Below are 72089 nucleotides of genomic sequence, written 5' to 3' on the forward strand. Positions count from 1 at the left end.
TTTTTTGTCTGCCCTCGGCGTGTGAAGCAATGGCGGGCTAGATAAATATCGCTTAAGTTCTTCTACGGCCCGTTGGCATTCCGGGGTCCATGTGATGTTGTTTTTCTTCTTCAGTAACGAGAAAAATCGATGGCTCTGATCAGAAGGCCTCGAGATGAATCACTCTAGGGAGGCAATGTGCCTGGTTAGCCTTTGTACGGCTTTCACATTATCCATTACCGTGATACCCTTGATAGATTTGATCTTGTCGGGGTTAATCTCGATTCCTCGATTGGACACCATGAATTCGAGAAATTTACCTGATCTAACTCTGAATGCGCACTTTTCTAGATTCAGCTTCATGTTGTATTTCTTCAATATACTGAAGGTTTCCTGCAAATGCTTTAAATGGTTTTCTGCTCGCAGGGACTTAACTAACATATCATCAATGTAGATTCCATGGATTTCCCTATTTGCTCTTCAAACATTCAGTTTACTAGGCTTTGGTAAGTGGCACCGGCATTTTTTAATCCAAATGGCATTACATTATAGCAGCATGTGCCATACTTAGTGTGAGCACATGATTTTTGCCTCACACGAATTACTCCAAAAGAATTCCCAAAATTAGGTCTTTTCTTTAATTATGTGTTATTTTTAGGAATTATTGTGTGATTTTTCTGATTGTTTGCATATATTTGTGTGCATGTTTAATTTTATTAATGCATCAAAAATACAAAAAAATATAGCATTGGAATTTAAGGTTTGATTTTACATTTTTTGGAATTAATTAATAATTAGGTGTTTTACAAAAAAAAAATTCAAAAAAAAATAATAACATATTTTTGTAATTTTAGTCAAATTGTGTGCTTTTCTTTTAATTTGGCATTTAATTATTTGTGATAATTATTAGTTAGAATTAATTAGTATTTTTAAGTTAATTTGGTGTTTTATAATTTAATCTAGGATTTTTGGTTTTAAAATTAGGAAATAAAAAGAAAAAGAAGAAAATGAAACAAAATGAAAAAAAGGGAGAGAAATTCGGACCAGGCCAAATTTCCACAGGCCCAAACCAAAATAACCTTCTACCCAAAAATCCACTCCCCCAACCGGCCCAAAAACCTACCCCGACCCGGTCTGCCCCAATAACAAACGACCCCCCCTTTCAATCTCTTCCTCATTTTTTCAATCCCTCTCAAACCCTAGGAGACCCAAACACCCGCCCCCCTTCTCATCTTCCTCACACCACCCTCCCCTCACCAGCAACACCAAACGACCAGTCTCGTCGCCCTCACCAAACGACCCTTGGAACGAATCCCCATCGCCCCTTCGTGAGCCCCGTCCCAAACAATCGGCTCCACCATCGTCATCCGCCTCAACTTGACCCCAAAATCACACCCCTTGACCACTAGACCCCCCTCGTCCCTAATCTAGCACCACCATCATTCGAATCAAGCTGGATGCTTTCGAATTTGAAGTCAACTCGACGAACCCTAAAAGAACCAAGCTAGGGGATCGATACACAGTAGAAAACTGAGGTCGTAATCGACCTTAGTCGTGTGTTCTCAGTCGAGAACACTCGATTAAGGTCCATTTCGGCTTCAGAATCAAGTTGAAGCTTCGAGTAGGACGAATTCCTTTGGTCTGAGATTCTGAGGTATTTCTTCTCTTTTTTTTTATTGTTGTTATTGTTCGCCTAATTAGGTTTCGTTGTAATTCATCTTTTTGTCAAGTAGTTCTTCCTCCTTTTTCGGACCTTTTTCTTGATCTAGTTTTCTTCTGTTGATTAGCATATGCTATAAATTGTTGAGTCGATTAAATAGTTTCGTCGATTAGTCCGTTCATGTTTGTAGTTTAGTAGTCCTCGTCAAGTTATTTGATATCGATTGACTCATTTTGTGATCCTTAGATTCCCAGCTTCAGGGCTCATCGTTAGTATGCTTTCTGTTCTTACATCTTTGTTTTAATGCTATTCATTTAATTTGAGTTTTGAGCTTAAACTGTGGTCTGAGTTTGATGAATTGAATCCTAAGGTTGTCATGTTCAGGATCTGATATGAATCTATCATTGGTTTAAATTCAGTTTTGGTGTGATAGTGTTGATTAGGAGTTAGTTTCATGTGGTTAATTAGTTAATTGTTAGGTGGATTGGTTATAGATGGGTAGTAATCACAGGGGTTTCAGGGGATAATTTGGGACTTAAAAGTTTAAAAATGGTTAGTTTAAGTGTTCTGTCCAGTAAGTACTAATGTAACATTAAACTAATGGATTTGTTTAGTAGTAGTGGGGAACAAAACATAATAGCATGGGGAGGCCTAATGGGAATGTAATTAAAGTATGTACTACCCATAACCATTGAATTAAATAAAGAAAAGACAAGGGTTAGTGGGGAACAAGTGAATCAAAAACAGATCAAAACATATAGGGGTGGGGTTCTAGAGAATATCATGGGAAAAAATGCTTAATTAATGGGTCTGAGTGCTTCTAAGAGCTGTAAAAGGGGCTGTAATTTGCATATAAATAGGGGGATTTTGGACAGAGTTAAGGGTCTTTTTTTCAGTCTTTGAGAGAGTCTTCCTGTTTGAATCAGTTTTAGAGAGATATAGAGCTTTTAAGGCATTCAGTTTTGGAGAGAGTTTAAAGACTGGGAATCAGTTTGAGAAAGTTTTGGAGAGCTTTTCTAGGATTTCAGTTCTTAGGGAGCATTTTGAAAACTTTGAGGGCATTCAGTTCTAATTTGAAACATACAGAGAGTTTGAGATATCAATTTTAAGAGTCCTTTTTTTAGAGCTTTCAGATTGCTAGCTACTGGAGTCAGTAGTGTTTTCTGCTTGGTTTTCCAGTAGACTTTTGGTTTCAGTCGAGATATTCTAGGATCAGTTTGAGTGTGTTGTTGTTGTGGTATGTTTTTAGGTTCAATTTGAAGGTCATTTGGGTTTATTCGAATCTGTTTTGGGTTGATCTATTGATCTTGTTGGTTTAAAACATTTATGAACTCTTCCTGGATTGATAAATATATTTCTGGGTTGAAGCTGGGTTGATTGGTGTTGCTTGAACTCAAATACTTGGTTGCTGTGATCCACTATGTGTTGTTGTTGCTAACCTCTCCTTCTTCCTATTCCTTTCTGCTTTCAGGTACACATTCTCAGTTTGAGTTAGTGTAGCTCTTTTGGTTCGAAAATGCTGAAATGAAATGATTGCATATTCACCTCTTAACATGTGTAGGTCCAAGTTGTTTTGCCAAAAATAGATAATAGTTGATTTGTATTTGCTTAGACTTACTTTAGATTTTACATTGTATAACTGAGCTGAAGATTGGATTGTATAACTTAGACTGATTCTGGACTGTAAATTTGGACTACTTGACTCTCATTTGGACTTGTGTGTTCGTGTTGGTAATTAGGGAGAAATTGAAGTAGTATTAGTACTATTAACAGATCATGTTTGAAACTCAGCATAAATGAGAACACTTGTGGTTTAAAACAAAATCGCACATAGAACACTTGTTTCCATTCTTTGTCCTTGATAAAAGAAACGAAACAAAATCATCCGTTGAATCGGCTGATGGAGCCATTTAGATCCATTCCTAAGCTTTAACATGGCTAAAATGAATTGATTTCCTCCTTCTTTTAATTATAATTTTTATGAATGAAACTTTTGATAAGGCCCAGTTGTGATGCAATCCATGCCAAGCTGGGGCCAAGAATCACGGTTGGCCAGTTTGAAATTCTGTGGGCCTATACTGAATTCCAAATGGCCTGAATTCAATTAATGCCACCCCTCTCTTAGATAAAAATACTGATAACTAACTAGGGCCTTTTGTTTTATTTTTAGAGACAAACAAAGATAGAAAACCATAGTCACTTTAGGTTTGTCTTCTAAAATAAAATGAGACGAGCCTCGCAAAACAAAACATGTAAATTGCGGGGCCCTCGTTAAATGTATATAAAAATACTTAGATTTCGGGACGGTCCGTTTAGTAAATTTCCCGACCTTTCCTAAAATAATAACGTGTTAGTCGCTTTTAGGCGCGTATTTTAATAACATTACCTCCCTAAACTCTGGTGCGCATTTATGTGACCCAAATCCAAATCTCAACGATGTTAAAATATGTCAAAAACCACGGGTGCATTTATGTGACGTGGTTCAAGATGTGTTTTAATGACGTTGCAATTCTCTTTTAAAATAATAATAATAAAAGCGATAAAAAGTTAAAATTTGCACATAGGTTCATAATTGTTAAAATCAGATAATTTAAGCCAAATTTAACAGTTGAGCGACCGTGCTAGAACCACAGAACTCGGGAATGCCTAACACTTTCTCTCGGGTTAACAGAATTCCTTACTCAGATTTCTGGTACACGGACTGTAATACAGAGTCAATCTTTTCCTCCATTCGGGATTCAACCGGTCACTTGGGACACCATAAATCTTCCAAGTGGCGACTCTAAATCTTTAATAATAAATCCCGTTTCGATTGTCCTTTAATTGGAAAAACTCTTTATACCCTTCCGGGGTGTAGGTAAAAAATGAGGTGTGACAGCTCTGGCGACTCTGCTGGGGACGAAAACCCAGAATATCTGGTTCAGGGTTCAAGAATTCGAGCTTAGAATAATTGTTATAGTTGGATTTATCCATTATGTGATTTTGTTACATAATTTGGACCTAATGTGCTAATTGATTGCTTTTACCGCTTTGATATTCCGTGAACTGTATATAAACTGTTGCGAAATCCTTCTCCTCTCTGAGTCTTCTAAATCATGAAGAAATGTGCACTTCGTGTGACTTCTTTTCTGTTAGAGTCATATTCCAAATTTAGAATGAGGTTCGGACAAGCTGCAAAGCCGGTGAAGCTTCTGTATTCCCGGTACGCTGCCCCCCCTGGCTCGAGCTATCCGCTCAGGTAAGCCAGGTTTAGAACAATAAACCCTGGTTTAAACCTAGTATAACAATGCCTCATGTCGGATCCCTAGTAGGAACGTTTGATTGCATCATGTGCATTTTGACTTTGGAGACTCAACACAGGGGTTGGGTTTGTCTAGGACAGGTGCACCCGAAACAAAAAGACCATCCTGATGCATCCTACTTGCTATTTGTGCATTTATTTGCTTCGGACCTGCATGCTGACCGGCTTATGAATATCGGGAAAAGTTGAGGAAAGAGAAATAGCAGTATGAGGGATAAAAAGAGTTAATCGCCTGATCTAAAAAAATGTCCAAATAGTGCCTAAACTCTGCCGAATTTTTGAGAAAATGAAAGAAAAGGGGGGGGGGGGGAGGGTTTGTTTTCAAAAACAGTTTGTTTTATGTGCCAATGAAATGAAAAAGAAAAAAAGGGGGATTTTATTTTCAAAAATAGTTTTATTTGCCAATAAAAAAAGGGAGGCTTGTTTTTCAAAAAAAAAAGTTTTGTTTTAGCTGCCCGAACTACGCAGGTTTGTTTCTCACCGGATATGAAATACGTAGGCAACCCTCATCGGGTCGAACCTCCCCTTTTGCAAAAATAGGCAAAAATGTCAAATTTTAATTTTCGTCATAAATAAGTCGGGTGATGCCGTTTTTGTCAAAAATAGCCGAATGTCCCCAAAAGGGACGCCGGAAGGCCGATTTTGCATAAATAGCCATATTTGGTCATTTTTAAGATTTCGATCGGTTAATCCACACAACCTTAAAATCTTCGTCTCCGAAGTGCTGAAAGGCCGTGTTTGAAAAACCGGGTCTTTCATTTTAGTTTGAAAAAAAAATAGTAATATTGTTTTGAATCAAATAAATTTACCTTTTTCTTAATCACCTTAATAAATGTGCAGGATGAGCACAAATGCAAATGAATCTTTCACCATACTTAATGAGGTCCCCCTCCAGCTACACATGTGGTGGAATGATCTGGGAGAAGGCAACAAACAAATAGTGGCTAGAATCCTGGGAGGTCTTGTCGGTCTACTAAATGTCAAGCCAAAGTCGGATGTCATCGAGGCCTTAATATCATTTGGGACCCGACCCGCAATGTGTTTAGCTTTGGGGGTTTTGAGCTTACGCCCAAGCTGGAGGAAGTCGCGGGTTATGCGGGTCTGAATGGAAATCTGAGGGGTCAATATTTGCTGTCACCAAGACCGGTATCTCCGCACAAATTTTTGGATTTGCTAAACATCAGCCAGAGTGTTCAGAATGATGATTTGTCGGGAGGATGTTGCGCTCTTCAGTTCATGTATCAGCGTTATGGTAATCCTTGGGGTTTCGAAGAACCAAATCTGGGACTAACCCATGCTGGGAATAGAAGTAAATGGGAAGCAAGACTAATCTTGGCGTTCATAACGGCATTCTTGGGAATCGTGATTTTTCCACGAGAAGATAAGAAAATAGAGACAGGTCTCGTGAGGATGGTTGATGTTGCAATTAAAAGGGCAGATAGCACTATAGTTCCCCTGATTTTGTCAGAAATTTACCGAGCATTGACTGTTTGCAGGGAGAGAGGACATTTTTTCCAAGGTTGCAATTTATTACTTCAGTTGTGGATGCAAGAACATCTGTGCCACCGGGCGGGGTACATGAACTATGGGCTAACTGGGTTAAGCTGTATCGAAGAATTTGAAAAGCGGGTAAGGGGTATTGCATTTCCTGAGGGTACCGAAGCTTGGCTCATAAGACTGAGGTCATTGATTGCCGATCAAATTGAATGGGCATTTGGGTGATTGCCCGTTACCGATGTGCTATATATGTCAGCAGGAGAGTGTCATATTCTTTTAATGGGTGTTCGGAGTATCCAACCGTATGCTCCCCATCGGGTACTACGCCAGCTGGGAAGGTTTCAAGTCATCCCCAAAGATGAAAACTTGAGCAAGCACGTCATTGAGTTAAGTCCGAGAGCCGCATTCCCGGAAGATAAAATTCGCAAATTGTGGAACGAATGCCGGTTCCTCGGGCCTAAGACTATGGTCCGAGATCTGGATAAAGGTGAGGTGGTCCCGAAGTATAATGCGTGGTTTGGGAAAAGATCCAGATTCTCCAAAGGCCTGCCAAAAGAGCCCATGTCCAACAGTTTACTAATGATTCACAAGAGCAAAGGGGTTGGTTAGCAAAAGAAGAGAGTTACAGGGCAGAAATAGGCAAGCTGAAGCAACAGATTAGAGACCTGGAATTTGAAAATAGTCTGCAAGTTGATGCCGATCAGGGAGAAAAGAACAAATTGGCCCAAGAAAATGAGGCGCTGAAAGCCCAAACCCGACAAATGAGGATAGATGCTGACAACCAACAAAGGAGTCGGTCGGATGAGCGGTTAATAAAAGGGTTGAAAAAGGAAATCAGTGAGTGCTGGGATGATTTGAAGAAATCTGAGGGTACCATAGCACAACTCCAGGCACAATGGGCAAAAAGAACAAAAGAGCGCACACAATACTTACAGCAGGCGAGGAAGGATCATGAAAAGACCATTACCAGTCTAAAAAGGAAGGTGACCACCCTAGAGAGCGAGGCGGATAAACAAGCCAAGGCTTTTGAAACCGAAAGTGAACACTGCTATGATCTAATGGACTTGATGGAAGATGAAATACATTAGTTACAGAAACAACATCTGCATGATTCTCGGGTTTTGAAGGCTAGAGGGGATCAGATAGAATGCCTACTCCTAGAGAAAGACTGAACCAGGGACAAGATTTTGACTATTGCTCATGCTATTACCAGGAAATGTCGGGTGTGTGAAAACATGACCCACACTAATTTCTTCCCGACAGTGATGATATTTGTGAAGCAAATCATGTGTGAATTGGAACAGCTGGAAAGGGGCCTTACACCTAAGCCCGCGGCGAGGCCGAATGATGCCCCACGGGCACCCAAATTTAAAACTTTAATGTATTCGTAGTTCGAGTCTGTGTTTTCTTTTTCCTTAGAGTCTGTTGTCTGTTAGAGTCTGTTTTTTCCTTTCGCATCAGAGTCTGTCAGGAGTTCTTGAGTTTGTACTTGGTTTGGTATCGAGTCTGTTATTTTCCTTTCCGAAAGCGTCTAGTTTGTAATAGAATGTTTATTAATGAAAAATAAAAAATTTCCAAAAATTGTCTCTTTGCTTTTCGCACTTATTTTGCAAGAACTACGCAAAGGTCTGATTCATGCAGGGTCATGATACGTAGGCAATCTTCATAAGATTCGACCACAATCAAAAGAAAAGAATAAAATGAAAGAAAGGGGAGGGAAATAAAGATAGGCGTGAGTGACAATAAAAGGAAAGATCGGGAAAAGCTAGGATGACACAAGCAACCGAGCAAATACATGATAGAAAATGGTTATTTGCCTAGGTGCATTGCATCCCAACGTGTAATTTCATATGTGTTAAACTCTAAAAAACTAACAAGTTTGTTGTTTTCCAGAGAATTCAAGCAGTTAGTTTATTTAGAGGATACTGGCACATTATCATTACCAAACCAGATCAAAGGGACCAATACTAGAAATCATGTCTATCCCGGATGTCGACACTAGTGTTGAGGTGGAAGAGTTGGACGTCAATAAAATGAAGGAGGAGATGCTCAAACTTAAGCAACAGATGGCCGAAATATACCAAGCCTGGTCCAAAGGGCAATCACTGCCGCCTTACCCAGCCAACCTGGCTTTTACCCCACCATTAGCTCAGTCTTAGGATCATCCCACCACCGATCCAGGTTTTTCCATTTATCAACACTACCATGGCACTACTTCTCATACGCCACAAGCTCCACCACCAAAATCAATTCCATACCATCCTCTGCCAATCACCCCTGTCTTTGTGGCATCTCCACCAGCTGCACTCCATAAATCCCCGAGTGAACCTATGTTCCAAGCTCAGGACAACCAGTATTATCCCCCAGAGCCCACTTTCAAAGCTCCCGAAACCTACCCCTATGATCCACGTTCTGATCTTTCGAGAGAAGTTGAAAGACCAGCCAAAAATCCCGAACATCAAGAGATGTTTAGAAAAATGAAAAGCATAGAACAATCCTTCAGGGATATGAGAGGGCTAGGAGGTCAGGTAAGTGTGGCTTACAAAGACCTGTGTTTATTCCCAAATGTACAACTACCGACAGGGTTCAAAATGCCCAAATTCGACTTGTACAACGGACACGGTGATCTGGTGGCTCATTTGAGAGGGTTTTGCAGTAAGATGAGGGGAGCCGGAGGAAAGGATGAATTGCTAATGGCTTACTTCAGTCAGAGTTTGAGCGGATCAGCATTGGAGTGGTACACCCGCCAAGATCACGGAAGATGGTACACATGGGATGATCTGGCACAAGCATTCGCTTGTCACTTTCAGTATAATCTTGAGATCATTCCAGACCGACTATCTTTGACTAAACTATAGAAGAAGCACAGTGAAAGACTTAGAGAATATGGTTTCCGGTAGAGGGAGCAAGCAGCAAGGGTAGATCCCCCAATGAAAGAGAGTGAGATGGTTGATTACTTTTTGCAGGCTTTGGAGCCAACTTACTTTGGTCATTTGGTGTCCGCAATCGGCAAGTCTTTTAATGAGGTTGTAAAAATGGGAGGCATGGTCGAGGAGGGGCTTAAGTCCAACAAAATCATGAGTTATTCAGCGATCAAGGTAACCACTCAGGCCATTCAAAGCGGCACTGGGGGTGTACTTAGGAAAAAGAAGAAAGAAGATGTCACGACTGTTGAGTCCGGAGCCTGGTTCGGATCTAGAGGCCCGTCACCCTACTATAGCCAACCACGACCCTACCACCAAAATTACCCCCACACTCTATATAGCCCTCCACAACATTACTACCCACCGCCAGATCCCCATTTTTTTGTCCATCATGCACAAACCTATACCCAAACTCCGGCACACGCACAATGGCGTGCGCCGACTCCACAAAATCCATACCCAGCTCCACAAAATATGTATCCACCCCCAAGAGCCTACAGAAATCCCTCCGGGACGAGTTTTCGACCAAACCAAGCCTTCAAGAATGAGAGGTTACAGAAGCAAAAGACTTTTACTCCACTGGGGGAATAATATACCAGTCTTTTCCACAGGTTGAGGCAGTTGGGCATGCTGAATCCAATTGAGCCTAAAATGCCAAATCCTCCTCCAAGAAATCTTGACCACTCGGTGAGTTGTGAGTACTGTTCAGGAGCCCCGGGGCAGGATACAGAGAAGTGTTGGAAACTGAAAACAGCTGTGCAAGAGCTTATTGATACTCATCGGATCGAGGTTCAGGCCCCAGAAGCACCAAATATCAATCAGAATCCACTGTCAGCTCACCATGAGACCCATATGATTGAGTTGATACACAAAGGAGGGGATCCCAAGAAGCCCTCACAGACGGTAATGATGATCCGTTCCAGCGAAAGCAGCTCGAAGGAAAAGGTAACCAGTGGGAAATTAGTGGTCCAGTTGAAAGGGGTAGACGATAAGCCTGTTGTGGCAGCCGAGAGAGGGTTGTCAAGCATTGTTGCAGTGAAACCAGAGAAAGCTAAAGTGGTAGTGCCAGGGGTCGCAAGTAAATCTATTGTGGTCGTGAAGGGTGCTCGCACAGAGCCTGTAATTATAAAATCGGTAATTCAGCTTCCAGTGATCAATAGCAAGGTTGTTCCTTGGAATTATGAACGGGTGACGGTGATTTACGAAGGGAAAGAAGTCAAAGAAGAAGTTTGTGAAGCGCAAGGTTTGACTCGCTCAGGAAGGTGTTTTACTCCCGAAGAGTTAAGAAGAGCTAAAGATGATCCACCGCCGGTGAAGAAAGCTATAACTAAAGAAGAGGCAGAGGAATTTTGAGGAAGATGAAAGTGCATGACTACTCTGTTGTAGAGTAGTTGAGGAAAACGCCCGCTCAGATCTTATTACTCTCGTTGCTAATTCATTCAGATGAGCACCATCAGTCGCTGATGAAAATCTTGAATGAGGCCCATGTCCCCGACAAAATCTCGGTAAACCATCTGGAAAAGATAGCCAACAAGATTTTTGAAGTAAACAGAGTCACTTTTTCCGATGATGAATTGCCCGTAGAAGGTACTGAGCATAACAAAGCCCTTTACCTTACAGTGAAATGCGAGGATTCCGTGGTTACCCAGGTATTGGTTGACAATGGTTCAAGTGTGAACATCTGTCCTCTCTCCACTCTAAGCAAGCTGAAAGTAGAAGATGAGAAGATCCATAAGAACAGTATCTGTGTGCGGGGATTTGATGGCATAGGCAAAGACTCGGTCGGGGACATAATGTTGGAGCTAACTATAGGTCAGTAGAATTTACAATGGAATTCCAAGTGCTGGATATAGCTGTTTCCTACAATTTGCTATTAGGGCGACCGTGGATTCATGCCGCAAAAGCAGTACCATCAACATTCCATCAGATGGTCAAGTTTGAATGGGACAGACAGGAAATAGTTGTGCACGGCGAAGATAATTTGTGTGCTCACAGCAACACCATTGTGCCATTCATTGAAGTGGAAGATGACAAGGGACCATGGGTCTACCAAGTTTCTGACACAATGTCAGTCGAGAAAGTTCCATAAGGGAAGTGTATCTCAAATCCAAAGATAAACGTCACATCAGTCATGGTAGCGTATGAAATGTTGAAGAATGGTTTTGTACCAGGAAAGGGTTTGGGATCAGATCTGCAAGGCATCATACAACCCATGTCTCTTCCTGAAAACTTGGGGACATTTGGTCTGGGATTCATGCCCACAGCCGCAGACATAAAAAGAGCCAGGAAATTGAAACAGAGGGCATGGGTCCTTCCAAAGCCGGTCCCACGTCTTTCCAAATCATTTGTCAAGTCCGGTACGAGGGGTCGCCCAGTGACAGCAATTCCCAGTTCTGTGATTAAGCTTGACAAGGAGTTAATTGAAAGATTTGAGAAGTTGTTCGACAGTGTGAACATGGTGGAAACTGGAGAAGGTTCTAGCAACGCGGAAGTGCAATTTGTCGGGCCAACAACAAAGCTTAGTAATTGGAAGGTTACTCCTCTCCCTACTCGGAAGGAGTCTTGGTAGTTTGCTTTGATTTTCCTTTTAAGTTTGTACGGATTATTCCAGGGTTGTAATCCAGATTTCATTTTTTCAGTCTGTTTGAGTGTGCAAACCTTGTTATCTTTTATCATTCAATGAAATACAATTTCCCTTTCTTCATCATTCCTGATGGTTTTCCTTTTTGTTTTTGTTTTCTTTTCCATACAATTCTTTTTATGTTGGTTCTAATGACATGGCATGCATAAGGAATCCTCAGCCCAGTCTTAAAAATCAATCTGATTCTGAAATATTAGTTCAAGAAGTAGATTTTGATTACGAATCAGAATACAATGATGAGGATGAAGCCTTCGAAAAGATTAGTAAGGAGTTAATTCACTTCGAAGAAAAACCCAAACCCGAATGACATAGAAGCAGTCAATTTAGGAGACACAGATAATGTCCGAGAGACTAAAATAAGTGTCTACCTCGAGCCAAGAATCCGGGAGGAGTTAATCAAAGAACTCATCGAGTAGAAATATGTTTTTGCGTAGTCATATGATGACATGCCGGGTTTAAGCACTGATTTAGTGGTCCAAAGATTGCCCACTGATCCAGCATTCCCTCCCGTCAAGCAAAAGTTGAGGAAATTCAAAACTGATATGAGTGTGAAGATTAAAGAGGAAATTACCAAGCAGTTGGATGCAAAGGTTATTCGGGTCACTCGATATCCTGTTTGGTTGGCTAATGTCGTGCCTGTACCGAAGAAGGACGACAAGATCAGAGTATGCATCGATTACCGCAATCTCAACAAAGCAAGTCCGAAGGATAACTTCCTACTACCCAATATCCACATTTTGATTGATAATTATGCCAAGCGTGAGATTGGATCTTTTATGGATTGCTATGCCGGGTATCATTAGATTCTAAAGGATGAAGAAGATGCAGAAAAGACGGCATTCATCACACCCTGAGGAACTTATTGCTACCGGGTAATGCCATTTGGTTTGAAGAATGCTGGAGCAACTTATATGAGGGCAATGACTACTGTGTTTCATGATATGATACACAAGGAGATTGAGGTATACGTAGATGATGTGATCATAAAATCAAAGCATCAGGCCGACCACGTCGAGGATTTGAGGAAATTCTTCTAGAGGCTTCGCAGGTACAACCTCAAGCTTAACCCCGCCAAGTGTGCATTTGGTGTTCCATCCGAAAAATTGTTGGGATTCATAGTCAGCCGGCGAGGCATCGAGTTGGACCCATCAAAGATCAAAGCCATACAAGAAGGAGATTGAGGTATACGTAGACTAAAGTGATGAGTCTGTTAGGAAGGTTGAACTATATCAGCAGATTTATTGCTCAGCTCACGACAACTTGTGAGTCTATTTTCAAGTTGCTGAAGAAGGACGCTGCGATCAAGTGGACTGATGAGTGTCAAGAAGCATTCAATGAGATAAAGGGATACTTGTCTAACCCGCCTGTGCTGGTACCGCCAGAACCAGAGAGACCTTTGATTCTTTACTTGACTGTCCTGGAAAATTCATTTGGCTGTGTACTGGGGCAGCATGACGTCACCGGCAGGAAATAATATGCCATCTACTATCTTAGCAAGAAGTTCACGACTTATGAGGTTAAGTACAGTCACCTGGAAAGGACATGTTGCGCCCTAACTTGGGTGGCACAGAAATTGAAACATTATTTGTCATCTTACACTACTTACCTTATTTCACGCTTGGATCCATTGAAGTATATCTTTCAAAAGCCAATGCCGACGGGAAGACTTGCGAAGTGGCAGATTTTGCTCATAGAGTTTGACATAATCTATGTGACTCGGACTGCTATGAAAGCCCAAGCATTGGCTGATCATTTGGCCGAGAATCCGGTTGATGATAAGTACGAGCCATTGAAAACTTACTTTCCCGATGAAGAGGTGATACATATCGATGAACTGGAGCAAATTGAAAAACCAGGCTGGAAACTTTTCTTTGATGGGGCGGCTAACATGAAAGGAGTCGAAATAGGAGCTGTGCTTATTTCTGAAACAGGGCATCACTATCCTGTCACGGCTCAACTTCGTTTTTATTGTACCAACAATATGGCTGAGTACGAGGCATGCATTTTGGGTTTGAGGCTAGCTGCAGACATGGATGTCCAGGAAGTTTTGGTCTTGGGAGACTCGGATCTTCTAGTACATCAAATTCAAGGAGAATGGGAAACACGAGATTTGAAGCTCATACCATACCGACAATGTTTGCATGATCTTTGTCAACGATTTCGATCAGTGGAGTTTAAGCATATTCCTAGGGTCCATAATAAGGTCGTCGATGCTTTAGCTACCCTAGCGTCAATGTTGCACCATCCGGACAAAGCCTATGTCGATCCTTTGCACATTCAAGTACGAGATCAACATCCTTACTGCAACATAATTGAAGAAGAACTTGATGGCGAACCGTGGTTTCATGATATCAAGGAGTACATCAGAATGGGGATATATTCAGTGCAAGCCACGGGGGATTAGAAGAGAACAATTCGACGGTTGGCGAGTGGATTCTTCTTAAGTGGAGAAGTTTTGTATAAAAGGACACCAGACCTTGGATTGTTAAGATGCATAGATGCTAGACAAGCTACGGCTGTCATGTCCGAAGTACATTCAGGACTTTGCGGACAACATATGAGCGGGTATGTGCTGGCAAAGAAAATTCTCCGAGCAGGTCATTATTGGCTCACCATGGAGCGAGATTGTATCAGTTTTGTGCGCAAATGTCATCAATGCCAGATACACGGAGATTTGATTCATTCTCCACCATCGGAATTGCACACGATGTCGGCACCATGGCCCTTCGTTACTTGGGGTATGGATATCATTGGACCAATTGAGCCAGCAACATCCAACGGGCATAGATTCATTCTGGTAGCCATTGATTATTTCACCAAGTGGGTTGAGGCCAAAACTTTCAAATCGGTGACCAAGAAAGCAGTGGTCGATTTTATTCACTCAAATATCATCTGTCGATTCAGAATCCCAAAGATGATCATCACGGATAATGGTGATAATATTAACAGTAAATTAATGGAAGAGGTATGCCAACAGTTTAAGATTACACATCGCAATTCTACCCCATATCGTCCCAAGGCGAATGGAGTAGTTGAGGCAGCCAACAAAAACATAAAGAAGATACTTCGGAAAATGGTAGAAAGTTCCAGGCAATGGCATGAAAAATTACCGTTTGCGTTGCTGGGTTATCGCACTACTATCCGTACTTCAGTAGGTGCAACTCCTTATTTGCTGGTATATGGAACTGAAGCAGTAATACCTGCGGAAGTTAAAATCTCGTCCCTTCGGATTGTCGCTGAGGCTGAAATTGATGATAATGAGTGGGTCAAAACCCGTCTGGAGCAGTTGAACTTGATTGATGAAAAAAGATTGGCAGTAGTGTGTCATGGCCAGTTATATCAAAAGAGAATGGCAAGAGCATACAACAAAAAGGTACGTCCCCGGAAGTTCGAAGTGGGCCGGCAGGTGCTGAAACGTATTCTTCCACACCAGGCTGAAGCGAAAGGCAAGTTCTCCCCAAATTGGCAAGGGCCATTCATTGTGACCCGTGTATTGTCCAATGGTACTTTATGTTTAACAGATATCAAAGGAAAATGCATAGACATGGCTATCAATTCCGATGCAGTCAAGAGATATTATGTATGATTTCTTTGTTATAATTGTTGATTGTTTGTATTTGGCATTGTTTCGAAGATTGAAATGACGAAGGCAATCTGTTCTGCTATCTAAATACTTTACCCTTTGTTCCCCCTTTTTAGCCGCATTTGTTTCTTTCATACCCCTCTTTTGGAATCAATAACAAAGAGAAAAGAAAAGGAAAGAAAAAGAGAAAGGAAAATCAAGAGAAAAAAGAAAAGAAAAGAAGTGAAAAAAAAAGCATAACAACAAGGAAATTCAGGTGTGAACTACGTTTGACCTGATTCCTGTTAAGGATACGTAGGCAGATTCACGGCTCGTTCAAAGTGAAATAAAATATCCAAAGATCCCCAAGCAAGAAACTGGGGCAGAGGTTATATTTGTAATAAGAAATGTGATTCCAAAAGTTGTAATTTTAAACCCATGTCAAAATTATTTTGAGCCTTTTGATACCCTTTCTTTCTAACCCCATCCAAAAGCCCACATTACGGTCCAAAGAAAGACCTTCTGATCAGTCTTCAAGAGATGCCAAGTCGAGCAAATAGAGGTGATTAATATCGGGGTAACACTCTGGTCCAAGCAAGAAAAGTAATGAAAATGAGAGAGTCTTATTGGTGAAACCCTCATAGGCACCATGAGGCGACGAAAGCTGAGAGAAAATAAAAATTAGAGAGTCTTATCGGTGAAAACCTTCGCAGGCACCATAAGGCGACAAGGAATTGAGGAACAAACGAATGAGAGAGGTTTGTCGGTGAAAACCCTTCAGGGCACTGCAAGTCGAACAAGGTCCGTAAGTTGGCGAAAAGTAAAATTGGGTTGTGGAAATCTTGGAAAACAAAGTAAAACAATTGGAAAGGAGATTGGTTAAATAGACTGGGCTGATTAATCCAAAATGCATACCATGATCATTGGTGCCAGTGACTCCACTCATATAAGTTCCTTTTTCCTATCTCCAACAGTCATCCAAATTTGGATTTTCTTTTTATTCTTAATTCTCAAAATCGTCGCATTTCATTGCTGTTAATTTTTACTCCTCTAAAGCTCTTCCAAGGTTAGCCTTGTTCCAACAAATAATAAGGAATGTCAAAGTGTACTACCAGATTCAAAATTGCACAAAGCAAAATATGGCTAGGACATGCTAGAGATAGTATGATGAAAAGTGGGACCTAGGGTGTAAGCAAAGGTTAAATCGATGGAATGGTTCAGTAATGTCATGAGAGATGTATGGTTACGAATAAAAGGGTCAAAAGTGAAAAACAATAGTTGGGGATCCTGCAGTTAAGGATCAGTCATGAGGTCAAACAATCCTTTCGACCAGTTCAAGGCAGTCTGTTGAAGCAAAGAATGGCAAAGAGAAAACCATCCCCAGCAAGAATGCCACAACGAACCACCACGTTTTAAACTGACAGGATTTTCTTTGATTTGAAACAGGGGTAAAGATGGCATTTATTTCAGGAAGCACCCTATAAGGAAAGCAAGTACCATGCAGGTTTGATTGTATAAATTCTCAGGACCCTCCTGGAAAATGGGACTTAGGTTTAATTCAAAACATTCATGAGTACAAGATCTAGCATAAGCTCTACTTCGTGAAAATATAAGTTGGTTTGAATTTTTCAGTTTTTTAAGACAAGACTCAATTCGAAACTTCAGGACCCTCCTGGAAAATGGGACCTAGGTTAAAATCCAAAAAAAAAACATAAGTAGTGAATATAGGACAAATGTGCACCAAAAGGGATATAAGTTGGCTTCAAAGTTCGCATAAGAGTTTTCAGGACCTGCCTGAATAATGGGATGTAACTTTAAGCATTCCATTAGATAAGTAAGTGTTGTTATAAGAGAGTACAATTTAGCCGTAAAATTGTCACTCTTAAGATAAGACTTGATTTTTGATTGTCAGGACCCTCCTGGATAATGGGACGTAGTTTAAAACTAGCTTGGATAACAAGATTTAGCATAAGACATACCTTCAGTAGATATAATTTAGCTTTAAAATTGTCATTAATTAAGAGTTGTCAGGACCCTCCCGGATAATGGGGAGTAGTTTAAAACCTTCTTAGATAACAAGATTTAGCAGAAGTCATAACTTTAAAAGATATAGCTTAGATTTAAAATTGTCGTTTAGTTAAGAGTTGTCAGGACCCCCCTGGATAATGGGACCTAGCTTTCAAATTCTTAGTAATATTTGGTAATATGATTCAGTTTAACACTCACAGATGCGCCCAGCTACCAAACTGGGGCAGAAAATTTTCTTTTGTTTTGTCTATTTTTGTTGAAGTCAGGTGCCCATCTGAAGAACAGGGAGAACAACACGGATGTTAAAAATAAGAGCATGACCAAATACTAGCAATCAGGCGTCCACCTGGAGAACAAGGAACAATAGTTGAAGTATCAGCAATCAGGAGCCCACCTGGAGAACAAGGGAATACAATTCAAGTTTCAGCAATCAGGAGCCCACCTGGAGAACAAGGGAATACAATTCGAGTCTCAGCAATCAGGAGCCCACCTGGAGAACAAGGAAATACAATTCAAGTTTCAGCAATCAGGAGCCCACCTGGAGAACAAGGGAATACAATTCGAGTCTCAGCAATCAGGAGCCCACCTGGAGAACAAGGGAATACAATTCAAGTTTCAGCAATCAGGAGCCCACCTGGAGAACAAGGGAATACAATTCGAGTCTCAGCAATCAGGAGCCCACCTGGAGAACAAGGGAATACAATTCAAGTCTCAGCAATCCGGAGCCCACCTGGAGAATAAGGGAATACAATTCGAGTCTCAGCAATCAGGAGCCCACCTGGAGAACAAGGGAATACATTTCAAGTCTCAGCAATCAGGAGCCCACCTAGAGAACGAAGGGAAGAAGCAATTCAAATTTCAAATAATCAGGAGCCCGCCTGGAGAACAGAGGAAAGGAAACAATAGTCAAAGAAAGACATTTAAAGGGTCAGCAATCAGGTGCCCGCCTGGAGAAGAATGGAAAGCATTTCAAAGAATACCATTCAAGTCAGCCACAAAGGAACTTATGAGGAATATACAAGTCAACGAGGCAACATCAGTCACAAGATCAAGTTTGGAAATAAATCTTTGTAAAGCATAGATTATAGTTTAGTCTAGCTTCTTCATTTTTTGTCATGGTGTAATAAAGAGGTCAGTAGGCAGTATCAGCAGCAGCAACAACAGTAACAGTAAAACCGCAGCTTCATGGTAGTCCCAGCTACCAAAACTTCTCGAACTATATTGACCTGATTCCTTTATAGCCAAGGATATGTAGGAAACCTTTGAAGCAGAGGTTCGATCAAATCTTTCAAAAATGCTTCCCACGGAGTGTTCAAACAGGCAAAAATCGCTCGTATCTGCTCACTTTATCTTTGCACGAAAACTCTTCGTGTTTCCGAACAAAGAGGGGCAGCTGTGAGCACGTGATGTTTGCCTCACACGAATTACTCCAAAAGAATTCCCAAAATTAGGTCTTTTCTTTAATTATGTGTTATTTTTAGGAATTATTGTGTGATTTTCCTGATTGTTTGCATATATTTGTTTGCATATTTAATTTTATTAATGCATCAAAAATACAAAAAAAATATAGCATTGGAATTTAAGGTTTGATTTTACATTTTTGGAATTAATTAATAATTAGGTGTTTTACAAAAATAAAAATTCAAAAAAAAATAATAATATATTTTTGTAATTTTAGTCAAATTGTGTGCTTTTCTTTTAATTTGGCATTTAATTATTTGTGATAATTATTAGTTAGAATTAATTAGTATTTTTAAGTTAGTTTGGTGTTTTATAATTTAATCTAGGATTTTTTGTTTTAAAATTAGGAAATAAAAAGAAAAAGAAGAAAATGAAACAAAATGAAAAAAAGGGAGAGAAATTCGGACCAGGCCAAATTTCCACAGGCCCAAACCAAAATAACCTTCTACCCAAAAATCCACTCCCCAAACCGGCCCAAAAACCTACCCCGACCCGGTCAGCCCCAATACCAAACGACCCCCCCCCCCTTTCAATCTCTTCCTCATTTTTTCAATCCCTCTCAAACCCTAGGAGACCCAAACACCCATCCCCCCTTCTCATCTTCCTCACACCACCCTCCCCTCACCAGCAACACCAAATGACCAGTCTTGTCGCCCTCACCAAACGACCCCTAGAACGAACCCCCATCGCCCCTTCGTGAGCTCCGTCCCAAACAACCGGCTCCACCATCGTCATTCGCCTCAACTTGACCCCAAAATCACACCCCTTGACCACTAGACCCCCCTCGTCCCTAATCTAGCACCACCATCATTCGAATCAAGCTGGATGCTTTCGAATTTGAAGTCAACTCGACGAACCCTAAAAGAACCAAGCTAGGGGATCGATACACAGTAGAAAACTGAGTTCGTAATCGACCTTAGTCGTGTGTTCTCAGTCGAGAACACTCGATTAAGGTCTATTTCGGCTTCAGAATCAATTTGAAGCTTCGAGTAGGACGAATTCGTTTGGTCTGAGATTCTGAGGTATTTCTTCTCTTTTCTTTTTTTTTCTTTTTTTATTGTTGTTATTGTTTGCCTAATTAGGTTTCGTTGTAATTCATCATTTTGTCAAGTAGTTCTTCCTCCTCTTTTGGACCTTTTTCTTGGTCCAGTTTTCTTGTGTTGATTAGCATATGCTATAAATTGTTGAGTCGATTAAATAGTTTCGTCGATTAGTCCGTTCATGTTTGTAGTTTAGTAGTCCTCGTCAAGTTATTTGATGTCGATTGACTCATTTTGTGATCCTTAGATTCCCAGCTTCAGGGCTCATCGTTAGTATGATTTTTGTTCCTACATCTTTGTTTTAATCTACTTGTTTATTATGTTAAGTTTGTTCTGATATAAATCTGACCTTGTTGAATTGTCCTAATGTTGTTGATTGGGAGTTAGTTCATTAGTCAATTGATAGGCTTAAATTGGTTATAACTGAGGTTTCATATAGGTTTAAAAGGATCGGGGTAGGATAGTAATCACAGGGGTTTCAGGGGATAATTTGGGACTTAAAAGTTTTAAAATGGTTAGTTTAAGTGTTCTGTCCAGTAAGTACTAATGTAGCATTAAACTAATGCATTTGTTTAGTAGTAGTGGGGAACAAAACATAATAGCATGGGGAGGCCTGATGGGAATGAAATTAAAGTATGTACTACCCATAACCATTGAATTAAATAAAGAAAAGACAAGGGTTAGTGGGGAACAAGTGAATCAAAAACAGATCAAAACATATAGGGGTGGGGTTCTAGAGAATATCATGGGAAAAAATGCTTAATTAATGGGTCTGAGTGCTCCTAAGAGCTGTAAAAGGGGCTGTAGTTTGCATATAAATAGGGGGATTTTGGACAAAGTTAAGGGTCCTTTTTTCAGTCTTTGAGAGAGTCTTCCTGTTTGAATCGGTTTTAGAGAGATATAGAGCTTTTAAGGCATTCAGTTTTGGAGAGAGTTTAAAGACTGGGAATCAGTTTGAGAAAGTTTTGGAGAGCTTTTCTAGGATTTCAGTTCTTAGGGAGCATTTTGAAAACTTTGAGGGCATTCAGTTCTAATTTGAAACATACAGAGAGTTTGAGATATCAATTTTAAGAGTCCTTTTTTGAGAGCTTTCAGATTGCTAGCTACTGGAGTTAGTAGTGTTTTCTGCTTGGTTTTCCAGTAGACTTTTGGTTTAAGTCGAGACATTATAGGATCATTTTGAGCGTGTTGTTGCTGTGGTATGTTTCTAGGTTCAATTTGAAGGTCATTTGGGTTTATTCAAATTTGTTTTGGGTTGATCTATTGATCTTGTTGGTTTAAAACATTTCCGAACTCTTCCTGGATTGATAAATATATTTCTGGGTTGAAGCTGGGTTGATTGGTGTTGTTTGAACTCAAATACTTGGTTGCTGTGATCCACTGTGTGTTGTTGTTGCTAACCTCTCCTTCTTCCTATTCCTTTCTGCTTTCAGGTACACATTCTCAGTTTGAGTTAGTGTAGCTCTTTTGGTTCGAAAATGCTGAAATGAAATAATTGCATATTCACCTCTTAACATGTGTGGGTCCAAGTTGTTATGCCAAAAATAGATAATAGTTGATTTGTATTTTCTTAGACTTACTTTAGATTTTACATTGTATAACTGATCTGAAGATTGGATTGTATAACTTAGACTGATTCTGGACTGTAAATTTAGACTACTGGACTCTCAATTGGACTTATGTGTTCGTGTTGGTAATTAGGAAGAAATTGAAGTAGTATTAGTACTATTAACAAATCATGTTTGAACATTTATGTGACGTGGTTCAAGACGTGTTTTAATGACGTTGCAATTCTCTTTTAAAATAATAATAATAAAAGCGATAAAAAGTTAAAATTTGTACATAGGTTCATAATTGTTAAAATCAGATAATTTAAGCCAAATATAACAGTTGAGCGACCGTGCTAGAACCACGGAACTCGGGAATGCCTAACACCTTCTCCCGGATTAACAAAATTCCTTACTCAGATTTTTGGTTCGCGGACTGTAATACAGAGTCAATCTTTTCCTCGATTCGAGATTCAACTGGTGATTTGGGACACCATAAGTCTCCCAAGTGGCGACTCTAAATCTTTAATAATAAATCTCGTTTCGATTGTCCTTTAATTGAAAAAACTCCTTATACCCTTCCGGGGTGGAGGTGAAAAAGGAGGTGTGACACTTAGTGATGAAAGAGGTCTTTTCTTAATCATCCTGGTTCATCTGTATTTGGTTGTACCCGGAGTTGGCATCGATAAAACTAAGGATCTCGTGGCCGGTCGTGGCTGTAAGCACGTGATTTTTGCTTCACGGATAAACACTCCAAAAGAAAACAAAAATAGTGACAAATGACTCCGCTGTACAATTTTTCGATTTTTCGTGGCATGTGCTGTTAGTCATTTGTGGTTCGGTCCATGTTGCATTTGATCTTATCAATCAAAATAGAACTTATGTCTGTCATGGTAATCAAACCGTAATTCGGTCGTTGAAAGAAAATTCAAAATATACATATATGCATCGTTCGTTCTAGGTTGTGATTTAACTTACTTAAATATTTTTGTGATAATTGTGTTAAAATGTTACATTGTTATTTGTTTTAATTTCATTGTTTTTTATTATTATTATTTCATTTTTTTTGTTTAAAAATACAAAACAAAAGAAAAGAGTGAATGAAAATCAGTTTGGGCCCAAGAAATAAAACAAAAATAGGCCCAAACCAGCACACAAGTCCAGTCCAGACTAGGCCTGCCCTGACCACCTCCCGAAACGACGCCGCATCATGCGTCTGATCTGAGCCGTTCAACCACACCCATCCAACGGTCCACATCCGCACCCGTAACCCGACCTGTTTAGCCGGTCCAACCCAACCCCTCACTTAAATCCAAACGACCCCGTTTTAATGCCAAACGACCTCGTCTCACCCCTCACCAACAGATCCAAGCCGTTGAGATCATCTGATCTAACGGCCCGGATCCAATCCTCTACTTCGTATATAAACCTTCCCTCACACCCCACGCCCCCTATCCGAACCCCCCTTCACTCATCTCCTTCACCCATCTCCTTCCTCACCAAGCCCTGAAACCCCCCGAAACCCTAGCAGCCGCCCTAGTTTCCCCTTCACCAGAACCCGGCGGCATGAACGCCGGTGACCACCTCCTGAACACCCTAGGACCCCCTCACTCTCCTGAACATGGATCTATTACCCCTAGCCTCGAATCCCCTTCCTTCATCTCGAATCTTCATTTGAAGATTCGAGTCGAACCCGGACCTATACCAAACCTCACCATCTTCATACCAGACACTCCCCTGACCCCCCTCGTGACCAAACCAGGCTTGGTTTGGTCCGAATCTACCCACAACTCTTAGAATCTCAAATCTGAGAATCCAAAACCTAGAACATGAATAGCCTTGGAAACCGGCCAGTCTTAACAGGGTTTGAGGTCTAATAGACCTTAATCAAGGTGTTCTCGTGTGAGAACACCCTGATTAAAGTTTGTCCGGCCTCAAATGGTCGAAGCTAAGTCGGATTTGGGTCAGTTTGGTTTAAGCTTTTTCAGTAAGTTTTCCCTTCTCTTTGTTTTAATTTTGATTGAGTTGTTAGCATGTTTTTTTGGGACTATTTGTTATTGTCTGATAATTTTCTTAATTTCTTCCATCTCTGTCAAAGACCTTTTTATTTGGTCGATTGTTTTCTGTGTATGATTTGAACGTATCCTGTGATAAACATGTCCGATTAGGATAGTCGTCGCATAAATAATTTATATAGGTTCCCAGTGATGGACCAAAGTTGTCCGAAGCCCTTTAGGTCCCTGTATGTATTTGTTTATATGAACGACTGATTGTTACCTGTTATAATTAGTATAGTCGACTTGATAAATGTCGTCGATTAACTTCCTACGACCGAATGTTCAAATATTCTAATTCGTACAACTTCACGTAAGTGAATGAACCTGTTGATTGTTAATTGGATGCTTGACATTAGTTGTGACTACTAGCTTATAACTGCATTGTAAACAATTAAAAGAATCAGGCTAGGGCAGTTCTGAAATTGAACTTTCAGAAGTTCAAAATGCCCTGATGCTGCAAGGGGTTTAGGGCAGTAATAATCAAGGTTAACAAGGGTAGTCTGGGGTTCGAGAAAAACAGGAAAAGCTTAGTTTAAGTGAGCTGACAAGTAGGGTACTAAATTAAGATTAAACTAATGCCAATGGGGAACAAGACACAAGAGTATGGGGTTTAAAATGAATACTTAAATGAACCCATAACTCTTGAACAAAAGGAATAAGCCAGGCGTGGGGAACAAATGGCTGGCATCAAAAAGATGCTTAGGCATGGGATTTAATAGGTATGGGCAGTCTGCAATTGGCAGAATCCAGGCAGCTTGACTGCACTGGTTGTTTGGCTTATAAATAGGCTATTTTCAGAACTTAAAAGAGGCTGGAAATTTTAGTCTGGAAGAGAGGTCTTGTGAGTTGAAGAAAACTGAAAAAAAAAACAGAAAGAAATTTCCAGAAATACTGTAACTGAACACTGTCCAAAAAATTGCACAAAGAAACCAAGTTGGTTATCCTAACCGGGATTGTTATTTGTTCCATTAAGAGAAGTCTGTGTTCTTCTGCTGTGATTGTTACTACACTGAGCTTTCTGTGTGCTGTTGGTTTGAGTTTAGTCTCCTTGATTGTCGAAACTGTGCTGGTTATTTGCTGAGCCTTGGGGGTTATTGAACTTCCGTGGCTATAGCACAAAATATTCTGTTTCCTTTCTCGACTGGTTTTGTTTCCTATCCTGTCTTCCTGGGATTATTAGTCTGTTGCTCGACCAATGTGTGAACTTCATCTTTGTGGCTGTTTGGTTGTTGCTGTGTTGTGCTATTTATCTGCTGCTGCTGGGCTTGTTGCGTACCATTCAGCTGATCATTTCCTTCTTCTTTTGTTTCTCTATACCAGGTACATGACTAATATATTGTCAAATGTAATTGGAAAGTTGAGCACGAATACAAAAGAAAAGACCTGAAGAGTGACTTTTATACATAGATTGTTACACTAAATATCATGTACTGTATAATAATTTTCATTCCTGTTTTGATAATAGAAGTAGCCCGTATGCCCAGTATATATCAATGTAGATTAGCTGAAGGTTAGTTTATATATGTATGCTGTTAGGTGAAAAATATTCCCAATGTAATAGGTTGTATCTTAAACTTAGTTTAACTGTGTAGTATATTCTTTAATGTAGGCCAGGCATGAAAACTATCCACTACTAGTTAAGTTCTTTCCCTTTAATAAACGATCCCTTTATAACTGATAAACCACGCCAATAGAACCCAGAACAAGTTCATGGCCTCAACCTCACAGGGGTCGAGCCCAGGTCGAAACAGACCAAGCAGGCCCGCATCAAACAAACAATGGCCCAGGTCCGGCCCATCACGCATGAGCTGGATTTGGGCCCTTAATATTTGCTCGGCTGACTGTGTACGTGGCCGCTCTCCTGATTTTGCGCAAGCACTCGGAATTCTGTTATAGATAACTTGCAAGCATGTAATTAACTAGGGCTATCTACTGTTTTCAATTAGTAGAGGCAAACGCGACAAGAAACGTAGTTGCAATAGGATATCCTTTTAAAATAAGGACGAGATGAGCCTCGACAAAAATAAAAGAAAAACGCATAAATTGCGGGGCCCGCGTTAAATGTATATATTGAAGCATTCAGTCCCTAAGGTGGGCCGTTTAGCAAATCTCATGACCCTCCCGGAATAATAACGCGATAGCTTCTTTAATCGCGTATTTAATAATTTTACCTTCTTAAATTCGGGTGCGCATTTATGTGACCCAAATCCAAATCCCGACGGATTCGAGATGTGTTTCTAATCACGGGTACATTGATTGTGACGTGGTTCGAGATGCGTGTCCATGACGTCGCAAATTCCTTTTAAAAACAAGAATGAGACGAGCCTCGACAAATAAAATGTACAAAAGTTGCGGGGCCCTCTAATGTATGTATATATCAAAGTATTTAGAATTCGGGATGTGCCGTTTAACGAATTTTTACGACCTTCCTCAAAATAACAAGACGCCAGTTGCTTTAGGCGCGCCTCTAGTAATTTATTTTCCTTAATTCAGGTGCACATTTATGTGACCCAAATCTAAATCTCAACCGAGTCGAGATATATCGATAGCTACGGGTGCATTGATGTAACGTGGTTCGAGATATGTTTTCACGATGTTGCAATTCTCGTAAAATAATAATAATGACAAAAGCGGTTAAAATTAAATTTTTGCACATAGGTTCAACATGTATTAAATCAGATAATCAAGCTGAATATAACAGTTGAGCGACCGTGCTAGAACCACGGAACTCGGGAATGCCTAACACCTTCTCCCGGGTTAACAGAATTCCTTATTCAGATTTCTGGTACGCAGACTGTAATATAGATTCATTCTTTTCCTCGATTCGGGAATAAAATTGGTGACTTGGGACACCCTAAATCTCCCAAGTGGCGACTCTGAAATAAATAAACCCATCCCGTTTTGATTGTCCTTTAATTGGAAAAACTCCCCTGCCCCCGCACGGGTGCGGAAAAAGGAGGTGTGACAGCTCTGGCGACTCTGCTGGGGATAATGACCCAAAACCATTGGTTCAGGGTTAAGAATTTGAGCTTAAAATAATTGTTATTATTTGGCTTTATTTATTATCTGATTTTTACGTGTTTGAGCCTAATGTGTTAAATGCTGCTTTTACTGCTTTGATATTATTTGAACTGTACATATAAACTGTGCCGAAACCCCTCTCTTCTCTCTCTTGAGGAGTGCACGCTGGTCGTGGCTTCTTTCTGTTAGTGTCATATACCAAAATAGAACGAGGATTCGGAGGAGTTGCAAAATCGGATGGCCTTTTGGTTACCGGTACACAGCTCCCATCCTCGGCCCGAGTCGTCCGCGGGTAAGCTAGGTCTAGAACAAATACCCAGGTTATGAACGTAGTATAACAAAGCCACATGCCGGATCCCTAGTAGGAACGTTTATTTGCATCATGTGCATTTGACTTAGGGGACTCAACATAGGGGTTGGGTCCGTCTAGGACAAGCAACCTGAGAATAAAGACCATCATGCTACATCCTGTTTGCTCTATGCATTTACTTGTTTCAAGTCTTGCAAAAAAAAAGAGAGAAAAAAAAGAAAAAAAGGGGAAAAAGAATAACGGTTAGGGAGTTAATTATTTATTCTTGAAAAAATCAATACCCAAAAAACGGTTAAAACTCTGCCAGAATTTTGAAAAAAAAAAGAAGAGAAAATGTGTGTCTTATTAATTTGTTTTAAAAAGTAAGAGTCTTTGACTTATTTTTAAGGGAAAATAGCGTGTCTCCAAAATTCGGCTTATGCCCGAACTATGTCAGTTTGATTCTCGCAGGGTGCGAGATACGTAGGCAACCCCCATTGGGCTCAACTTATTTATCAAAATATAGGTACAATCCAAAGGAAAAAAAGTTTTAAATAGTCAAGGTGACGTCACGCTTTTCAGAAACAACCAAATTTCATTTTTTTAGGAAAGAAGGGTGTGTCAATTTGGTATTTGAGTCCAATGAGTCTGGATCTTTACTTAATCACCCCAATAAACATGCAGAATGAGCATAAGTCCAAGTTTGCCAGTAACGGTTAGGAGCAAGATCCCTCTGGAGGTGCGATTATGGTGGGAGGATCTGGAAAAGTCAGAGCAAGACAAGATCAAACTGCACCTGGGAGGTCTGGTTAATTTGTTGAATGTCCGGCCCCGATGCGACATCATAAAGGCTTTGGTTACATTTTGGGACCCGGCCCACAACGTATTCCGTTTCTCGGATTTTGAACTCACCCCAACCTTAGAAGAAATGGCGGGTTACATGGACGTCACTGAAGGTTTGAGACACAAATACCTGATCGCTCCAAGAGCTGTAAATTCACACAAATTCATGGATCTGTTGAAGATAAGCAAGGGAGTCCCATACGCTGAACTGGATAGAGGTTTTTCTACCCTGCAATTCATATACCAGAGGTACGGGAACATAGGAGGATTCAATGATCCAGAAAGTGGTGTTTGCAGTAGGGGAAATCTGGTAAAGTGGAATGAGCATAGGCGGTTCGCTTTTATGGTAACATTTTTGGGCCTTGTGGTGTTTCCCCGAAAAGATAGAAATATCGATCTGAAGGTGGCTGGAATCGTTAAGGTCCTGATTACCAACGATAAAAGCATCCTTGCTCCTATGGTAGTGTCAGAAATATAACGAGCCCTCACGGCTTGTAAGGCGGGGACAGACTTCTTCGAGGGGTGCAACTTGTTATTACAGATGTGGATGATCGAACACCTGTGTCACCATCCTCAGTGTATGCGCTACATGTCTATAAATGGGGGCTGCATCGAGGGTTATAACTTGAGGGTTTCAGGTTTCCGATCACCAGGAGGGTTTGAAGAATGGATATCCTATCTCCGGGCCATAACGGCAGATCAAATAAACTGGACTTTGGGTTGGCTTTCTGTGGAAGAAATCGTATACATGCCCGCCACTGGTCCTCACTTCCTCTTGATGGGACTCAGAGGTATTCAACCTTATGCCCGTTACAGGGTGATGAGGCAGTTAGGAAGGTGTCAAGTAGTACACCTGGACGAAGATCTCAGCATTTATGCAGTCGAGATCAGCAGTGACGGCCAATTTCCTGAAAAGACAGTTCGTTGCATATGGGGAGAATGCCAGTACCTGATGGTAAATACTCGGGTAGGTAATGTATCCAGAGGTGAAGTCTCACCAGCTTATCTTGCTTGGCATAATAAGAAGAACATTGCGGAGCGGACCACCAAACGGCCTCACCTCCAAGATTTTGTTGAGTCATCACAAGAACAATGGGGCTGGCTCGCAAAAGAGGAAGGTTACCGAGCTGAAATTGGGAAGCTAAAGCGACAAGTTGAAAGGATTGTATTCGAAAACAACGTGCAAGTCGCCCAGGAGCAGGCTGGAAAAAACAAGCTAGCCCAAGAGAACCAAACCCTGAAGGCCCGCCTTCGCCAAGCCAGTAAGAATAACATTGACCGACGGAAGCGTCGCTCCGACGAAAGATTGATAGCCAGTTTGAGAAATCAGGTCATCCAGAGCCAAGAAGAATTAGAACAATCAGAGGCTTGCATAGCAAGGATGAAGGTCAAATGGGCAAAAGGTACAACAGCCCCAAGGCAGCGTCTGCAACAGGTCATCAGGGACTATGAAATGAGCATCGCGATATTAAGAGAGACGAACTCCACTCTACATGATTGGATCATCAAACAAGCACGAGATGCCCAGGCCGACAGAAGGCATTGTTACGATGCAATGGCCTGCATGGAAAGACAAATGGAGTTGTTCCAGGATCAACTTGCCGACAATGCCCAAGCACTGAGATTGAAAAACCAAAAAATCAGGCAGTTGTTCATTGAAAGGGATAACATTCGAGCAAGGATTGACGAAATCGGGCATTACATCTACATGAAATGCCTGGCATGCGAGCGAACACCTCGGAAAACCCTCCTTGTCTCCATCATGGGCTGCGTCCACCGGATTATGAACGAGTTGAAGAGCTTGCAAAGAGACCTTACACCTAGGGCCGTGAAAGGGCCGAAAGATGCCTCGTGGGTCCCTAAGTTGGAAAATTAGTCTTTGGTCGAGTCCTGTTCGTTTGGCTTTGTTGCTTTCCCATATGTTGTTTTCTTTTCCTTTAGTCAAACCAAGTTAAAATTGTGGAGTCTGTACTGTTGTTATTTTTGTTTGAAGTAATGTGTAATAGCAAAATTTTGATAATGAAATTAAGTGACTCCAGAAGAATTTCTATGTGTCTTTACTTTATGGCAGAACTACGCCTGGTCTGATTCGCGCGGGGACGTGATACGTAGGCAACCCCCATAAGATTCGATCGCTTTAATAAAGAAAGAAAAGAAAATACAGAATAAATAAAAAGGGGACCAATGAACAAGACAGGATGACGCATGTTGTTTGAAGCAAAGCATGTAGAAACGGTTAACTGCCTAGGAGCATTGCACCCTCTATGTGTTATGATCAAATCTGTTAAACTCTAACGCTAACAAAGTTTGTTGTTGTCTGATTCAGACAAGTTAGTTGTTAAAGAACTCTGGCAACACACTCCTATCAAACCAGATCCAAAGGACCGATAGCAACAAGCATGACTACTTCAGAGAATAGTAATGAGGAAGAGAGGCCGATGAGCCAGTTGTTAAAAGAAGCGATGGAAAAGATTGAAAGGATGGGACTAGAGATGAATGCAATGCAGCTAGCCATAGCCAAAACACAAAAGAGCCCTGAAACACTGGGACACATGCCAGAATACCCTCACTCCGGCCCTTCCACAAGCCGCCCAAATCCCCTTTATCATCAAGAAAGAAGCCCTCATGATTCCCAAGCTCCACCACCCCATCAACCTCTCCCAACACCCAATATTCCCATTTTTGTGGGACCAACATCAGCCCCTTTGCAAAGAACGACCAGTGAGCCATTTCAGGCTCACGATACACAATACTATCCCCCCGAGCCTACGTTTCATGCCCCCGAACCACAGGCTTACAATCCACATTTGGAAGTGCCGGCAGAGATTGAAAAGCCGGCTAAGGCCCCTGAACAGGATGAAGTATTGAGAAAGTTCAAAAGCCTGGAGTAGTCCTTCAGGAACTTGCACGGACTGGGCAACCAAGTCAGCGTAGCATACAAAGATCTGTGCCCTTTCCCAGACATCCAACTCCCGGCTGAGTTCAAGATGCCTAAATTTGATCTATATGAAGGGCACGGTGATCCCATGGCACATTTGCGGGGATTCTGTAGCAAAATGAGAGGGGCAGGCGGCAAGGATGAGCTGCTGATAGCTTATTTCGGCCAAAGGCTGAGCGGATCTGCACTAGAATGGTATACCAGGCAGGATTCCAGTAGGTGGTATACTTGGGACGATCTGCGCAGGCTTTTGCGGGTCATTTCCAGTACAATCTCGAGATAGTCCCTGACTGTCTCACATTATTAAGAACTGGGAAGAAACCTGGGGAAAGTTTCCGCGAGTTCGGATTCCGCTGGAGAGAGCAAGCAGCTAGAGTCGATCCTCCCATGAGAGAGGGAGAGATGGTGGACTATTTCTTGCAAACATTGGATCCAACCTACTTTGGTCACTTGGTGACAACGGTTGGAAAATCTTTCAACGAGGTGGTCAAGATAGGGGTCATGATAGAAGAGGGTCTGAGGTCTGACAAAATCTTGAACTACTCGGCACTCAAGGCCACGACCCAGGCTATTCAAAGCGGCACGGGAGGTGCGCTGAGAAGAAAGAAAGAAGAGGTTGCCACGATCGAGGCAGGCAGTTGGTCCAGGGCTGGCAGGCCACACTACAACCAACCCAGACCTCACAGGTCAAACTACCCATACAACCCACCACAAAATTTCTATCCACCTCGAGAACCACATTGTTCCGTACACCAGGCCCAAGCATACACTCAGCCTCCGGTTCGCCCGCAATGGCGCGCGCCGGCTCCCCAGAACATATATACGCCACCACAAAACACCTACCCTCCACCAAGGGCGTATAGAAACCCTTCAGGGGCAGGCTTTCGGGGAAATCCAGATGTTAGGAATGACAGGTTGCGGAAACAGAGAACTTTCACGGAGTTGGGAGAAACCTACACCGCTTTGTTCCACAAGCTGAGGCAATTGGGTTTGGTTAGTCCTGTCCAGACTCGAGAACCAAATCCCCCACCTCAGAATTTGGATCGATCAATAAGTTATGAATACTGCTCAGGGATGCTCGGACATGATACCGAGAAGTGTTGGAAATTGAGGCATGCCATACAGGATCGTATTGACATCAATAAGATCGAGGTCCAGACACCGGAAGCTCCTAACATCAACCAAAACCCACTACCAGCGCACCACGAGACTCACATGATTGAGTTGGTATATGAGGGAGAAGAGTTGAGAAAACCCTCACAAACAGTGATGATGATCCAGGCCGCCCCGAAAGAAGTCTCAACCAGTGGGGGAACGAGGGTACAGTCACAGGAAGAGAGCGTCAAGCCAGTAGTGATATTGGGAAAGAGCCCGACCGCCATAACAAGCAAACCCGAGCCAAACAAGTTGGTAATATCAGGGATTCCGCCCGCACCTGCAGTTGTGTTGAAGGGGGCATATAGAGAACTGGTAACCATAAAGCCTGTGGTCCAGCTATCGATGATTGATATCAAGGCTGTGCCTTGGAGATATGAAAAGGCGGTGGTGATGTATAAAGGAAAACAGGTGGAAGAAGTTAGTTGTGAAGCGCAAGGGCTGACTCGATCAGGTCGATGTTTCGCTCCAGTGGAACTAAGGAGAACCAACCCAGCTGCAACCAAGAAACCTGTGTCCGAAGAAGAGGCTGAGGAGTTCCTGAGGAAGATGAAAGTGCAGGACTACTCCGTGGTCGAACAGCTGAGAAAAACACCGGCCCAGATCTCGTTGCTGTCATTACTGATCCATTCTGAGGAGCATCGACGGGCTTTGATGAAGATATTGAACGAAGCTCATGTACCCAAAGAGATTTCTGTAAACCACCTGGAAACCATTGCCAACAAGATTTTCGAGGTGAACAGGGTAACATTCTCAGATGATGATCTGCCGGTGGAAGGTACGGAGCATAATAAAGCTCTATACCTAGCTGTCAAATGTGAAGACTCGGTGGTAACTCGAGTATTGGTGGATAACGGCTCAAGCGCCAATATTTGTCCACTATCTACCCTGAACCAGTTAAAGATCGACCACGGAAGGATCCACAAGAACAGTATCTGTGTCCGAGGGTTCGACGGAAACGGAACAGCCACTGTGGGGGATGTTGTACTTGAACTGACCATTGGTCCAGTCCTGTTTACCATGGAATTCCAGGTGTTAGACGCCACAGTATCTTATAACCTACTGTTGGGATGACCATGGATTCATGCAGCCAAAGCGGTGCCCCCACCCTACATCAGATGGTGAAGTTCGAGTGGGAAAGACAAGAAGTCGTGTTACACGGCGAGGATACAACGTGCACCACGGGCGGAGCCATTGTACCTTTCATAGAGACCGCTGATGACAAAGTTCCTTGGGTCTACCAGATTTTCGATACAGGGTCGGCCAACAAAATTTCTGAAGGAGAAATCATCCCGCACCCTAGGGTAGCTGCCGCGACAATCATGATGGTCTCAGAAATGCTGGGTAATGGATTCGTGCCGGGAAAGGGCCTAGGGGTCAAGCTTCAGGGGATTGTCCAACCTATCACCTTGCCTAAAAATCTAGAAACTTTCGGATTGGGGTTCAAACCAACCGCAACAGATAGGAAGCAAGCGCGAAAAATGAAGAAGAGGGTTTGGTTTCTGCCTAAGCCGGTGCCACGTCTCTCAAGGTCTTTTGTCAAAGCAAGTGCCAAGGGGTTGCCAGTCCCGAAGATCCTAGGACCGTTGATTGGTATGGATGGGGACCTGAATCAGAGTTTTGAGAGGCTATTCGCTGATGTCAGTATGGTAGAAGCTGGAGAAGGTTCCAGCAGAACAGAGATACAGTTTGTGGGGCCTGAGGCCAAAACCAACAATTGGATTGTTACTCCTCTTCCTGTCCGAGGGAGTCTTGGTAGTAGGCTTTGATTTATGTTTTGTTTGTTTTGTTTTGTTCGGATTATTCCAGGGTGTAATCCAAATTTTACGTTTGTCTTGTAAAAGTGTGAACCCTTTTATCCCGCAAGTTTAATAAAGTTCTCTCTTTTGTCCTATTTTAATTTTTGTTTTGTTCTTTTTCTTTCTGAACAGTTCTCTTTTTACTAGTTCTAATGACATGGCATGTACAGTGGATCTTCGACCTAGTCTAATAAATCAATCTGAATCCGACTCAATGATGCAAGAGGTCGTTTGCGACGATGAATTTGAATATGACGAAGATAAGGCCTTCGAAGAGATAAACTGAGAACTATGCCAATTTGAAGAAAAACCCAAGCATAACTTAAATGACACTGAGGCTGTGAATCTAGGAGACGCTGATAATGTCCAAGAAACCAAAATCAGCATCACATTGAGCCGAATGTCAGGGAAGAATTGGTCAAAACCCTCATGGAATTCAAAGATGTTTTTGCATGGTCATATGACGATATGCCTGGATTAAGCACCAATTTAGTGGTTCACAAATTGCCCACTGACCCGGCATACCCTCTGGTCAAGCAAAAACTAAGGAAATTTAAAACAGAAATGAGTGTAAAGATCAAAGAAGAGGTGATTAAGCAGTTGCAGGCGAAGGTCATTCGGGTCACTCGATACCCCGAGTGGCTAGCCAATGTGGTACCAGTCCCAAAGAAGGATGGGAAAATCAGGGTGTGCATTGACTACCGCAACCTCAACAAAGCAAGTCCCAAGGACAATTTTCCATTGCCCAATATCCATATTTTGATTGATAATTGCGCTGGGCGCGAGATCGGATCCTTTGTAGATTGCTATACAGGTTATCATCAGATCCTAATGGACGAGGAGGATGCAGAAAAGACAGCGTTTATTACGCCATGGGGAACCTACTGCTATCGGGTAATGTCGTTCGGGTTAAAGAAAGCCGGGGCAACGTACATGCGAGCAATGACTGCTGTGTTTCATGACATGATACACAAAGAAATCGAGGTGTATGTCGATGATGTGATCATAAAGTCTTGGCGTCAGGAGGACCATGTGGCAGACCTAAGGAGATTTTTCCAAAGACTCCGAAGGTATGATATCAAGCTCAACCCGGCCAAATGCGCATTCGGGGTTCCATCAGGAAAACTACTAGGATTCATCGTCAGTCGACGGGGGATTGAGTTAGACCCATCCAAAATTGAATCCATCCGAGATTTTCCACCGCCAAGGAACAAAACAGAGGTAATGAGTTTGCTGGGTAGACTCAATTACATCAGCAGGTTCATCGCCCAACTCACAGCAACTTGTGAGCCTATATTTCGGTTGCTGAGAAAGGATGCTGCGGTAGGTTGGACGGCAGAGTGTCAGGAAGCCTTCGACCAAATCAAAGGGTATCTGTCTAATCCACCCGTATTGGTCCCGCCCAAGCCTGGGAAGCCCTTAATTCTTTACCTAACGGTCTTGGAAAATTCATTTGGTTATGTACTGGGGCAACATGATGACACAGGAAGGAAGGAGCAGGTCATCTACTATCTTAGCAAGAAATTCACAGTACATGAGGTCAAGTACACTCAACTCGAGAAAACATGTTGCGCCCTAACTTGGGTAGCTCAGAAGTTGAAGCACTACCTGTCTTCATATACTACTTATCTCATATCCCGTTTGGACCCATTGAAGTATATCTTTCAGAAACCTATGCCCACGGGAAGGTTAGCAAAATGGCAAATTCTACTCACAGAGTTTGATATCGTCTATGTAACGAGGACAGCCATGAAAGCCCAGGCGTTGGCCGACCATTTGGCAGAGAATCCCGTTGATGAAAAGTACGAGCCCTTAAGAACGTACTTTCCCGACGAGGAGGTAATGCATACAAATGAGATGGAATTAACTGAGGAGCCGGGTTGGAAGCTTTTCTTCGATGGAGCTGCAAACGCGAAAGGGGTTGGAATAGGAGCAGTACTCATTTCTGAAACAAGACGTCATTATCCTGTTACGGCTCAACTACGCTTCTATTGCACCAATAATATGGCCGAGTATGAAGCTTGCATTCTGGGTCTGCGCTTAGCTACGGACATGGATGTCCAAGACGTCTTGGTCTTGGGAGACTCGGACCTCTTGGTACATCAAATTCAGGGTGAATGGGAAACACGAGATCTAAAGCTCATACCATACCGATAATGCTTGCATGATCTGAGCAAGCGATTTCGATCGGTGAAGTTCAAACATATCCCGAGAGTTCACAATAAGGTTGCGGACGCCTTGGCCACCTTAGCATCAATGCTGCACCACCCTGACAAAATGTATGTTGATCCTCTGCACATCCAGGTCCGCGATCAGCACGCTTATTGCAACGCCGTAGAAGAGGAACCGGATGGCGAGCCCTGGTTTCATGATATCAAGGAATACCTCAGAATGGGTACATATCCAGGACAGGCCACTGGAGACCAAAAAAGAGCCCTTCGGCGTTTGTCGAATGGTTTCTTCCTCAGCGGAGGAGTGTTGTACAAAAGAACCCCGGATTTGGGATTGTTGAGATGTATAGATGCCGGTCAAGCCACGACGGTTATGGCAGAGGTACATGCTGGAGTTTGTGGGCCACACATGAGCGGATATGTATTGGCAAGGAAGATCCTTCGAACAGGGTGTTATTGGCTCACCATGGAACGCGACTGTATCACTTTCGTGAGGAAATGCCATCAGTGCCAGATACATGGAGATCTGATTCATTCTCCGCCAACAGAGTTACATACGATGTCAGCACCCTGGCCGTTTGTGGCATGGGGCATGGATGTCATTGGACCTATTGAGCCGGCAGCATCCAACGGCCATAGGTTCATTCTTTTGACCATTGATTACTTCACCAAATGGGTTGAGGCTAAAACTTTCAAGTCGGTAACCAAAAAGGCAGTGGTGGACTTTGTTCATTCCCATATCATCTGCAGATTTGGGATCCCAAAAGTAATCATCACGGATAACGGTGCGAATCTTAATAGCAGCCTGATGAGAGAAGTATGCCAACAATTCAAGATTACACACCGCAATTCCACCCCATATCGTCCCAAGGCGAATGGAGCGGTCGAAGCAGCCAATATGAACATCAAGAAGATACTGCGAAAGATGGTGGAAGGATCCAGACAATGGCACGAGAGATTACCCTTTGCTTTGTTAGGTTACCGCACTACTGTCCGGACCTCTATAGGTACAACTCCTTATTTGTTGGTGTACGGAACTGAAGCCGTAATACCGGCGAAGGTCGAAATTCCATCCCTCCGGATTGTCGCTGAAGCCGAGATTGATGATAATGAATGGGTCAAAGCTCGATTAGAACAGTTAAGCTTGATAGACGAGAAAAGATTGGCGGCAGTGTGCCATGGTCAGCTGTACCAGAAGAGAATGGCAAGAACATACAATAAGAAGGTGCGCCCTAGGAAGTTTGAAGTAGGGCAGTAGGTATTGAAGAAGATCCTCCCACATCAGGTCGAAGCAAAAGGCAAATTCGCCCCAAATTGGCAAGGGCCTTATATAGTGACCAGAGTATTGTCCAACGGTGCTTTGTGTTTGACAGATATCGAGGGGAGATGTGTCGACATGGCTATCAATTCTGATGCCGTCAAGAGATATTATGTGTAATTTCTTTAATTATGGCAATTATTGGTTCGTTTGTTTGTATGTGGCATTTATTGGATAATGAGATGACGGAGGCAATTCTTTCTTCTATCCAAACACTTTTAACCCTTGCTTCCCCTTTTGAGCCTTAAGTTATTCTTTCATACCCCTCTTTTGGAATCAATAATGGAAAAGACATGAAAAAAAAAGGAAAAATCTTTAAAGGAAAATGAAAAGAAGGAGAAAGATAAAATCATAAGAAATACAAAACGTGGGAACTACGTTTGACCTGATTCCTCAAAGAGGATACGTAGGTGCATCACGGCTCGGTCATAGTGTGCATCATAGTGAATATAGGATGCATAATGTACATAGTGTGCATAATAGGCACAGTGTGCGTAACACACGTAGCTCAACACAAGTATAAAAAAATAATAAAATTCCCCAAGCAAGAAAACTGGGGCAGAGGTTATGTTTTAAGTTCCAACAAAGGTTTGATTCCAAAAGTTGTAGCAGATCACCCATCAAATTATTTCGTTTTTTGATAGCCTTTCTTTAGCCCCACACCAAAACCAACATCGACGTCCAAAAGACCTCTCGATCAATATCCAAGAGATGCCACGTCAGGCAAATAAAGCCGAGAATAATACACCGATCCCCAGCAAAGAAGAGGATCATAGGACTGGGAATGAATTGATGGTCAAAGGAATCTCCAGAAGAGAGGGTCTTATCAACAACACCCCGATTCCTCGATGAAAAATAGAATGAGAGAGTCTTATCGGTGAAAACCCTCACAGGCACCGAAAGGCGACGTAAGATGAAGAATAAAATGAGAGAGTCTTATCGTTGAAAACCTTCACAGGCACCGAAAGGCGACGTAAGATGAGAGATATGAAATGAGAGAGTCTTATTGGTGAAAACCTTCACAGGCACCATAAGGCGCCGGGAGATGAGAGAAAAGAAAGAGTCTCATTAGTGAAAACCCCTCGAAGGGCACTATGAGGCGACAAGACAGATCAACAAAAAGCGACCACATTCGCAACGAAATGGACACTCATTTATCATCCCCAGCAAGTCAGACCATCGGTCAAATCGATTGATACGAATAGACTGGGTCGGGAATCTATGGTGCATGTCATGATCACGGGGACCAGTCATGTCCTCCAGATAAGTTCTTCTGAATTTCTTCTCCCACCAAATATTGGTTCAGAAAGATTTTCTCCCTTTTCTATCTTTTATTTCTCTTCCTAAAGATTTGTCTTGAAAAGGATTTTTCAAAGCTTACTACCAGAGACCAAAGGGGAATTCATCCAATGCAGGATAACACAAACAGTCTTAAAGGCCGGCCCCAGGCAATGCAATGATCGTGCCTGGCAGTTTTGGAGGAAGTAAGCTCCTAAAGGGAGTGGTTTCGGGAGTAAAAAAGACTCCCACAGCATGTACTGTAAAAAGAGAGAAGAAAAGGGGGATAAATGGAAAACCGTCCCCCAGCAGGCCGGAAACCCCCAGCAAGCGATTTTGTCCGCCAACCAATTATGGGGACACAGAGCAAGAAAAGGAAAGAGAAGGAAAAGCATCCACCGGAAAGGCACCTCTTCCCACCATAAGTGAAACTGACTGAATCCTTTTGTCTGCTGCAGGAAAACAAAGGATTGATAATGGCAGCAAGACGCAACGCCAGGGAAATCACCAAAAACCGGGGCAGAAAATTTTCTGCCGATTGTCAAAAATTTTCTCGGAAACGGGGAAACAATTTCAAATACATTTAAGTTCTAGGTCGCCCACCAGTAAAATGCGGGAATACTTTTAAAGTTCTAGGTCGCCCACCAGTATAATGCGGGAATACTTTTAAGTTCTAGGTCGCCCACCAGTAAAATGCAGGAATACTTTTAAGTTCTAGGTCGCCCACCAGTAAAATGCGGGAATACTTTTAAGTTTTAGGTCGCCCACCAGTAAAATGCGGGAATACATTTAAGTTCTAGGTCGCCCACCAGTAAAATGCGGGAATACTTTTAAGTTCTAGGTCGCCCACCAGTAAACTGCGGGAATACTTTTAAGTTCTAGGTCGCCACCAGTAAAATGTGAGAATACTTTTAAGTTCTAGGTCGCCCACCAGTAAAATGCGGGAATACATTTAAGTTCTAGGTCGCCCACCAGTAAAATGCGGGAATACATTTAAGTTCTGTGGCTATAGCACAAAATATTCTGTTTCCTTTCTCGATTGGTTTTGTTTCCTATCCTGTCTTCCTGGGATTATTAGTCTGTTACTCGACCAACGTGTGAACTTCATCTTTGTGGCTGTTTGGTTGTTGCTGTGTTGTGCCATTTATCTGCTGCTGTTGTGCTTGTTGCGTACCATTCAGCTGATCATTTCCTTCTTCTTTTGTTCTCTATACCAGGTACATGACTAATATACTGTCAAATGTAATTGGAAAGTTGAGCATGAATACAAAAGAAAAGACCTGAAGAGTGACTTTTATACATAGATTGTTACACTAAATATCATGTACTGTATAATAATTTTCATTCCTGTTTTGATAATAGAAGTAGCCCGTATGCCCAGTATATATCAATGTAGATTAGCTGAAGGTTAGTTTATATATGTATGCTGTTAGGTGAAAAATATTCCCAATGTAATAGGTTGTATCTTAAACTTAGTTTAACTGTGTAGTATATTCTTTAATGTAGGCCAGGCATGAAAACTATCCACTACTAGTTAAGTTCTTTCCCTTTAATAAACGATCCCTTTATAACTGATAAACCACGCCAATAGAACCCAGAACAAGTTCACGGCCTCAACCTCACAGGGGTCGAGCCCAGATCGAAACAGACCAAGCAGGCCCGCATCAAACAAACAATGGCCCAGGTCCAGCCCATCACGCATGAGCTGGATTTGGGCCCTTAATATTTGCTCGGCTGACTGTGTACGTGGCCGCGCTTCTGATTTTGCGCAAGCACTCGGAATTCTGTTATAGATAACTTGCAAGCATGTAATTAACTAGGGCTATCTACTGTTTTCAATTAGTAGAGACAAACGCGACAAGAAACGTAGTTGCAATAGAATATCCTTTTAAAATAAGGACGAGATGAGCCTCGACAAAAATAAAAGAAAAACGCACAAATTGCGGGGCCTGCGTTAAATGTATATATTGAAGCATTCAGTCCCTAAGGTGGGTCATTTAGCAAATCTCATGACCCTCCCGGAATAATAACGCGATAGCTTCTTTAAGCGCGTATTTAATAATTTTACCTTCTTAAATTCGGGTGCGCATTTATGTGACCCAAATCCAAATCCCGACGGATTCGAGATGTGTTTCTAATCACGGGTACATTGATTGTGACGTGGTTCGAGATGCGTGTCCATGACATTGCAAATTCCTTTTAAAAACAAGAATGACACGAGCCTCGACAAACAAAATGTACAAAAGTTGCGGGGCCCTCTAATGTATGTATATATCAAAGTATTTCGAATTCGGGATGTGTCGTTTAACGAATTTTTACGACCTTCCTCAAAATAACAAGGCGCCAGTTGCTTTAGGCGCGCCTCTAATAATTTATTTTCCTTAATTCGGGTGCACATTTATGTGACCCAAATCCAAATCTCAACCGAGTCGAGATATATCGATAGCCACGGGTGCATTGATGTAACGTGGTTCGAGATATGTTTTCACGACGTTGCAATTCTCGTAAAATAATAATAATGACAAAAGCGGTTAAAAATTAAATTTTTGCACATAGGTTCAACATGTATTAAATCAGATAATCAAGCCGAATATAACAGTTGAGCGACCGTGCTAGAACCACGGAACTCGGGAATGCCTAACACCTTCTCCCGGGTTAACAGAATTCCTTATTCAGATTTCTGGTACGCAGACTGTAATATAGAGTCATTCTTTTCCTCGATTCGGGATTAAAATTGGTGACTTGGGACACCCTAAATCTCCCAAGTGGCGACTCTAAAATAAATAAACCCATCCCGTTTCGATTGTCCTTTAATTGGAAAAACTCCCCTGCCCCCGCACGGGTGCGGAAAAAGGAGGTGTGACAGTGGCATCGATTATGCGATCGATGTTAGGCAAAGGGAAAGAGTCTTTGGGACATGCCTTATTTAAATCTTTATAATCCACACATATTCTCTGTTTGTTTCCCTTTGTAGGGACTATTACTACATTTGCTAACCATTTCGGGTATTTGACCTTCCGGATGGACCCTATTTTAAGGAGTAGTTACCTCGTCCTTGATGAAAGCATGCTTAATCTCGGACTAAGGTCTCCTTTTCTACTTGATCGGATGGAATTTCGGGTCCAGGCTCAGTTTGTGATAGTGACCTCTAGTGGGATCCCTGTCATATCGAGATGGGACTAAGCAAAACAATCAATGTTAGCTATAAGAAATTGAATGAGTTTTTTCCTGAGCTCGAGAGTTAACCTTGTGGCCAGTACCTTTCAATCAGGTAGTTGTTCGTTAAGTACGACCTACTCCAGCTCTTCGACCGTTGATTTGGTAGCGCTGGAATCATCGGAAACTATAAAGGATTGAGGAACCTCGTAATCATCATCTTTGTCAGTCCCCTGCTTGTCCGGTTGGGTCGACGCTGACATCGATGATTTCTATTTGGCTTCCTGTTTTACTTTCGAACCTGGCTCCTTTGTCGGCGAGAGTGTTGATATAGTAATTATTTCATCAATGGCAAACATCTTCTTTGCGGCGGGTTGTTCCCTGTATACCGTCTTAAAACCCTTCCGGTGTTGGAAATTTTAATACCCGGTAAAGGGTCGAGGGCACAACCCTCATGTTCTGGATCCATGGCCTCCCAAACAGGGCATTGTACCTCATGTCCCCTTCGATCACATAAAACTTAGTCTCCTGGGTGGTACCGGATACGCTTACCAGTAACGTTATTTCTCCCTTAGTAGTTTCGCAAGCCATGTTGAATCTGTTTAGCACTCGGGCCGCATGTACAATTTGGTCCTGTATGCTGAGTTACTCTACGACCCTCGATCGAATGATATTGGCCGAGCTACCTGGACCAATTAACACACGTTTAACTCTAGTTTTATTCATGAGTATAGAAATTACCAGTGCATCAATATGGGGCTGCATGATTCCTTCTGCATCCTCGTGGCAAGTCCATCCGTTTCGTTTGGAATTAAAACACAAATTCTCTGAGCATTTCGTTGTCCTCTGCCTTACCTTGAAAAGGTCTGACTTCCTTGTTTCAACCTTGATGGCCTCTACGTGTGCCTTTACGAAAGAATATGCAAGCATAGCAAATGAGTCAATAGAATTAGGTGGTAAATTATGGTACCATATCATAGCTCCCTTTGACAGGGTCTCCCCGAATTTCTTTAGTAAGATAGATTCGATCTCGTCATCCTCTAGATCATTCCCTTTTATAGCACACACGTAAGATGTAACGTGCTCGTTCGGATCGGTTTTCATTATACTTAGGAATCTCAGGCATGCGGAATTTCTTGGGGATTGGCTTCGGATTCGCGCTCGGGGGAGAAAGGTTTTTGCACGAACCTTTTAGAATCCAGTCCCTTCAATATTGGCGGTGCCCCCTGGTATTTGATCGACCTTGGAGTTTTAAGTCTTCACCTTTTTGTTATTTGCCTCGATCTTGTTTTCCCCTGACTCAATTCGTTTTGTTAATTCTTCGAGCATCTTCATGATTGCAGGATTGGTCTCCAATTCTCTCTTGTTCAGTTTCCTTGAAACCGATTAGACCATGTGTACAACTTCCTGGGATAGCTCGAGCTTGACCCTACTCGGTAGGTGATTCTGGTTTTGGAGCTGGGCTATCTCTATATGCCTACAATATTTCGAAGATCACCCGCAGGCTGATCCCGCCATCTTCGCCGCTATGTGCGCTTTGAGAGGTTGATCAAATATCCCCACGGATGCTGTCGTCGGTATCGACAACCAAATTTGCATTGATGGCTACATGTGAGATGACGTCGATTGGATCTACAGCCGAAACTCCGTCGAGGCCAACCGGGGGTACATCGTTCCCTGGTGCTATGTTATCATTTTCGTCGTGGTAGCCGAAATCATTGTCAATGTGTAGAGGTGCTAACTGAGAGTTTGCCATTTTGGTCCTCGAATTAAAAATGCTTCAAAGAATAAGTGTAAAATGGTGTGTGTTATAAAAGTTTGTACCAGGTAACCACTATTATCCTTAGCCCCACGGTGGGCGCCAAACTATTTAACCTTAAAATTGGATAACAATTGAATTTGTACGCAGTTTTAATGATACGTGATATAACTTGATACAAATTAAGAAGACAGATTAATATTGAAATTAACGATAATAAAATAAATGCAAACCACAAAATTGAACAGCCTTAGCTTCTGAGTTTGGTCATCCTCGAACAAAGAAAAGTCTCAACTAATGTTACAATTGAACAATAAGATGATAAGAACCAAAAATGATTAGTATATTGCTTTCTTTTGGCGTGTTACAATGTATCTTACAAATGATCAATACCCCACTTTATATAGTGGGGGTGTTCTACTTTTGGTACAATTCTATACAAGATAAAAAATCTCATGATTTGCTAATTAATCGGCCTCTTCTTCATACGTGCCGAGATTTTCGCCGTGATCCTCGATCGACTGCGGATATTTCGGCTTTCCGTTATTTGGCTCGGTGAGTTTCCCTCGATCTTTCTCGGTCTCGATCTTGCTCAGTCTCTGGGTCACGATCTCGACGATCTAATTTTGCTGCTTGGTTCGATATAACCCGAGCACGAGCTTTGACCTGCCATATTTCATCCTCGATTGGTCAAACAATGGACAAACCCGATTTCGACCGTATACAAGTCATTCCTGGAGTTTTTAATTTAAATGGAGGATATTTTTCCAAAAAATATCTCGTGTCAAAAGAATAGCTAAATGCTAATCGCTTTTTAAATATTGATTAAATTCTAATAGCAGCGATCAAAAATAATTATTTTCCAACCTCCTCCACATAGACACGAGGTCGGAGTAAGTTCACAGATGGCCCCTTGGATCCCTATTTAAAGAATAATCCAAGTTTATAACAACTTTTAAGTTTATTCGATTTTAAATCAACATTAGACTGGTACAGGAGGAACCAGCATTAATTCTTCTAAAGTTTACCAACAATAACCACCCAGTAAAATTTCACCTAGTGGGGTCTGGGGAGTGTAAAGTGTACGCAGACCTTACCCCTACCCCGGAGGGGTAGAGAGACTGTTTCTGGGAGACCCTCGGCTCAGAGACAATAGATCTGTGACAACAAAACCCGTAAAAATAATATCAACAACGTGAGAGACAGCAAATAAATGGAAAAGCAGTACCACAAAATTATACAAAAGTGTGAAACACAACATAAATCGACCGCTCGACTACCCCTTAACCTACAACCCTTAACCTACAACCCTAATGCTCGACTACCACTTAACCTACAACCCTAATGCTCGACCGCCACACCTTCCTATCTAGAGCCATGTCCTCGGAAATCTAGAGCCATGTCATGTCATGTCTGATCACTTCGACCTAATACTTCTTAGGACGCCCTCTACCTCTTCTCGTACATGCCAAAGCCAACCGCTCACACCTCCTAACCGGGGCATCTAGGCTTCTCCTTTGCACGTGACCGAACCATCTAAGTTGCGCTTCCCGCATCTTGTCGTCCACCGGAGCCACGCCCACCCTCTCCTGAATATCCACACTCCTAATCTTATCCAGCCTAGTGTGCCCACACATCTACCTCAACATCCTCATTTCTGCAACTTTCATCTTCTGGATATGTGACTTCTTGACTGGCTAACACTCAGCCCCATACAACATGGCCGGTCTAACCACCGCTCTATAGAACTTACCTTTGAGTTTCGGTGGCATATTCTTGTCATACAAGACTCCAGACGCTAATCTCCATATCATCCATCCCACCCCAATATGGTGCGTAACATCCCCGTTTATCTCCCCATCTCCCTGGATAATTGAACCTAAGTACTTAAAACTTTCTCTCTTGAGGACGACCTGTGAGTCAAGCCTGACTTCCACATCCGTTTCCCCCGTCACTTCGCTGAACTTACATTCTACATATTCCGTCTTAGTCCTACTCAAATTGAAACCTTTAAACTCCAGGGCCTGCCTCCATACCTCCAGTCTCTCATTAACGCCGCATTGCATCTCATCAATCAGAACTATATCATCAACGAACAACATACACCATGGCACCTCTCCTCGGATATGGTGTGTCAGTGCGTCCATCGCCAGGGCAAAAAAGAACGGGCTGAGCGCAGATCCTTGGTGTAACCCTATAACCACTGGAAAAGGCTCTGAGTCACCTCTCATAGTCCTAACCCTAGTCATAGCTCCATATACATATCCTTTATCGCCCTAATGTAAGCCACCGGCACCCCTTTCACCTCCGGACATCTCCAAAGAACGTCCTTGGGGACCTTGTCATACGTCTTCTCTAGGTCAATAAACACCATATGCAAATCCCTCTTCTTATCCTTGTATTGTTCCACCAACCTCCTGATAAGATGGATAGCTTCCGTAGTAGAACGACCCGGCATGAACCCGAACTGGTTTTCCGATATAGACACCTCTCTCCTTATCCTCCCTTCTACCACGCTCTCCCAAACTTTCATGGTATGACTTAATAGCTTGATACCCCTATAGTTGTTTACAATTCTGTATATCACCTTTGTTGTTGTACACCGGAACCATTGTACTCCACCGCCACTCATCAGGCATCCTCTTCATCCTGAAAATAACATTAAATAACTCAGTCAGCCACTCCAAGCCTGCTCTACCCTCATATCTCCAAAACTCTACTGGAATCTCGTCTGGTCCGGTCGCTTTGCCCCGACTCATCTTACCTATCGCACCCACGACCTCCTCAACCTTAATGCGCCTACAATACCTAAAGTCGCGGTGGCTTTCGAAGTGCCCCAATTGCCCTAACACGATGTTTCCATCCCCCTCTTCATTCAAAAGTTTATGAAAGTACGACTGCCATCTTTGCCTAATCTGGGCCTCTTCCACCAATACTCGACCGTCCTCGTCTTTGAGGCACATCACTTGATCCAAGTCGCGAGCCTTCTTCTCTCTCGCTTTGGCCAACCGGAATAACTTCTTGTCCCCACCTTTGCCCCCAAGCTCCTCATACAGCCGACCAAATGCAGCAATCTTAGCCTTTGTGACCGCTAATTTCGCCTGCTTCCTAGCCTCCTTATATCTTTCTCTATTTGCTCCCCTCTGATCCTCGTCGGTGCTCTCTACTAACTTAATGTAAACCGTTTTTTTGGCTTTCACTTTACCTTGGACCACGTCATTCCACCACCAATAGCCTCGGTGCCTGCCAGAGTAACTTTTCGAAACTCCCAACACCTCTCTCGTTGCCTCCCTTATACAGTCCGTTGTTGCCGTCCACATAGCGCTAGCGTTCCCACCACTTTTCCAGGCACCCATAGTCGTCAACCGCCCCTCCAACTCTCGCGCATTATCCTTAGGCAAGGCTCCTCACCTGATTCTCGACTGACACCGTACAAACCTCTCCTTCCTCTTCATCAAAATACTGACGTCCATCACTAGGAGCCTATGTTGAGTTGTGAGGTTCTCACTCGGGATCACCTTGCAATCCTCGCACAACCCCCTATCACACCTCCTAAGGAGGAGATAGTCAATCTGAGCCTTAGCCACCATACTCTAGAAAGGAAAGTTTGCCAACACTAACTACAAATTAATTACTTTGGGAAAAGCTGAATATAGCTTAAATAATAAGATGGAAATCGATTACCCCATGAAATTCTATCATAGACACTCATACCTGGAAAGAATTACGGACTCGGTAGTTTGTAGGAAATTGAAGATTGCCATTGGGCAGAATATATTGACAGCCCTTAGACTTGCCAACATATTTCATTTAGACGCTCAAACTAAAGTTTGTTATTTAGACGCTCAAACAAAAACCTATTCCAATTTGAGCACATGAACACATGATAACTTATTAAATTCAATATAAATACCCTGTGCGAATAAGTTTTGCCCATGATAACTAAGGAAAACATCAGGAAACTTATTTGGATAATTGTATTTTTTTTAAAACTATCCCCCATCTATTTGCTCAACTCAAACCGACTCGGTGATAGCCTTAGATAGAGAGCATAAGCAAAGGTAGAAAGCTGGGACCTTGATCAACTCGCCAACAATCAAGTGGAATATGGACGTTTATGCGTGATTCTCTCCTGCAAATCAAGGAAACAATTGAAGGACAACATGTAGGTTAACAGATAAAACGACCAAACACGCGATCAAATCTTGGTCTTCTTGAACTACCATCGATAAGTAATACCTGTTTTAAATATAATTTTGCCACCAAAATTATAGCATCATCTTTCAATCCAACTCCCTTTTGGGGCTGATAGGGAAATCGCCAAATGTAAACGACCCTTCCACACAACCCCCCACACCCCACACCCCAACTTCAAAACCCAAAGAAAATCCCAATATTAACGCTAAAACCCAGCAGGCAAACATTGGTCATATGTTATCCAGAAGTTTCCAGCAGCCAAAAGACTGCTCTACTAAATACATAGGTGAAGATTCAAATAACTTGAAAGTTAATAGTACCACATTTCATCTGGTGGTTTTTTACACGTCTAGATCAGATAGCAGAATAGCACTTACATCAACGGATTAGTTTCCAACCACAATCACAATTGTTTTGCTAACAAAAGAAAAATGTCAGATACTGCACCAACTATATATATGTATAGAGGAGAGCCAGAGAAGGGACTTCTCTACTCTTCCTCCCTTCTTAAACTGAAAAGCATTCTCCCTGCAAGAACAACAATATCATTGTCATGAACAGTGTTAAGAAATCAATACAAATAAATAAATTCAATGTTCCAGAAAAGAGGGATTGGATGTGGGAGGAGGGAAAGGAGCCTTAATTGTACACGAAACCTACCTCTATCAATAGCATTAGGTTTAATAGCTAGCGTGTCGAAGCACACACTTCTTCATCCACAAGAAGGGCTCTTTTTACTTTAATCAGTCATCCCATTCACTTCAAAGAACTTTGCAAGAAATATTTAGAACACGAAGAATATTCCGATTACTCAGTCTACCATTTTATTTTGGAAGCTTTGCAGAAATCTTCCAAAGCTAAAGTACCACGGGATGATCACTCATAACCATTGGCGGTCCAACTTAGAAATATAATGTGAAGTTCAAAAATTGAAGACAATAGCTAAATAGTAAATCATAAAGTAAGTTAACAACATCATAGGCAGATGAGAGTTCAAGCTAAAACATTACAAGTACTATATTGGAAGAGGCAGAAAGTAGCATCCACAGATGCCCAGTATAAAAACAAATTACCTCACCTCATCTAAAGTTGGTTATTAGCAAGACTGTATCATCTCTTCCTACGTCTTACCTCACCTTCAGTCATAGCAGAGAAGACAGTCCCTTTCTCTTTAATCTGACAGGCAATAACTGTCTCTCTCCCCTCCCTCGAACTGCAGTCCTTCCTCCTCTAACCCCTCCACCAACATCTTCCACCCACTTCCCTTTAAAGCAAAAGTCCCTTCTCTCCACTTTCTCTCTTTCACTTCCCTCCAACTAGCCTATTCTTTCTTCTTATGGGAATTGGTACAAAAATAATTAAAGTCCAAAAAGGCCTGCTAGTTATCAGGATCCGTTAACTCTGTAAGAGAAAAATAGAAAACCCAACTTTTAACACAGTATAGTGGGTGCATTTACATATAATCAGAACCCAACTTTCATATGCAAAGACAGCTCATCTCAACGCAACAGTCCAGCAGAAACCAATATTTTATTCAAATAATCCAGTAAATCATCAACTTCCTTTATTTTTGGGGGCAGTTTATGCATACCTTGACTATCAACTGGATACCTGCATGTTGTGAAAGGGAGCATGGTGTTTGGGTTTGCAGGAATTTGATAAATTGTAGAGACAATGGGAGAAAAGCAGTGGTTAAAGGGACTTCTGCAACAATTCATAGGGCTTTAGATTAGTGTGGAAATCAGCTAGGCGAGAGAAGTTGGAGAAGCACGATTAGGGTGGAGCTGAATTGTTTTCCTAATAAATGGGAAGAGGTGGAGGTGGAGCAAGATTAGCAAATGGAAGAGTGCCTAAAGTGTAATATGATTACCACTGCAAAGTCTTAATATGTTATTGCTTTTAGAACTACTACTAATATAACCTATGAGAGAACTACAAGCTATGCCACACGGACTCTCCAAAATTATTGTCGGGTGCGTGTCAGATCCTCCAAAAGTAGTGCATTTTGTAGGATCCGACACCAGTGAGGCAACATTTTTGGGTGTCGGTGCAACATAGACTACAAGAACTTTATAAATAAAATGCAGCAGGTATTCTAAGCTTTCATCTATACTAATCAAGGAAACAAGCAGCCACCAGCATATATTAGTGCCCCTTGACGTTTTCCTATAAGAAACTAGAATAGGGAACCACGCCTAAAAATTTAAGATAAAAAAATATATTTGGCCACCTTTGCTGAATAATGTTTTTCGTGTACTTTTTGATTGATAAGGATCTTTATTGAATGAAATTAAAGAAAGTCTGGGAAGGCCTCCACCTTTTGGCGAATCAGAGACTTGCAAATGACATTCAACTGTCAAAACAGGAAATAACTTCAAGTTCAGGTAGTGCTCTCAAAAAATGCTTCCATAATTTTCAATGTGAATTAACCCATAATGATAAGATATAAATATCATCAAATGTTCTACAATTGTAAATATTGTTTCTCATGAAAATTTGAAAACTAGGAATTGAATGCATACCTAACAGTTCTGCAATATTTAGCTGTTTATAACTTCATATACTGGTAAGCAATAAAATGGAAGTAAGACTATGCAGTGATACACAATGTACTCAAAAATACCCAACGGCTAGCCCCTCCATCCAAACTTTGTTTTCGGATCAGACATTCTAAGGTGAAAGTGGCTTCTGTCAAAGTTAATATGCAGGATCGAATTTCAAAATTTTTACAAAGGATGGGAAAAGAATATATTAAATAAAGGATGCAATCATGTAGAGGGTTCAGAATTTTATCAAACTATTCAATCATTTTGAAAAAAGACTTTGACAACATATCTATTTGAATGAAAAGTCAACTTGGACACAAGACTATATGATAGATGGATTAGCATTTATACTAATTACTAAGTAGTAATAGAGAACTAAAAGAACAACAAGAGAGTCAAGTGAGTAGCCCATAGTTTACACATCCCAAGTTGTAACTTTCAAAAACAATCTGTCATAGACTGATTCATTTTTCTGTAAGGTCGAGGAAACGGAACCAGTTAGATGATTTTCAAATCTATCTTGGACAAAAATACGGCAAGGTTTTATAATTGAGAAAGCATGATTAGACAACTAGAAAAAGTTTGCCAACTAAGATAGGACAATCTTAACTTCCAAACCTTTAGAAGCCAGATAGTGAAACGGAGAATTAAATTCGACTACTCCTATAACATATCAGCAAGATTCTTTAATACTTTATAATGTCTTCCCCTATCTCACTAGGAAAAAGAGAATCAGGATTTAGAGATATACTCTTGTTCCCCAAATCCAGCTAGTAGAAAACTTGATTGCTACTATAGAGCTTGATCAAATAAATTGCATGCTAAGTGTCCATTCAAGGGGAAGCAACAATAAAAGGGTAATATAAGATAAAACATGCATTTCACTTACCTCTTTAGTCTAATTTAAACTTCTCTTTTAAAGTTCCAACTTGAATTCCTCTATCACCAAGACATCTTCTTCCTCAATGTTTCCGGCTCCATCTTTTTTCTCTGGTTCTATCTTTTCCTTCTCATCCTTTTCGTTTTCACCCCCATCATTTCCACCCCCATATAAAGGGACAAGGGTTCCCAAATTGACAAATGATTCAAAAAAGTCCAATCCACCATTAATCTTAGCATGTTTGAGGGACTTCTTTTCTAGACTATACCATAGGAACTTCCTATTATCCATTTCCAGAAGAACTTCCTTACCAGTCACTGAATATGCTATTGGCCTCAAGAAACTGAAATGTTGACAACCATCTAACTGCTCAACTGAAAACAACTTTATCCAAGACTCCTTCACTCCGTAATCCTTCATCACCCATATGTCGACATGATCTAACACATGATTCTTTGCATTAGTACGAACAACGACGTGACCTGAAATCAAACAAAGGCATTCTCCCAAGACTGCCAAATTTAAATGCAATGGCTTGCCCAAATTCTCAGGATATGGCACCAGCTCAAATCTCTCACTTCCAAGATTGAGACCTATAAGAACCCAAGGGCTCCACTCTGATGATGGTTCCGTAGATGCAAGCCAGTGCAATGCACCTGCAGCAAACGTGCCATTGTCTTCCTTAACCAACCAGTATGGACAGTCCTGAATCTTCTTCTTCCACAAACCCAACTTCAAACTATAAACCATTGTAACAGTAACTAAGGAACTACCGGAGAAGTGATAAAATTGGGCTATTTTAACGACCTTATAATCATTGGCAGAAGTATCATACCCAAAACCACCACAAATTTGGCTCAACCCAGCAACCTCTCTCGGTCCATGATTCTGTGGAGGGTTAACGTGACAAACCGGCAGTTTCCGGAACATTTTAGTGGATGGATTCCACACACCGTTGTCACTCAAGTTGTTGGATATTAAATCAAACCATGGCAAGAGCCGAGTACCTGAGTTGGGCCATAGGGCTGCTTCAGTGGATGGTCAAGTTCTTCTAGTTGGCTACTAGAGATTGAACTGAAGTCGAGGGAGAAAAGCTTGTGAGCCTTGAAAATAAGCTTGACATCTGAGTTGTGTTTCAGTACCTGTTGCTTGAGGTGTGCTCGGATGAATTTGGGGCTATCAATTAGGGCTTTGAAAGACTTGCTTACGCACCTGAATCTTAGCAGTGACTTCACCGGCAGTCGGTAAAGTATATCGTTAATTACTTCCGGCGGAACGTCCGACATTGTTGAGTGGAAATGAAGGAAATGGTCACTGCCGTCGGTAGGGTTTTAGGATATCTACTACTACTAGTATTTGTAGTAGGGTTTCCAAATGGAAGATAGGTGCTACAGACAAAGAAGCTTAATTTGATTTATGGATAAGGGGTGGCTAACTTTGTCTGCCTTTACTAGACAGAATATTGAATATTCCATATTGTTTTTTACCGGGAATATTCCACATTATTGAAAAAGGAAAAGGAATATTCCATATTATATTCCATTTTAATTCTGCTCATTTCTTTTTCGTTGTACATTAACTTTTGTCTTTACTCTTGAGTACAGGGAGGATAGTATGAATAAGGGGTATTTTTTATTTTTTTTTCTTGGAGAGTTATTTCATTGCTTGAAACTTATTTTTCTTTAACAAAAATTCACGCAAGTGTTTTATTGCGGCCATGCGACACAACTTTCTCTAATTTTTTCAAAATTTGCTTTTTAGCTTAATTCCTGCTCAAATCATCTCAATTTTTCGCCATCCGCTTCCTAATTCCTATATATAAAAATTCAACCATTGTGCTTAATCGATCATTTTATATCCATTAAAACACTTTAAACATACTATGTAGGTGTATTTGAATAACGACGGCAGTGTGCAATAAATATTCCAGAAATCAATGGCAATAATATAGCATTTAGTATCAATAAATAACAATAAATGACATTTAAATAAATAGAATGAATGAGTCACCCAAGAAAGGATGGAATCACTGAATGTTCTTTCTGACAATGATGAGTGATGAACAATCTTTTGAATATCTGAGTTATTCTCGGATCTAGTGGACAAGTATAGACAAGAATCTTAGTAAAAAGGTGATGTTTGTATACTTGCAATGAGATCTGATTCTCTTTCTCAAGTCAAAGTATATTTTACAAATGAATATCACATGTCCCATATCATTATGTCTCTTTTTATTTATAGGGAACGTGTTCCTAAAAACCCTAACAGCCCAAGTGCAGAGAATATTTACTAGAATATTCTCTTTTGTATCATATCTCGAAACTAGTCGTTACAGCTCTCACTACAAGAAAGTTGATCTATAGTGGCAACTTTAAGTGGCGACTCACTTGGTCGCGACAAAAGATAAGGGTATAGCAGCGATTACTATTGTCGCCGCTGAAAGCAGCCTATCAGTGACAACTGAAAATGAGTCGCTACAAAAACTAGTGTGTTTCGCGACAGCCCTGGTAAAAGCCACAAAGTATAAGGGCTTTTGTGGTGACTTTTGGAGTCGCCACTAAACTTATCCCCTAATTGTCCTATTTTGTACAAAAAATGAAGTGAACAAAAATAAACCCTAAAGTAATAAATCTCCTCCTCGTAAAATCTCTAACTTGCTCCCCCTTCTCAACCCCAAATCATCTTGAACTTGCTCCTCACTGAAGAGGGTCACACACTATCGATGGTGAACACACTCCTTTTTGTCTCATTATCCGGTAAATCAAGCACTGACTTCTTCCATCGTCTCTTCCTCTCTTGATTTTGTGCTCTCTACTTTGTTAAGGTGAAAAATCTAATCCTATTTTTGTATTGTGATGCTTTACAAAGTATGCTCATATTCAGGAGAAGCGATTACATCTGATGATGATTGGTGCATTTTTGCGGCATGAGATTTAGGGTAAGCACGATCTTTAGCGATTTTTGGTTATTTATTATTGCAAAAGTGTAAAATTAAGGCTTTGTCATGATATGGGATCTTCTTTTTAATATAATATCTACGCTCTCAACCTCGGTCTCGGCCTCGATGACAACTCTTTGACTTCAATCTTGCTGACTCTTCGACTGTGGCCTTCGCTGATAATTAGATTACTTCAACGCGTGGCATCCCATGAATGTTTTACTAATACTATTTCGAGTATAGATGAATGTTGACCCATACAGTTAGTCTCTCCGCTTATTGAGGTTGTTCCCGTAGACGAGGTCATTAAGCGGACAATGTCATTCATAATTCGATCTTATAGAGTTGACTGAGGTCGTGGTTGTGGAGACAGGACTACGTGGCCTTCTGAGGTCCTATATTTTGAATATTTTAAATTACCCAGGAAGTTCGTTGGGACCATCTGGTCCACGAGAAGAAGTAACGTCATGACACTATACATTATAACGATGCTGTTTCCCGACACATTGTGTCGGTTTAGGTGTGACCCATGATTGGCTCTGTCGTTCTGATTTTCGTGCTAATCATGACCCGCATTTTCAATTCTGGTGCCTTTAAGGAAAGGTTTGTTGGTTTTGAAACTTTTCCAAACTCTTTCTTCTCTTTAAGCAATAATCTCTCCTTCATCTTCTCTGCAGAACTCTTTTTACTCCTTGTTTCAGTGACTTGCATCAATCCTCATTCCTTTTTGCTTGTTATCCTCCTCCGTTATATTGAATCATGCCTAATGTGCCTTCTGAGGCTAGCAAGGGGAGTCATATTACTCCCTTGGCAATAGTGTTCCCTTCCCATGAAGTAGTGTTCCTGCCACCGTTGAGTATGCAACCTTCCCGTCGGTGGAAGAGATAATCCCACGCAACCATGATTCTAGATCTGATTTCACCAAATCACCGTATGCCAAACCTGAAGCCTTTCGGTCAGTGATGACGGTAAAAGAATTGGAGTAGCTTAAGTCTAAATTAGGCCTTCCCAATCACATTGAGTTGATCCTGGTCGGGTGGGATACGGTACAAGTCCATTGTCCTAGTTATTGCACCCTCTACGCCTACCCCTTCCAAGTCGGCTATTCTCTCCCCCTCCTTCCGCTGGTGGAGGAATGTTGTCATCACTACGTCGTTTGCCCTGCCCAGCTCGCGTTGTACATTTTCAAAGCCATAAATATGCTAACCAAGTTTTTTGAGCTGGCCCATGTCGAAGTGACACTAGGGCAATAATCCATCTATTCGCTCCTATCTTTTATAGGGGGACGATGTTGAACCTTCGCCACCGATGAGGCAAATGCTTGGTGGTAAAGATGGACGACAAGGCCAGTCGTTGATTCTGGTTCAACTTCTTCTATGTCAGAACCGAGGACGTTATGACCAACATCGATGGCTTTCTCGAGTCTTGGAATTATACTCGTAAGTATTTTGATCTCTTTCTCATATTTGGTCTTGAATTTTGACTTCTCGCCTTCTTCTTTTGCAGCCAATACCTCGCCTTCTCCTTTGGACACTCATATTTCTGACTAGGTCGATCGGCTCCTCCCTCACATCGCAGGGATTCATGAATGGACGAGTTTTTTCATGAATTTTGGGCTCGTTATTCCTTCGACTGGAAATTTCCTTTTTACCATCGGTGTCTTAACTTCTTTTTTTGTTTACCTTTGGTGATTTTCCCTTTTCTTATTTTTTCTTAGCTTCGGCCAGGGGATCTACGAGGAGGTCGAGAGCTCCTACACTCTCATTTCGGAAGAGGAAAGCTACTGTGTACTCGGTTTCTACCCCTGCTTCAACTGCGGCTGATCCTACCTTAGTTCCAGTCCCTCTTGTTGTTGCGTCCAAATCTGTCCCTACTTCAGCCGTGGAGACTTCGGCTTCTCCCTTATATTCTCTCATCGACGAGGATGACGAACCTTTGCCTGGTGATGGAGATTTGATGCCTCATAAGAGGAGGTCCATGGACGTCGGGGGAGAGAGTTCGGCAGTTATCGATGTAGGAGATTATGGCCTTGTCCTTCGGGAAACAACCATAGTGCATAACGAGGAGAGCGCAGAGGCGAGTCCCGAGGCCACTTCTCCGGAGGACATGAATATGAGTCCTGTGGGGATACGATCGAAGGCGTGGTGAGCAGTGACGACCCTGTTCTTTCAAGAAGTGAAGAGGCCTTGTCTTTCGGGGTTGTGGCAAACGTACCTTCATCGATCAATGATAGAGGGAAGGTTATTATTGAGGAGGATGTTAGATCTGATTCTGACATGGATGTAGAGGAGTTGAGAATGATTGACGAGGGGCTTACTCAACTTGAAGTGAGGTCGGAAGGGGGTTCAAGGACTATTATGATCTCGATGGATCGTAATCTTCTTATGGATACCGAGAAGATTATCGCTTCTCTTTTCCCTCTTTGTTCTGAGATTGAGTGTACGACCCTCAAAACTATAGATGACAACGCTCTGTCAAATAACATTGCTGGTCTTGCCCTTCGGGTAAGTACATTTGTTGTTAGTTATTTTCCTTAGGTTTTGTTCTTTTATAGTCTCTAACTTTCTTCATTCATTTAGTAGATGGTTGTCTTGGAGATTGGGAGTGCTCGTAGGGAGCAGACGAAAAGATGTATATGTGAAGTTGAAGGACAAGTACTTCAGATGCGTTGAGAAGTACCAGGAGCTTAGATGTCGGTTTCATGAAGGCAATAATGTGCGCAGACTGAGGGAGAACTTGAAGGCAAGAGATGATGAGTTAGTGCGGGTAGTGGGGAAGTGTAGCATCCTATAGAGGATGTTGAGAAGCAAAGAGGAAGAGCTTAAGCTTAGCAAGGGGGTCAAAGCATAGTGAAGTGATCTCCAAGCTCAGGTAGTCTTGTTGCAAGGCTAGCTTGAGGAATGTCAGTTAAGGGCGGAGGCTCTTAGTAGCAAGGTTGCTGAGAAGCAAGATGAGTTGGGGAGGGGAGTCTACACGATTGGAGGCTTTGAGGAAGGCGGATTCCCTTGAGGTGGTGATCTGAACTCTCCATTCTGAGCGAGATAATGATTTAAGGATGGCAAGGCTCAAAGAAGAGCGGCTCGATGAAATGATTAGGGAATTAGAAAAAGAGACTTCTGATCTCCACGATCGAGTAGCTACTCTAGAGACCGAGAAAGCTCAATTACTAGCACAGTTGTCCTCTTCCCGCACTTCAGATTTTCCCAATGTTCCTCAGGATTTATATAAGGAATGGATTCATGCCGAGGCCTAGTTTGATGTCTTTCGATATTTGCATGCGGTGGGATCTGTTTCTGAAGCTGCCCTCGAAGATATTCGTGTTAAGGCTCGTGAAGCTTGAGTCGTTTGTGGGTATGATCCCGCTACACCTGAGGCTGAGGAATAGGAGGGGGACGAGGGTATAGACCAGCTTGAGGAGAATGCCTGGTATGATATCGCTTATCCTGAGGGCGAAGGTGGCGATGGCGAGGGGGATCAAGATAGCGAAGGTATTGGTGGTCACGGTAGCGACGCTATTGAGGACCAAGTTGGCGAGGGCACTGAATGTCGTGATGGCAGCAACCAGTAGTATTCTTTTGGCATTTTGTGTATTTTTTTCTGGCATCTTCACGAGCCTCTATGAACAGTTTAAGTATGAAATATCAAAGTTGTTCCTTGCATCTTTTTCCCTTCCTGTAGTTTGTTTTATGTACTTGTATATTTTTTGCTTCTATTATTTGATTGTTTCACTTTTGTCTTTATTATCATTGTTTGTATTATCGTCAGTCATGGACTTAGAGCCGAGTGTTCACAATGCGTTTCCTTATTGATATGTGGCCGAGGGCCGATAGGTGTTTGTTCGAACGAGGTCGAACATAACCTTTTGTTTAAATCGCAACTGAGGGCCGGTAGAGGTTTGTTCGAGCTTAGTCGAACATAACCTTTTGTTAAGTTGAGGCCGAGGGTCGGTAGGTATTTGTGCGAGCTTAGTCAAACATAACCTTTCGTTAAATCGTGGTTGAGGGCTGGTAGGTATTTGTTCGAGTGGGGTCGAACATATCCTTTTATTTAATTGCGGCCTAGGGCCGGTAGGTGTTTATTCGAGCGAGGTCAAACATAACCTTTCATTAAGTTGCGGTCGAGGACCGGTAGGTGTTTGTTTGAGCGGGGTCGAACATAACCTTTCATTAAATCGTGGTCGAGGGTCGTAGGTGTTTGTTTGAGTGGGGTCGAACATAACCTTTCATTAAATTGCGGTCGAGGGCCTGTACGTGTTTGTTTGAGCGGGGTCGAAAATAACCTTTCATTAAATCGCGGTCAAGGGCTAGTAGGTGTTTGTTCGAGTGGGGTGGAACATAAACTTTTATTAAATCGCGGTCGAGGGCCGGTAGGTGTTTGTTCGAGCGGGGTCGAATATAACCTTAACACGAAAAAGGTGTGCTGATAAATGTAAGTTTCTTATTACTTTGACATTGTTGCTTTGGTTACATACTTGGAGAAAATTATAGATTTTGGGTGTTGGCTGGCGTTCCAGTCCCAGTCTATCTAGTCCCTTTATTAGTTGACCTGGAGAGATTGAGAGGTCGAGCAACAAAACAGTAACTACGATCCTACCCTCGCGTACCTCGACTCAAAGTGTTCCCTTCGCCGCCTAGTTAAAAACCTCCTTGAGAAAACCCAAATGGGACAAAACTCAAGTGAGGGAAAAAAGAGTACGACTTGGGGGACACTTTCTCTCTCAGAAGTTGAAGAATTTGAGGTGGCTGATGTTCTAGTTTTTTGGTAGTAGTTTTCCTTCCATTGTCTCTATTTGGAATGAACCCTTGTTCGCTTTGGCTGTGATTTTGTACGGACCTTCCCAATTCGTTCCAAGATTGCCTTCCCGGGGGTCTTTGCTCACTTAAGTTTGGCTTTTAGTACGTAGTCCTCGACTTTAAGTATACGGACCTTTGGTTTCTTGTTGTATTATCATTCTTCTTGTTGTTTTTGGGCGACCATTCTTATGTACACCATATCTCTTCGTTCGTCAATTTTATCGAGTTCCTGCCTTTTACCCTCATCGTTACTTGTGCCGCTTTCGTTTGGCTGGATTCTCCGACCTCGACTAGTATTACTACCTCTATCCCATAGACCAGAGAGTAGGGCGTCTCTCATGTGCTCGTCCTCAGAGTTGTTCGATAAGCCCATAACACTTCTGGTAGTATTTCCGACCACAGTCCCTTGGTGTATTCGAGCTTTTTTTTCATGATGTTTAGTATGGATATGTTGGAGGATTCTGCTTACCCTTTACTCGATGGGTGATATAGGGTTGAGAGTATCCTCTTGATACGTGATAACTAGGGATTTTAACGCATTTTATACTCCTTCTTGCTTATGCTTTGATTAGAAATTCATACAAAATAGTCCCAAAAGGCTCACAAGTTGTGTTTGATTGCGGGTTTGATTAACAAAGTGACAAAATGTCAAAGATCAGCTCAAAAAGGAGTGAAACTTGCACAAGTCCCAAGACAAGACAAAGCTCAGGCAAAATAGGCCCAGTGCGGCCGCACACCATTCTGTGCAGTCCGCACTAGGGGATTCAGAGAGGTTGACATTCAGGCACAAAGGCAATGCGGGCGCACTAGGTTTTGTGCGGTCCGCACTAAAGTTAATGTTGCTGCACTCAACTCAGTGCGGTCCGCAAACCCAAGAATCAGAGAGATGCCAGTTTTGATGTTTCAAGCCAATGCGGTCCGCAGTCCATTCTGTGTGGACCGCACTAGAAGCCTCCGCGGTCGCAGTCCGTTCTGTGCGGTCCATATTGCCTGAGTTCAGAGAGTTGGATTTTGAAGTCAAGAGCCCTAGTGCGGCCGCACTCCATTCTATGCGGTCCGCACTAACCCCGTAGGGGTATTTTTGTCCAGAATTTTCAGCTTAGTATAAATAGCTTCTTTTCCCATTTTTAGAGTATCAGATATTGTAATTAAGTAGATGCGCTCGTGGGTTCGAGATTCTTAGCTATTTTGGGAAATTTTATCTACTTTTCATCATTGAATCTTGTTATTTAGCTTAGCAATTAATTAATATGAGTTGTTCTTCATCTATTTCTTGTTTTTCTTCTTTAATTATGAGTAGCTAGACCCATAAGCTAGGGTTGTGGCTCAACCCTAGTGTGGGTAATTGATGGGTCTTATATTTTAGGGCTAGATTGACTATGGGTGTTTGATATTTGGGCCAATTTCATGGTCAATGGCTGAATTAGTGATTGCAACACTAGTTTGTATTTAGTTGACTAGGGCTCTTCTTGAGAAAGAGAGCCTAAGTCTCCGAAATTGCTCCAACAAGGAATTGGGGCATACTCAAGAGATTGATAGCCTCAATTAAAGGGTTAAACCTCGAGAGAGTAATACCCGACTTGAACCCTAGTTGCTTGTGCAAATTTGCATACCTAATTGGTCTTGAGAAAGTCAATTCGGGCAAAATCACTCGAACCACCGAGAGGTGTAGAGTGGGTAAAATAGCGTAATGGTTATATCATACTCCCCAATCATTTCAATTGTGCCTTAGACTAAAGTACCCGTCAATTGACCACCTAGGCGGAAGTCACTACCCTAGTACCTTTTAAATCATTTGAACAACCCGTAGCATTAACTCTTAGCTTAATCTAGTTGCATTTACCATTTGAAGTTTGATAATAGTTGTGAGCACGTGATTTTTGCCTCACGAAAACTACTCCAAAATAAATCAAAAAATAAAATAAATTTCTTTTACTGTGCAATTTTTGAATTTGCGTGGTGTTTGTTAAATGTTTGTGTTATATCCGTAAATGTTTACGTTGTCATAATAAAATGAAAAAATAAAATAAAATACATGTTGCATGCATATAGGATTTAATTATGCATTTAAAAGATAATTTAAATAAAATCACAAAAAAAATGCATTAGTTCTATTTTAAATATGTCACTGTGTGATTAGTGTTTTGACTATGTGTTAAATAGTTGTTATAAAGTAATTAATATTTTGTGTAAGGTTAAAAATTGTTTTATAATTTTTATTAGGATTTTTTTTTAATTAAAAATAAAATTAGAAAAAATAAGTTAAACTCGGACCTGGATTAAAATCCAGGCCCAAAACCAAGTTACCCCCCCTCAGCCCAATCCAGGCAGCCCAGATCCGGTCTTATTCAAACGAGTCAAAACTACAGCGTTTGGTCATGGTTTATCATGGACCGTTGGATCAAATCCAACCAACGGATGAGATCTCATCACCCTAACCCACAATCCTTACCCGATCCAACACCCGGTTCAACCCGTCCCCCCAAACTTAAGCCAAACGACATCGTTTGGTTAAGTAAGTAGATCCTGGCCTTTCATTTTGATTGATCGGACGGTCAATATCAATCCACCATTCCCCTATATAAACCCATAATCCTTACCCCGGCCCCCCCAACTAAACACCCCCCTCCTCTCCTGTTCATCGTCTTCCCAAACAGACCCTTAACCCTAGCCGCCCCTATTCCCCATCACCTGAAACCCGGCGGCATCAACGCCGCCGGTCACCACCTTAACACCCTAGAACCCCCTGAACACCCTCTATCCGAATATGTTAGCCTCTTGGCTCGAATCTTCCTGAAGGTTCTCGAATCTTCATTTGAAGATTCGAGCCAAACTCAGATCTAAACCTAACAGCCGCAAATCGACACCATAGCTTCCCCTAACCACCCTAGGTATGGATCTGTTGTTTGTTTGGTTCGAATCCCCTCAGAACTCTTCGAATCTTCTTTTGAAGGTTCGAACCAAACAAGGACTTACCCAGATTTGTTCTAAACTGACACCAAATGACCCCTAGGCTTCCCTCACCCTTGTGTCGTATTTGGTTCCCCTCGAATCTGACCAGAAATGGTTAAGTCCCAAATCGAAACTTCAGGAACCCTAGAAATACCAGACTTTTGGATTCTGCCCAAATTAAATAAAGATTGAGGTTTAATCGACCGTAGTCGAAGTATTTTCAGTGGAAAATACTTCGACTAAGGTCTGTTTGATTTCAAACAAAATCCGAATCCAAGTGGAGTTCTAGTTTGAATAAATTTGAAGGTTCAGAGGTATTTTTCTATTTCTTTTGTGTATTCTACGTGTATTTTTGTTTGTTTTAATAGCCTGTTAATTTTTCATATTTTTGTTTGATTTAATTCTGTCATTTTTTGTCTCATACCCGTCTATATGATCAAAATATGAAACTGTTTTTGTTGGTTGTGATTATTTACAATGTATGTAATCGACTCGATTAAGTTCGTCGATTAGTTACATTATGAATTCTCATTTATGATAATGCTGATTGAAACAGTCTGTTGCTATTGTTTTAGACTGATTATGGACAAATGTTGTAAATAGTCAACTGACTAATACTCGTCAATTAAATCATTCTTGTTTGATAAATCAGTAAACTCAAAATGAATGTTGTGTATATGTTGATTTCTGAGCATTGAGTTTCAGGGCATTGTCAGTATATTGACAATGCCCCTATGTTTGTTTGCTTTTTAGTTCAGTTTTGAATCTCAGTTGAAATAATCCTGCATGTTCTGTGTAATGTTAGTGTGTTTATTCAGGTTCAGTATTCAATTGAGAATCCTCTGTTTAAATTCAGTTCTTGTGAATAAATGTGATATACTGTCTCAAATCATAGGATTGGTTATAGCTGTGAGAACATATTGTAGAATCTGTTCTGATTTTTTTAGTTTAAAGGCTGTAATAACAGTAAGATTCAGGGGCATTTCTGGGATAGAACAGTAAGGGTAATATGATATAATAGTAGGCTGAAAGTGGATTGTTAATGGCTTTTAATTTAAGTAATAATGGGAAACAAAGGGTAATGGGGCTGCTTAAAATCAGGATAGGATCACTTAAAGTATTCAAAAGCAAATGTTAATGGAACCTTCTGATTTTAAAAGAGAAAAGGGTTCAGGCAACACTTAAAAAAGATGGGGCAGACCTGTATAAAAGAGGGGATTTGGGACTGACTTGAGGAGAGCTTTCAGACATAAAGGAAAGAGAGAAAAAAATCTGATCTGGAGGACAGATTTTAAAACTGAAGAGAGGAAAAATCAAAAAGGAAATTAGAAGAAAAGATCAGATTTTAAGAAGGAATTGGAGAGAAAGAGAAATCAGTTTTCAGACAAAGATTTTAGAACTACCAATCTTCAGTGAGAGTTTTTTTTCAGAGAGGGAAAAGATAAATTTGAGTGTGGAAAATCAAGCAGAAAATCAAGCAGAAAAATCAGAAATGGGAATTTGAAACAGAAAAGAAACTGAAATCTGAAATATTGTTCTTTCGTGGAATCTGTTCAAATTTATTTGATTCCATTGTTCAGTTAAAATCTGAAGCCTCTTTAAAAATACTGTTACTGTGCATCTGGGTTCCTCGGGTCTTATTATTGCTCAAATCTGTGGAAGTACTGATATTCTACCAGTATTTTGTTACTGCTGCAACTGCTGAAATTTACTTCTTCTACCTTCATTTCCAGGTACTTATCTTTTAAATTCTATGTTGGAAAGAGATTCAGCATGACAAATCAATGAAGCTTGAATTGCAATTCTGTTTTCCATTTGTCCAAGTTCATTAGTTTAAATTTCATTTTTTGTTTCATGTTAATTCAATTTGATAGCTATGAGTTAATTGTCTTATTTTGAAATTCGTATAAAGCTTTGTAATAATGTTAGACATTTCGAAATCTCATTAATTTAGTCATATTTGAACTGTCAAGGTAGGAAACATGGCGTAAAGTTGGCCATTATTTAAATTTTATAGTGTTGTTAGCTAAGTAAAGAATAATGTAGAAATATCAAGAAGCTACATTACTAACTTCTGTTGTTAGATAAGGTTAAGATGGTATTGGTGGTATTTTTATAGATGTGTGTATAACCATTGGCAAAAGGTGATATAATATAGTTTGTTACGATGTTTACAACATACATTTAGGTTGTATGTAAGACAATATTATTGAATCAATTTGCATAATAATTCCCTTTCTTATCAACTTGATGCTTATCTACCACCGTAAACAAATTAATTAACATAATTTCGCCTATTAGATCAAAAATAAGTATATGAGAATGAGATGAGATGTATAAACACGAACTGCAATATTTTATATCAATAGTAAGTAGAAATAGAATTTGCATTAAATCAAAATAATGAAAATTCTTCAAAAATATTCCCTTTATAAATCATTTTTAGTTTTATATGCAATACATTTTTGGGTGTACATATATATTGTATTTACGAGAAAAAATGGTATTCTTAATCATACTTTGATTATTTTACTCCTAATTCTTTGAATGGCTCGGAAGAATATAATTCATATGTAGAAATATAATCGGCTGGAAACATTTAATAGATTGTGAATTCTTTTCAAAGAATTTAAGGGCCTCTAAAATGGGAGTTCTCATGATTTTCACATAAAAATGTATGAATATAATAAACAATTTGTGGAAAATCCATAATACCATTACAAATATTTTGCGCGATTAGGGATGCGTTCGCGTACCCTGATTATATTTTTTTAAAAGCAAATTCGGATTATGCGTACGCGCAATTTCGAGCGAATATTTAAGAAAAGGATTTTTCCAAGGATGTTAAAATAATTTCATATAACCCGAGACGTGCAGTTCATTGTCTAAATATAAGAGTGATGACGTTCATAATTTTATTTTAAATCATGCACATATGAATTTTTAATAAAGGAAATAATATGGTCAAATTTTATTGTGTACACGTACGCGTGGCACGATCCCCGGTAATTATAAAAGGTATATAATACGAATATACGTACGCGTAATTCGTTTATATAATTGTAAACAATAAGTAAAAGCGGTAATAAAATCATGCAATAAAAACGTATTTAGTAAAATCAAGATAATTAAGCCAAGAACAAAAGCAGTTAAGCGACCGTGCTAGAACCACGGAATTCGGAAATGCCTAACACCTTCTTCCGGATTAACAGAATTCCTTACTCAGGATTTCTGGTTCGCAAAATAACAAACAGAGTCATATTCTCCTCGATCCAGGGATTAAAACAGGTGACTTGGGACGCCTTAAAATTCCCAGGTGGCGACTCTGAAATAATTAAAAAATCCTGTTTCGACTGTCCTTCAATTGGAGAAAACTCCCCACGCGCCCCGCGGGCGCGGAAAAAGGAGGTGCGACAGCTCTGGCGACTCTGCTGGGGACAATATTGTAACCCAGAACCACTGGTTCAGGGTTTAAAGAATTCGAGCTTAAAATAACTGTGTTAATTGGCTTTATTTACTATATGATTTTCGACTGTTTATATGCTAATATGCTAAATGTTGCTTTTTACCGCTTTAATATTATTTGAATTGTGCATATACAATTTCTACGAAACCTCCTTCTTTCTGAGTCTTCTGAATTTATGGTGCACACGTGCGCGTGGCCCACCTTTCTGTTAAAGTCATACCAAGTAAGACGGAGTTGGGACAAGTAACTAGGCCGGGTAGACTTTCGTGCTCCTGGTACGTTGCCCCCACTTCGGCTCAAACTGTCCGTTTGGGTGAGCCAAGTTTAGAACAATCAACCTCAGGTTTTGCACTTAGAATAACTCAGCCATGTACCGGATCCCTAGTAGGAACGTCTATTTGCATCATGTACATTTGGCCTTGGAGACTCAACACAGGGGTTGGGTCTGTCTAGGACAGGTGAACCCGAAACAAAAAGACCATCCTGATGCATCCTACTTGCTATTTGTGCATTCATTTGCCTCGAACATGCTTGTTGACCAGCTTAAAAGAAATCATGGTGAGAACCGAGGAATAAAGTGGGTTGTTTTAAAAATTTCAAAAAAAAATAGTTTTAAATCTTGAAATAAAGGTATTTAATAAATAAAATGATTTTTTTTAGTGTATATTTTCAAAATGAGTCTTGACTTTATTAAATTAAATTTCAGATACAAAATGAGCACCACACAAAACCCCCCATCCATGAATACAGAAGAGTTTCAATTTCAGCTTCAAATGTGGTGGTATGATTTCGGCGAAGATGGTCAAAAATGGGTCGTCAAACATTTGGGAAATCTCACGGACATTATGAAAGTTAAACCCCGTGATGATCTGATTGCGGCGTTAGTAACTTTTTGGGACCCTGTTCACAATGTCTTTCGTTTCTCTGACTTCGAGCTTACTCCTACATTAGAGGAGATAGCTGGGTATGCTGGTTTTGACGAAAGTCTAAGAAATCAAGACCTGATATTCACAAAGGCTCCTTCGGTACATCGATTCTTCGGTCTTCTGAACATCAGCAGTCAAATCAGGAAAAACAATGTCATCAGTGGATGTTGTTCCTTCAACTTTTTGTATTCAAGGTTCGGAAAGTCAGATGGGTTCGAAATTCATGAGAAAGGCCTTACTAACAAGCAAAACAAAGACACTTGGCAAATTCACCGTCGCTTTGCCTTCATGGTGGCTTTTCTAGGAGTCATGGTCTTCCCAAACAAAGAGCGAACAATTGATATTCGCACCGCGAAAGTTGTGCAAATCCTCACCACCAAAGAAAATCACACCCTTGTCCCCATCATTCTATCAGACATTTATCGGGCTTTGACTTTATGTAAATCAGGAGCAAAAGTCTTCGAAGGATGCAAAATTTTGTTGCAAATGTGGGTGATTGAACATCTCCAACAACAGCCCAAGATCATACAGTATGGGCCAAACAATGATAATTGCATTGAGAGTTATGAGGAAAGAATAAAAAATTATCAGGCTCCAGAAGGGATAGAAGCATGGGTATCTCATCTAAGGGCTTTAACGACAAATCAAATTGAATGGACTTTGGGATGGCTCCCGATGAGGGAAGTAATACACATGTCAACCTCAAATAGTTATCTGCTACTATTGGGATTGAGAAGCATCCAGCCGTATGCGCCACTAAGAGTCCTAAGACAACTAGGGAGATATCAAGTAGTTCCTGATGATGAAGATTTGAGTATGCAAGTAATCGAATTACACCCAGAAGCCACTATTCCCGAGGCTCTACTTCAGCAGATGTGGAATGGATGTCGATACTTGAAAAGTGATACTCAAGTCCCAGACACTACAAAGGGTGAGATAAATCCTGGATATGCAAGGTGGTTTGAAAAACGGTCTCGCGTGGATGATGTACCAGAGCCTGAGCTAAGAAGGCCAACAAAAAGACCCCATGTTCAAAACTTCAATGATAAAATCCAAGAGCGGTTGATCTGGGGAGAAAAGGAAAAAGGGTACAAAGCAACTATCCATGCCCTAAAAGAAAATCTGAGAAGCCTCAGTCTGGAGAAAGATTTGCAAGCACAAGAAGCCGAAGGCGAGAAGAAGAGTCTAGCTTGTGAGAATGAAAATCTTCATGCTCGATTCCAAAAAATGAAAAGAGTTTCTGAAACACCAAAGAGGAGCTGGAAGGATCAAAAAACCATCGCCAATCTTTTTGAAAGAATGCAAGATTATGATTCCATTCTTGCAGAAAACGAAAGGGCGTTGAGCAAAGCAAAAGAAAGGATCCAACGATTAAACGAAGAAGCCAGATCTAATAAGGAACGCCAAGATAGGCAATCCGAAAAAGACAGGGCACAATTCAAGAAGGAAAAAGACCATTGGATACGATCAGAAGACCAGCTTCGTGCACAACTAGAAGAGGCAAGAAGATGCAACAGAGAACATCAACAAGCAGACATCGACAGGGAAAGAGCGCATGCAAGATTAGAGCAGGCCAGACTCCGAGCTCTATTAGAATCAGCTCTAGATCGTGAAAACCGTGTCAGAGATATAGCCACCACTCGTCAGCAGCAATTGCAGAACCAAGACCAACGTCTCCAAGATTTCAGGGCACAAATCCACGACCTGGCGGTCTACACTTCTCAAAGTTACGTAAACTGCCAAGGAATGGATTATGAAAGGTTTACAGAGCATGCACCCACTTTTGCCCGTCATCTAGCAATGGAGTTGGAAAGGATGTATCGTACGCTGGGAGGTCATCCAGGTCAAGCCCCACATTGAGCAAATAATCTAATAATATATAACACAAGTGGAAAGTGGGGCACGTTGTGAGATGTTAAGAATTGTATCTTTTATTTTGATTTAAGTGTGTGTGTTTCAAGCCATTTTCTTACAAAGTTTTCAAACGATAAAAGATATATATAATAAATAAAAGTGAATAACAATAAAAAAATTTCAAGAAAGCTGGGACGACACAAGCAGCCGAGCAAATGCATAATAGAAAGGGATTATTTGTCTAGGAGCATTGCATCTCAACGTGTGATTATATATGTGTTAAGCTCTCAAAACTAACAAGTTTGTTCATTTCCAGAATTCAAGCAGTTAGTTTCTTCTAAAGAGTATACTGGCATATTATCATTATCACACAAGATCAAAAGGACCAATACCCGAAAGTATGTCTATCCCAGATGTTGACACAGGTATGGAGCTAGAGGAGATGGATGTCGGGAAAATGAAAGAAGAGATGTTTAAACTCAAGCAGCAAATGGCTGAGATGTACCAAGCCTGGTCTACAGGACAGTTACCCCCATCTTACCCAAATAACCCTGCTCCATCAATGACCCAAACTCAGGATAATATTACCACTGAATTATCCCCAAATTTCCCCATTTACCAGCACTACCGAGGCACCACCTCTCAGACACCGCAGTCTCCACCTCCGAAACCAGTTCCATACTTTCCTCCACCTATGACTCCTGTTTTCGTAGCACCTCCCCCGGCTACATTCCACAAATCTCCTAGTGAGCCTACATTCCAGGCCCAGGACAACCAATATTACCCCCGGAGCCCACCCTCAAAGCCTCCGAAATCCATTCAACTGCTCCTCGTTTTGATCTCCCAACCGAAATTGACAAGCCAGCCAAAAATGCTGAACAAGAAGAGATGTTCAGGAAGGTCAAGAGTCTAGAACAATCGTTCAGAGACATGCGAGGATTAGGTGGGCAAGTCAGTGTAGCATACAAAGATTTGTGTTTATTCCCCAATGTACAATTACCAGTTGGCTTCAAGATGCCCAAATTTGACCTATACAACGGGCACGGCGACCCAGTGGCCCACTTAAGGGGTTTCTGTAGCAAGATGCGAGGAGCTGGGGGAAAGGATGAATTATTGATGGCTTACTTCAGTCAAAGTTTAAGCGGATCAGCTTTGGAGTGGTATACACGCCAGGACCATGGGAGATGGTACACCTGGGATGACCTGGCACAGGCATTCGCATACCATTTCCAATACAATCTGGAAATCATCCCAGATCGACTATCTTTGACAAAATTTGAGAAGAAACACAATGAAAGTTTCAGAGAGTATGGTTTCCGGTGGAGAGAACAGGCAGCAAGAGTGGATCCTCCTATGAAGGAGAGTGAAATGGTAGACTACTTCCTCCAAGCCTTGGAACCAACTTACTATGCCCATTTGGTTTCAGCGGTTGGGAAATCATTCAACGAAGTGGTGAAGATGGGAGGTATGGTGGAAGAAGGCCTCAAGACAAATAAAATCATGAGCTATTCAGCAATTAAGGCGACTACTCAAGCTATTCAAGGCGGGGTAGGAGGAATCGGAAGAAAGAAGAGGGAGGAAGCAGCGGTAGTTGATTCAGGAATTTGGTCGGGACCCAGAGGTTCACCGCTTTACTATAATCAACAACGACCTCGCCAATCAGCTTACCACCACGATTCATCCCAACACTATTACCACCCTTCTGAGCCTCATTTTTCCATTAACCATGCTCAAGCATACAATCAGCCACCTGTTCACACTAATTGGCGTGCTCCTGCCATACCAAGTACTTACCCACGAGCCTATCCCGGACCAGGTTTCAGGCCTAGGCCAGCATTCAGGGGAGAAAGGGAACAGAAAAAGAAAACCTACACTCCATTGGGAGAGTCTTACACTAGTCTGTTCCACAGGCTGAGACAGCTGGACATGCTAAGACCAATACAATCCAAGCTACCCAATCCTCCTCCAAAGAATCTGGATTACACCATTAGCTGTGAATATTGCTCCGGTACACCAGGCCATGATACGGAGAAATGCTGGCATTTGAAAAATGCAATACAAGAGCTGATTGATACTAATAAAATCGAGGTTCAAACCCCCGAAGCTCCTAATATCAATAGAAATCCAATGCCAGCCCATCAAGAGGCCAATATGATAGAAATCATACAAGCTGATGGGGAGACAAAGAAGCCGTCACAAACTGTCATGATGATCAAGTCTCATGAAGCCAAGCCAGATAAGCAGTTAACAGAGGAGAAGCCGGTACCTAAGCAGAACAGAAATGGTGATGAACCATCTATGATAGTCGAGGAGGGATCATCGAGCAAAGTTGCCACAAAACAAGAAAGGCCGAAAGTGATAGTACCAGGGGTTGCTAACAAACCCATTGTATTCGTGGAAGGAGCCCGTACAGATCGGGTTATTATCACACCTGTAACCCAGCTGCCAGTCATCAACAACAAAGCCATCCCATGGAACTATGGACGAGTGACTGTAATGTACAAGGGAAAAGAAGTCAAGGAAGAAGTCTATGAGGTGCAAGGCTTGACTCGTTCGGGAAGATGTTTTACTCCCGAAGAGTTAAGAAAAACTAAAAATAATCCAACACCAATAAAGAGAGTTGTGACGGAAGAAGAGGCGGAAGAGTTTTTAAGAAAAATGAAACTCCATGACTATTTTGTTGTGGATCAATTGAAGAAGACGCCCGATCAAATTTCATTGTTGTCATTACTGATCCATTCAGAGGAGCACCGTCTGGCTTTGATGAAAATCCTGAATGAGGCTCATGTTCCTGAAAAAATCTCTGTAAATCATTTGGGAAGAATAGCCAACAGAATCTTTGAGACAAACAGAATTACATTTGCTGATGATGAATTACCTGTGGAAGGTACCGAGCACAACAGAGCTCTTTACCTCACCGTGAAATGTGAAAACTCCGTAGTAACCCGGGTATTGGTTGACAATGGGTCAAGTGCAAACATCTGCCCTCTCTCCACTTTAAGCAAATTAAAAATCAAAGAAGAGAGGATCCAGAAAAATAGTATTTGCGTACGGGGGTTTGACGGTGGAAGCAGAGATTCATGTGGCGACATAGTATTGGAACTAACAATAGGACCAGTTGAATTCACAATGGAGTTTCAAGTACTGGACATAACTGTTTCTTATAATTTGTTGTTGGGTCGACCATGGATCCATGCTGCCAAAGCAGTCCCGTCAACACTACATCAGGCTGTTAAGTTTGAATGGGATCATCAAGAAATAGTTGTGCATGGGGAAGAAAGTTTAAATGCTGGCAGCAGTACCATTGTACCAGTCGAGGGAATAGAAAATGACCAGGGACCATGGGTATACCAAGTGTCCGACACAGTGTCAGTAGAGAAAATTCCAGAGGGGAAACACCTTCCGAATCCAAAGATATCCTCTGCGTCAGTCATGGTGGCCTATGAAATGTTAAAAAATGGTTTTATACCCGGCAAAGGTTTGGGCTCATCTTTGCAAGGAATTATACAACCAGTATCTCTCCCCGAGAACTGGGGAACCTTTGGTTTGGGATTTATACCCACTGTCAATGACGTGATAAAGGCCAGAAAGTTGAAACACAAGGCATGGGTTCTTCCAAAACCAGTCCCACATCTGTCAAAGTCTTTTGTCAAGACCGGTGCTAAAAATCGCCCGATAACAACAATTCCTAAATTCCGGGTCAATCCTGAGGAGGAATTAATTGAAAGATTCGAGAAATTGTTTAATGATGTGAATATGTTGGAAAGCGGAGAAGGGTATAGCAACGCAGAAGTTCAATTCGTTGGGCCAGAAACAAAGCTTAATAATTGGAAAGCTACTCCTCTCCCCATTCGAAAGGAGTCTTGGTAGTTTATTTTGATTTTCTTTCAAGTTTGTTTGGGTTACTTCAGGGTTGTAATCCCAAAGCTTATCTTACAGTTTGTTTGAAGTGTGCAAACCTTGTTATCTTTCATCATCCAATAAAAAGCAATTTCCTTTTTCTTATCATTCCTGATAGTTTTCTCTTCTTTTTCTTCTTTTTCTGTATAGTTCTTTTTACGCTGGCTCTAGTGATATGGCATGCATGAGGAATCCTCAGCCCAGTCTTAAAAA

The 72089-nt window shown here is 41.4% G+C and overlaps 2 pseudogenes; both read right to left on the minus strand.

Annotated features, from left to right (window-relative positions):
• Positions 1 to 44441: 44441 nt before the first annotated feature.
• On the minus strand, positions 44442 to 46780 carry LOC142172577 (uncharacterized; annotated as a pseudogene).
• Positions 46781 to 47824: 1044 nt separating this feature from the next.
• On the minus strand, positions 47825 to 52471 carry LOC107829917 (F-box protein CPR1-like; annotated as a pseudogene).
• Between the last annotated feature and the right edge of the window lie 19618 nt (positions 52472 to 72089).

This window comes from Nicotiana tabacum, chromosome 18, assembly GCF_000715075.1.
Source record: "Nicotiana tabacum cultivar K326 chromosome 18, ASM71507v2, whole genome shotgun sequence".
NCBI classification, from domain to species: Eukaryota; Viridiplantae; Streptophyta; class Magnoliopsida; order Solanales; family Solanaceae; genus Nicotiana; species Nicotiana tabacum.